The sequence below is a fragment of the Triticum urartu genome, chromosome 7A (assembly GCF_056163025.1).
Source record: "Triticum urartu cultivar PI428250 chromosome 7A, HENAU_Tu73, whole genome shotgun sequence".
In the NCBI taxonomy this organism is placed as follows: Eukaryota; Viridiplantae; Streptophyta; class Magnoliopsida; order Poales; family Poaceae; genus Triticum; species Triticum urartu.
The window spans coordinates 600,635,321-600,707,409 of NC_141879.1; the positions used below are offsets into that span (position 1 = coordinate 600,635,321).

Consider the following 72,089-nt stretch of genomic DNA (forward strand, 5'->3'; position numbering starts at 1 on the left):
GGAGCCTGCATGATTTTAATTGGATATTGGAGGGAAGATGGGTGTTTTCATCTGTGGCGTAGAATATACCTGTCGTTCATCTTCAGGGCACAGCGTGGCTGGTTCTGGTGCTGGCGAGTTGACGCTCGAATGTCGTCCAGTTATTAGATATCGAGGAGTTAGGGCCGGGGATCGCTGGCGGCGGCACGTTCTCGCCTGTCTCGCTCAAGGACTGCAGAGATGGAGAGTCTATGTTGGGCTGCTCCTCCTTGTATGATAGGTGGTGCGGTGGTGGTCGCACAGCTGAGATATCCATGGAGGAAGGGGCAAGATCTCCATTGGGTGGACGCTTGAGCATGTATTGGAGGGAGATGGGACTCCACCGCTCATCCATTCTACAACATATGGATATTTATTTATGAGTATGACCCATGTACAGCTCAGTTACAAAAGATGAAGATGAAGGGATGCGTATGGAGGAGAAATTAAATCACAGTATCATATTCACGGCAGGAAAACAGAATGCAGGACCGTGAAAGCTTATGTGGCAATGATGCTGATGCAGGACCATGAAAGCTGATGTGGCATGATGGCGATGTGGATAGTGTGCATGTTGAGATAATTGTTAGTAGTGGGGATCAACTTCTTAAGAATGTAGGATGATGGAATCGGGAAACTACTTGTGCATTAAATGAAGTGCTAATCATTTTTAGTTAGATGGCTTATTGTGTTCTTTGTCTACCTATTGTTGATTATACTTACAGGGCCTAGATCAATATAAAGCTGTGGGATGCATTGCAGAAGGATTTGAATGCTGGAAATAAGAGGGTGAGATGGATAGATAGAAAACCTTATGCTTACTGGAAAGGGAATCCAGAGATCGCAACTATAAGGCAAGAGCTTCTCAAGTGTAAAGATTCTAGTAAACAAGAATGAAATACACTGATCTACAAACAGGTACTTATACTTGAAGGGAGTGTTAACATTCCATTTATTTTCACAAGTAGAAAATCCTATTATATCTTGTCAAATCTTGTTGCTTTTAGAATTCTTCTAATCCGTCCGATCTGTAACATAGCCTTTTCCCAAAGAAAATAATTTTGATGATGCCTATGGCTGATTATAGTGTTTACTTTTGCCTTCTCATTTAGGATTGGATCAAAGAGAGCAAGGCAGGATACAAGAAATCATATTTGGGCAGTCTATGCACCCATAGGTTTGTTTTCTTCCATTAAAAGCTAGGTAGGGACTTGTTTGTTCTGTCGTTGGTACTGAAATTGTTGTGTTGGGTGATAGGTACAAGATCTACATTGAAGGATCAGCATGGCCAGTTAGTGAGAAGTATATATCATAGCTTGTGATTAAACCAAAATACTACGATTTCTTTTCAAGGGTGTTGATGCCCACTCAGCATTATTGGCCAGTTTGAGATGACAGTAAGTGTAGCTCATCCCATCCACCCAACAGATTGCAATCTATTCAATACTTTTGATCTACATGCTAATATGGCGATAGCCTTTTAAGTGACTTCTATGTCGTGTTTGCTGGCTTCTCCACTCATGCAATAGCCCAGAGGATCACTGACTATGTGTCAATGCATTGTGTAATATATATTATTTTAGCCTTTTTCCTATATGTACATTTCAAGAAAATGCACACATGTTCTTGCTGCATTTGACAATAACTTTTAGGTGAAAAATGACTTTCTTTTGTTCCATTGTGTTCTCTGTATTTCCTTCTACCTTTCCTATATGTACATTTGCTGCATAAATGTTGTGACTATATGTGTGGGACTGACATGTAAGTTTTCCCCTTTATAGGAAGCTTAAGAATTAAGTTATCTGATGGTGAGTTATTTGTGGTTTCACGGTAATAGCATGTTCAGTTCATCACTGAGATATCTCCTCTAGTTACCTTTTTTCAGTGTGCTATGTGCATCTAGCTGGTGGCCACCAGCTAAAATGGTGAGAGCAGCCATGAAGGACTTGCCAGTCGAACTAAAGTGAGAGCGGGCATGAAGAAAGCTCGATTTGTGGTTGAAGGCTGCAAAAAATTATTCCAGTGAGCAGTCTAGCCAATTAATTACAATTAGTCCTTTAAGTTAGATTTAGTATTAGCTGAATTATTGCTTCTATTGACAGTGAAAAAGGTTACCATAATTTTATAAAAATTGAAGGTCAAAAGAAAGTAAATTATTGTATCACTATTTATTGTTGCCTTTATTACTACTCTTCTATGTACCCAGAGAGTTTGAATCCCAGACATTGCAATAGAACTATTGGGTGATTATACAAAAGAAGACATGACTTCATGTCTGACAGCACTGTTGTGATGGTGTAGTGTTAGTAACTCATGCAAGGAAGACCTTTTATAGTGTATATTTGCCCTTGTTTTAGCAGGCATTCTCTGGTTTTCATTATTTTTCTTTATGAAAATAAAAATATGCGAGTACCTTCTGTATATAATATCACCGTTCACTCATACTACTAATACTGGAGGCACATGTACGTTCTCAATCAAAGAGTTTTTGGTGCTTTCCCATTTTTGTGCGTATGATATTGTAGCACTAGCATGTTTCATTTGGATCAGTGAGATACACATTCTCTCTTTCCTTCTTTAATATGTAATTCGAGTGTGTTACTTTGCCTTTTCTATTGCCAATACAAAAGTATTAGAACTTAATTTATTTGCCTTCCATAAGATGGCATTGTTTTTTGAGTGCAGGGATTCAAATATGATTAGTACTGTGTTTTCATGGTCATTCAAGTTGGGTGTTGAGTGGATACTATGGTAAGCTTAATTAAATAACTATGAGTACTATGTAAATTGTAGTTCAACAAATACGTATTCACTACTATGTAAATTGTAGTTCAACGGATAATCCATCTGTAAATGCGTCAAAACTTCCCTTCGAAATTCGTATCCTCAAGTTTCAAAGCATTTGATTTGTGAAGCATAGGTCGATTGCCATATGACTGAGAGAAACATGGTCCATTTTTGTACAAAGCTATATGCATAGTAGTCACATAGAGACGATAACAAATACGGCAGCATGATTAGTGCGCATAGTCCCACCTCAAGAGACGCGCCCGGGGCGCATCTCAACCACTAGTATCACTCATGGCGCAATGGTCGTGGCTTGCTAGGACGGATCCGGGCAGGCCGTGGAGAGAATTTAACCTGCAGGTCGCCCAGGACTCCTTGGCCATCTACGAGGCGACCACGAGAAGCACTCTTGGTGATGGCGCATCCACCTTATTTCTAGACCAACCGGGTGGATGGAGGAAGGATGCATGATGCCGATTGCCTGGTTCGGGAACGGGTGCTTCTCAGCCCGATCGGCCTACTGGGCCTTCTTCGCTGGGAGACTAAATTGCAGAAAATCATCAGTTTGAAGGTTAGGTTTGCGAAAAACACTATAATATTTTTTTTTACAAAAAACACCATGTCTTCAGTAATGTTTTGCAAAAAACACTGATCAGCGGATATGGCTTGTTTAAGTGCATTTATGACAGATGGGGTCCGTTTTCTACCTACGTGGCATACCTGTTTAGGTTTAATGCGAAAAAGCCCCCTAAATTTTTATCCCTGCTTCCCAGGCCCATCCCGACCCCGACCACGACCACACACCCGTCCCACGGCCGCCCCCATCCCGATCCTGGCAGAGGCCCCCGTCGTTGTTCCTGCACCGAGGGTGAGGCACATGACGCCGCCCATGGTATGTCCCCCTCCCCCTCCCCCCCCCCCCCCCCCGCCTCGCCGAGGAGCGGCCTTCCACCATGCACTGGCGAGGGCGAGGCACAGGTTGCCGGAACCATGCGCCGGTGATTTGACGGAGCCGGCGTCCCCTGCCCCTTCCTCCCTAGGCCGCCGTCGTCATGCCCCCAATCGGATCCGGCCACATCGGCCTCCACTATCCCCGCCCAGCACCGGATCAGGCAGCAGGGGCGGGCTGCCATTCCTCGATGCTCCCGCGACCGCGAAGATGGCCAACACGTAAGGGAGAGCGACGGGAGCGGCGTCCTCGAGCCATCACCAGAACGCCTCCATGGCCGGGAGGAGCTCATGGGCCTTGCTCGCGACCGTGGCCACGAGGAGCGGCCAAAAGCCGGCGACGGCGTTCTGCACCCACGGCCAGCGACGATAGATCGAGAAGCAGGGGCTAATTGCGTTTTTTGTTTTTGATTTAGGGGTGTCTATGTAAAATTTTAGGGTCTAATTTGTAATTTTAGATTAAAATCTACCTGCCACAAAAAGTCATGCCACGTAGGCAAAAAACGGGCCCCACCTGTCATAAACTCACTTAACTGAGCCCGATCCGCCAATCAGTGTCTTTTGCATAAAGATTACCGTAGGTGTGGTGTTTTCTGCCAAAAAATGTATTGTAGTGTTTTTCGCAAACCTAACCTTCAAAGTGGTGGTTTCGTGCAATTTACTCTCGCTGGGAGGATTGAGGCATGGGTTGTGACTCAAATATGGAAATCACGGGCACCGGCATCCTAAAAAAAATTGCCTGGCTCGTGGCAAGAGACCGCTATTGGACAGCGGATAGACTCCAAAGATGACTACTGCCAAACCCGGCAGCGTGCCCCTTCTATGATTAAGAGCCTGAGACCATCAGCCACATAACCCTAGGGTGTGTCCTCACCAAGCAAGTTTGGGCAATCATCGCCGACAACTGGGCAAGCTAGACTGGATGCCGCATCGAGATGCATGACTAGTGGACTGGTGGACCACGCTCAACCCTCCAAGGCAGTTCAGAAAGGAAATCTAGACCATGATCATCTTGGTGGCTTGGACGCTGCGGAAGCATAGGAACGACATCGTGTTCAACGGAGCTTGACCCTCAGTAGACGACGTGCGCAAACAGATTGATATTGAGGGCCAAAACTGGAGGGCGGCACAACTACTACAGATAACAGGATCACTTCCTAGTAGGGTCGATAGGGCGGATAGTAGTGAGTAGTCCACATGTGGTGTGTTGGCATTCTATGTTGTGGTTGAGTTTGTAACTAAATTCTAATCTATGATCTCGATATGTCATTCTTGGCGTATCCTTGAAAAAATGTCTAAGGCCAACTTCAACCGGTCGGCCCATATCGCCATACGGATGTGGATTTGATCTGTTTTTTGTTCGTTTGGGTCAGCTAGAGGTGCAACGTTCGGCCTCATCCACCCAAATCAACCTGATGCGCCCAATTGGCCAACCTAGTTGGTCCGCCTAGCCGAATTTTGTCCAATAAACATATTTTGCGCAAATAAATTTAGAATCCATGGTCAGTGGCCATAGTTCATGCTAGCATACGTGCCAGCTGCCGGCATACATGCCAACACACACACACACAAATCGCCTCTCTCGGCCTTGGTTCATGCATCCCGGCAGTAGTTCATGCCGACATTCAAAATAATCACCCCTCAACCATAGTTCATTCATCTATCTCGAGCAGCTCCTTTTGCTTCTTCTCGAACCAAGCCCTTTTCCTTGGGGACACCTTGCTCAAGTCAACCATCATGATCTCCACTTCCTTCGAGATCAGCATGAGCTTCATCTCGTTTGCTTTTGTCCGAGCATAGCTTTCCTCGATCGCGACTTTCTTCTTTTGTGCATGAAAGAAGGTCTTCATTTGCTCCTCTTTCTCTTGGCGCTTTCTCTCCTCTGTCGCTTCCTTTTGGGTCATGTACCCCTTCAAAATTTCTTTAAAAAGCGAGTGTCAAAGCATCACGCTTGTCATCTAACTTGGAGTTGGTCTTCCCCTTGGTTTCTTCTCACTTGGCTCAACGAATGCCAATGACCCCCCACCTTTCTTTTGTGTGACATATTGCTCCTTAATCTTTGGGCACTCACAAATCATTGGCCAACAATGGGTCAAGGTGAATGGCTTGTTGCCATGTTGGGCCTTGAAGGTCTCCAAAGATTGGAATGCCTACACTTGAAGATGAAAGCAACAATATACATTCATATGTAATGGAGAGAAAGCATCAAACAACAAGACACACACATATGAACAAGGGGAAGGAATTGTATACCATGTCTTTGATGCTTAGGCCACTCACGACACGGCCGGTGATGTTCTCAAGGGTGGCGCAAAACTTGTTGCACTATAGTTGGATGAAGGCCCACCTCTCTTTTGGATCGACACATCGCCATGGTTACTCTCAAACTTGTAGGGCTCGAACTTCCTACGTTCATGGAAGTATATATGGACCCTCATCCAAAATGTTGTACATTTTTTGCTCGGCACCCATCTTGGTATCTTGTCAATTTACAACCAAACTTCGTGATGTCTACTACACAACCTTCTTCTTGTAGACGTTGTTGGTGAAGGAAATATGCCCTAGAGGCAATAATAAAGTTATTATTTATTTCCTTATATCATGATAAATGTTTATTATTCATGCTAGAATTGTATTAACCGGAAACATAATACATGTGTGAATACATAGACAAACAGAGTGTCACTAGTATGCCTCTACTAGACTAGCTCGTTAATCAAAGATGGTTATGTTTCCTAACCATGAACAAAGAGTTGTTGTTTGATTAACGGGATCACATCATTAGGTGAATGATCTGATTGACATGACCCATTCCATTAGCTTAGCACCCGATCGTTTAGTATGTTGCTATTGCTTTCTTCATGAATTATACATGTTCCTATGACTATGAGATTATGCAACTCCCGTCTACCAAAGGAACACTTTGTGTGCTACCAAACGTCACAACGTAACTGAGTGATTATAAAGGTGCTCTACAGGTGTCTCCAAAGGTAGATGTTGGGTTGGCGTATTTCGAGATTAGGATTTGTCACTCCGATTGTCGGAGAGGTATCTCTGGGCCCTCTTGGTAATGCACATCACATAAGCCTTGCAAGCATTGCAACTAATGAGTTAGTTGTGAGATGATGTATTACGGAACGAGTAAAGAGACTTGCCGGTAACGAGATTGAACTAGGTATTGAGATACCGACGATCGAATCTCGGGCAAGTAACATACCGATGACAAAGGGAACAACGTATGTTGTTATGCGGTCTGACCGATAAAAGATCTTCGTAGAATATGTAGCAGCCAATATGAGCATCCAGGTTCCGCTATTGGTTATTGACCGGAGACGTGTCTCGGTCATGTCTACATTGTTCTCGAACCCGTAGGGTCCGCACGCTTAAGGTTACGATGACAGTTATATTATGAGTTTATGAGTTTTGATGTACCGAAGTTTGTTTGGAGTCCCGGATGTGATCACGGACATGACGAGGAGTCTCGAAATGGTTGAGACATAAAGATTGATATATTGGAAGCCTATATTTGGATATCAGAAGTGTTCCGGGTGAAATCGGGATTTTAGCGGAGTACCGGGAGGTTACCGGAACCCCCCGGGAGGTATATGGGCCTTAGTGGGCTTTAGTGGAAGAGAGGAGAGGTGGCCAGGGCTGGGCCGCGCGCCCCTCCCCCCCCCTAGTCCAAATAGGACAAGGAGAGGCGGCCGGCGCCCCCCTTCCCTCTCTCTCTCTCCTCTTTCCCCCCTCCCGAATCCTATTCCAACTAGGAAAGTGGGGAATCCTACTCCCGGAGGGAGTAGGACTCCTGGCGTGCCCTCCCTGGCCGGCTGCACCTCCCCCTTTGATCCTTTATATACGGAGGCAGGGGGCACCCCTAGACACACAAGTTGATCCACGTGATCATATTCTTAGCCGTGTGCGGTGCCCCCTTCCACCATAGTCCTCGATAATATTGTAGCGGTGCTTAGGCGAAGCCCTGCGACGGTAGTACATCAAGATCGTCACCACGCCGTCGTGCTTACGGAACTCTTCCCCGACACTTTGCTAGATCGGAGTCCGGGGATCGTCATCGAGCTGAACGTGTGCTAGAACTCGGAGGTGCCGTAGTTTCGGTGCTTGATCGGTCGGGCCGTGAAGACGTACAACTACATCAACCACGTTGTGCTAACGCTTCCGTTGTTGATCTACAAGGGTACGTAGATCACACTCTCCCATCTCGTTGCTATGCATCACCATGATCTTGCGTGTGCGTAGGAATTTTTTTGAAATTACTACGAAACCCAACAGTTGGGCCTCCAATTGCAGAGGTTTGTAGGACAGTAGAAAATTTTCATCAAGTGGATGACCTAAGGTTTATCAATCCGTAGGAGGCGTAGGATGAAGATGGTCTCTCTCAAGCAACCCTGCAACCAAATAACAAAGAGTCTCTTGTGTCCCCAACACACCCAATACAATGGTAAATTGTATAGGTGCACTAGTTCGGCGAAGAGATGGTGAAACAAGTGGTATATGGATAGTAGATAAAGGTATTTGTAATCTGAAATTATAAAAACAGCAAGGTAACAAGTGATAAAAGTGAGCGTAAACGGTATTGCAATGCTAGGAAACAAGGCCTAGGGTTCATACTTTCGCTAGTGTAAGTCCTCTCAACAATACTAACATAATTGGATCACATAACTATCCCTCAACATGCAACAAAGAGTCACTCCAAAGTCACTAATAGCGGAGAGCGAACGAAGAGATTATGGTAGGGTACGAAACCACCACAAAGTTATTCTTTCCAATCAATCCGTTGGGCTATTCCTATAGGTGTCACAAACAGCCCTAGAGTTCGTACTAGAATAACACCTTAAGACACAAATCAACCAAAACCATGATGTCACCTAGATACTCCAATGTCACATCAAGTATTCGTGGGTATGATTATACGATATGCATCACACAATCTCAGATTCATCTATTCAACCAACACAAAGGACCTCAAAGAGTGCCCCAAAGTTTCTACCGGAGTCTCACGACAAAAACGTGTGCCAACCCCTATGCATAGGTTCATGGGTGGAACCCGCAAGTTGGTCACCAAAACATACATCAAGTGAATCACGTGATATCCCATTGTCACCACAGATATCCACGGGAAGACATACATCAAGTGTTCTCAAATCTTTAAAGACTCAATCCGATAAGATTACTTCAAAGGGGAAACTCGATTCATTACAAGAGAGAAGAGGGGGGAAGAAACATCATATGATCCAAATATAATAGCAAAGCTCGCGATACATCAAGATCGTATCATCTCAAGATCACGAGAGAGAGAGAGAGAGAGAAAGAGAGATCAAACACATAGCTACTGGTACATACCCTCAGCCCCGAGGGAGAACTACTCCCTCCTCATCATGGAGAGCACCGGGATGATGAAGATGGCCACCAGAGAAGGATTGCCCCCTCCGGCAGGGTGCCGGAACGGGTCTAGATTGGTTTTCGGTGGCTACGAAGGCTTCTGGCGGCGGAACTCCCGATCTATTCTTCGTTCCGGAAGTTTTAGGGTATATGGAGTTATATAGGCAGAAGAAGCACGTCAGGGGAGCCACGGGGGCCCCACGAGGCAGGGGGCGCGCCCTAGGGGGGTGGGCGCGCCCCCCACCCTCGTGGGCAGCTCCCGTATCTTCTGACGTGGGGTCCAAGTCCATCAGGTGTGTTTCCTTCCAAAAATAACTTCTCCAGTTGATTTCGTTCTGTTTCGACTCCGTCTGATATTCCTTTTCTTCAAAACACTGAAATAGGCATAAAACAGCAAATCTGGGTTGGGCCTCTGATTAATAGGTTAGTCCCAAAAATAATATAAAAGTGGATAATAAAGCCCAATATTTCCCAAAACAGTAGATAATATAGCATGGAGCAATCAAAAATTATAGATACGTTGGAGACGTATCAAGCATCCCCAAGCTTAATTCATGCTCGTCCTCGAGTAGGTAAATGATAAAAACAGAATTTTTGATGCGGAGTGCTACTTGGCATAATTTCAATGTGATTCTTCTTAATTGTGGTATGAATATTCAGATCCATAAGATTCAAGACAAAAGTTCATATTGACATAGAAATAATAATACTTCAAGCATACTAACTAAGCAATTATGTCTTCTCAAAATAACATGGCCAAAGAAAGCTATCCCTACAAAATCATATAGTCTAGCTATGCTCTATCTTCACCACACAAAATATTTAAATCATGCACAACCCCGATGACAAGCCAAGCAATTGTGTCATACTTTTGATATTCTCAAACTTTTTCAATCTTCACGCAATACATGAGCGTGAGCCATGGACATAGCACTATAGGTGGAATAGAATGGTGGTTGTGGAGAAGACAAAAAAGGAGAAGATAGTCTCACATCAACTAGGCGTATCAACGGGCTATGGAGATGCCCATTAATAGATATCAATGTGAGTGAGTAGGGATTGCCATGCAACGGATGCACTAGAGCTATAAGTATATGAAAGCTCAACAAAAGAAACTAGTGGGTGTGCATCCAACTCGCTTGCTCACGAAGACCTAGGGCATTTTGAGGAAGCCCATCATTGGAATATACAAGCCAAGTTCTATAATGAAAGATTCCCACTAGTATATGAAAGTGACAACATAGGAGACTCTCTATCATGAAGATCATGGTGCTACTTTGAAGCACAAGTGTGGTAAAATGATAGTAGCATTGTCCCTTTTATTTTTTTATTTTTTTTATTTGGCCTTTCCTATTTTTTTGGCCTCCCCCTTTTTTTTGGGACAATGCTCTATTGAATGATGATCATCACACTTCTATTTATTTACAACTCGATGATACAACTCGATACTAGAACAAAGATGACTCTATATGAATGCCTCCGGCGGTGTACCGGGATATGCAATGACTCATGAATGACATGTATGAAAGAATTATGAATGGTGGCTTTGCCACAAATACGATGTCAACTACATGATCATGCAAAGCAATATGACAATGATGAATGTGTCATGATAACGGAACGGTGGAAAGTTGCATGGCAATATATCTCGGAATGGCTATGGAAATGCCATAATAGGTAGGTATGGTGGCTGTTTTGAGGAAGGATATGGTTGGTGTATGGTACCGGCGAAAGGTGCGCGGTACTAGAGAGGCTAGCAATGGTGGAAGGGTGAGAGTGCGTATAATCCATGGACTCAACATTAGTCATAAAGAACTCATATACTTATTGCAAAAATCTATTAGTTATCGAAACAAAGTACTACGCGCATGCTCCTAGGGGGATAGATTGGTAGGAAAAGACCATCGCTCGTCCCCGACTGCCACTCATAAGGAAGCAATCAATAAATAAATCATGCTCCGACTTCATCACATAACGGTTCACCATACGTGCATGCTACGGGAATCACAAACTTCAACACAAGTATTTCTCAAATTCACAACTACTCAACTAGCATGACTCTAATATCACCATCTCCATATCTCAAAACAATTATCAAGTATCAAACTTCTCATAGTATTCAACACACTCATAAGAGAATTTTATTATTCTTGAATACCTAGCATATTAGGATTTTAAGCAAATTACCATGCTATTTAAGGCTCTCAAAATAATCTAAGTGAATCATGAGATTTCATCTATTTCTTCAAAATAAAACTACGACCATGCTCTAAAAGATATAAGTGAAGCACTAGAGCAAATGACAAACTACTCCGAAAGATATAAGTGAAGATCAATGAGTAGTTGAATAATTATGCAACTATGTGAAGACTCTCTAACATTTAATAATTTCAGATCTTGGTATTTTATTCAAACAGCAAGCAAGCAAAAGAAAATGACATTCTAGGAATAGCAAACATCATGTGAAGAAGCAAAACTTAGTATCAACCGATACTAACCGATAATTGTTGAAGAAGAAGGGTGGGATGCCAACCGGGGCATCCCCAAGCTTAGATGCTTGAGACTTCTTGAAATATTATCTTGGGGTGCCTTGGGCATCCCCAAACGTCTCCTTAATTCCTCTCATATCACGGTCTCCCTAAATCTCAAAAGCTTCATCCACACAAAACTCAACAAGGACTCGTGAGATAAGTTAGTATAAACCATTGCAAAAACCTTATCATACTCTACTGTAGAAAATAACTAAAATTATTATTCAACATTGCATAATAAATTCCTCTGCATATTTAATAGTCCTATCCTCAAATAGAATCATTAAAGAAGCAAACATATGCAAACAATGCAAACATAACAGCAATCTGCCTAAACAGGATAGTCTGTAAAGAATGCTGAAACATCCATACTTCCCTAGCTCCAAAAATTATGAAAGAAAATTCCCACAATAGTAAATTTATCAGAGCTTAATATGCAAAAGGTTTCAACATTTTATCACATTCTGACTTTTCTAGGGAATTATTGCAACAGCGGTAAACTTGCTGTTTCCAAACAGCAACATGTATACTTGTAACATAGGCATAGTAAAGGCTATCAATGCCACTTTTATTGAAATAAAAGATGCAAAACATGGTTCTAAATAACATAAAGCAAATCCTAACAAAATAAATTGACTCTCCAAGCAAAACACATATCATGTGGTGAATAAAAATATAGCTCCAAGTAAAGTTACCGATGAACGAAGACGAAAGAGGGGATGCCTTCCGGGGCATCCCCAAGCTTAGGCTCCTGGTTGTCCTTGAATATTACCTTGGGGTGCCATGGGAATCCCCAAGCTTAGGCTCTTGCCACTCCTTATTCCATGGTCCATCGAATCCTTACCCAAACTTGAAAACTTCACAATACAAAACTTAACAGAAAACTCGTAAGCTCTGTTAGTATAAGAAAGTAAATCATCCTCATAAGGTACTTTAATGAACTCATTATTTATTTATATTGGTGTTAAACCTACTGTATTCCAACTTCTTTATGGTTTATAAACTCTTTTACTAGCCATAGATTCATCAAAATAAGTAAACAACACATGAAAAACTGAATCTATCAAAAACAGAACAGTCTGTAGTACTCTGGATCAAACGTATACTTCTGGAACTCATAAAATTCTCAAATAAATTTCTGGACCTGAGGAATTTATCTATTAATCATCTTCAACGAGAATTAACTAAATATCACTCTCCAAATAAAAATGGCAGCAGTTCTCGTGAGCACTAAAGTTTCTGTTTTTTACAGCATGATCAACAAGACTTCCCCCAAGTCTTCCCAAAGGTTCTACTTGGCACAAACACTAATTAAAAGCATAAAACCACATCTAAGAAGAGGATAGATGAATTATTTATTACTAAACAGGAACAAAAAGCAAGGGACAAAAATAAAATTGGGTTGCCTCCCAACAAGCGCTATCGTTTAATGCCCCTAGCTAGGCATGATGATTTCAATGATGCTCACCTAAAGGATAAGAATTGTAACATAAAGAGAGCATCATGAAGAATATGACTAGCACATTTAAGTCTAACATACTTCCTATGCATAGGGATTTTGTGAGCAAACAACTTGTGGGAACAATAATCAACTAGCATAGGAAAGCAAAACAAGCATAACTTCAAGACTTCAAGCACATAGAGAGGAAACTTGATATTATTGCAATTCCTACAAGCATATGTTCCTCCCTCATAATAATTTTCAGTGGCATCATGAATGAATTCAACAATATAACCAGCACCTAAAGCATTCTTTTCATGATCTACAAGCATAGATAATTTACTACTCTCCACATAGGCAAAATTCTTCTCATTCGGAATAGTGGGAGTATCATAGGAAACTTGAATACAATAAATTGTTTCCACATTAAAAGAGTAATGTTCAGAGAAGAGGTAATCATAATTATGACAAGTTTTATAAATATAATCACTACTTTTTATAGCATAAGTATCATCACAATAATCATCATAAGTAGGGGGCATGCTATCATCATTATAAACTTGCATATCAAAACTTGCGAGACTAAAAATATCGTCTTCATTAATCATATCTTCCCCAAGCTTGGGACAAACATTAATTGCAGAAAATATATTCTCAAGTATGTCATCCTCATCAAACATAGCTTCCCCAAGCTTGGGCCTTTTCATATCATAAGCATAATCACTCTCATCATTAATAGTATGGATAGCACCGATAGTATAGCAATTATTATATTCTTCCAAGCAAGTGCCAAAAAGATTTTCAAGATCATAAGAAGTATCATTATCTTCCACAATTATATTTTCATGAGGCACAATAGTAATAGGAGCAGCATTATTTGGGAGAGATATCTTTTTACCTCTCTTCCTTTTTCTTTTCTTCTTCCTCACCACATCATGTGTGGGTTCAATCCTCTTTTCGGAGCTCCTTATTAATGAGATTGGTTGAATAGGAGGCTCCTCCTCGTTACCTGATTCATCATAAGAAATAATAGGAGGATATTGAGAAGTCTCTTCCCTTTCATTAGTATTCTCTTCATCTTCTATTTGTTTTCTTTTCTTTATGTAATTGTCAATATAAGGATTTTCAATGCAATTCACCGCGCAATACATATACATTTTCTCTAGATCAAAATGAAGAACTTTATCAAGATTAAACTTTGGAATACCCTCAGTTATACGTTTCATTTCTTCATAACCCAAAAGAAGACTAAGCTCTTTATGATGCTCAAGGGTAATCAAATTATCACAATTTTTGGATATGATTCGGTCATGAAACAATTTGCATTGGAGATTTAAATGACCATGTTCATTGCAAAGTTCGCAAAGGGTGCGAAAAATATTGAATTTTTCAGCACAATCATCAAGACTTTCTTGCAACAATTTGGTTTCTAAGTACTTATGCCTTTTGCAATATCTATCTTCCCTATTTGGTGTGTACTTGCAAACCCAGTCTACTCCATAAAAGTTGACATGTTTATAGGAGGTATTTTCATCATAACTAGTGCAATCATCATTAGCATCATGGATATTCAAAGAATTCATACTAACAACATTGCAATCATGCTCATCATTCAAATATTTAGTGCCAAACATTTTATAGACTTCTTCTTCTAGCACTTGAGCACAACTATCCTTTCCATCATACTCACGAAAGATATTAAAAAGGTGAAGCGTATGAGACAAACTCAATTCCATTTTTTGTAGTTTCCTTTTATAAACTAAACTAGTGATAAAACAAGAAACTAAAAGACTCGATTGCAAGATCTAAAGATATACCTTCAAGCACTCACCTCCCCGGCAACGGCGCCAGAAAAGAGCTTGATGTCTACTACACAACCTTCTTCTTGTAGACGTTGTTGGGCCTCCAAGTGCAGAGGTTTGTAGGACAGTAACAAATTTCCCTCAAGTGGATGACCTAAGGTTTATCAATCCGTAGGAGGCGTAGGATGAAGATGGTCTCTCTCAAGCAACCCTGCAACCAAATAACAAAGAGTCTCTTGTGTCCCCAACACACCCAATACAATGGTAAATTGTATAGGTGCACTAGTTTGGCGAAGAGATGGTGAAACAAGTGGCATCTGGATAGTAGATAAAGGTATTTGTAATCTGAAATTATAAAAACATCAAGGTAACAAGTGATAAAAGTGAGCGTAAACGGTATTGCAATGCTAGGAAACAAGGCCTAGGGTTCATACTTTCGCTAGTGTAAGTCCTCTCAACAATACTAACATAATTGGATCACATAACTATCCCTCAACATGCAACAAAGAGTCACTCCAAAGTCACTAATAGCGGAGAGCGAACGAAGAGATTATGGTAGGGTACGAAACCACCTCAAAGTTATTCTTTCCAATCAATCCGTTGGGCTATTCCTATAGGTGTCACAAACAGCCCTAGAGTTCGTACTAGAATAACACCTTAAGACACAAATCAACCAAAACCCTAATGTCACCTAGATACTCCAATGTCACCTCAAGTATCCGTGGGTATGACTATACGATATGCATCACACAATCTCAGATTCATCTATTCAACCAACACAAAGGACCTCAAAGAGTGCCCCAAAGTTTCTACCAGAGAATCACGACGAAAACGTGTGCCAACCCCTATGCATAGGTTCATGGGCAGAACCCGCAAGTTGGTCACCAAAACATACATCAAGTGAATCATGTGATATCCCATTGTCACCACATTTATCCATGGCAAGACATACATCAAGTGTTCTCAAATCTTTAAAGACTCAATCCGATAAGATTACTTCAAAAGGGGAAACTCGATTCATTACAAGAGAGAAGGGGGGGGAAGAAACATCATAGGATCCAAATATAATAGCAAAGCTCGCGATACATCAAGATCGTATCATCTCAAGATCATGAGAGAGAGATCAAACACATAGCTACTGGTACATACCCTCAGCCCCGAGGGAGAACTACTCCCTCCTCGTCATGGAGAGCACCGGGATGATGAAGATGGCCACCGGAGAAGGATGGCCACCAGAGAAGGATTGCCCCCTCCGGCAGGGTGCCGGAACGGGTCTAGATTGGTTTTCGGTGACTACGGAGGCTTCAGGCGGCGGAACTCCCGATTTATTCTTTGTTCCGGAAGTTTTAGGGTATATGGAGTTATATAGGCAGAAGAAGCACGTCAGGGGAGCCACGGGGGCCCCACGAGGCAGGGGGCGCGCTCTAGGGGGGTGGGCGCGCCCCCCACCCTCGTGGGCAGCTCCCGTATCTTCTGACGTGGGGCCCAAGTCCATCAGGTGTGTTTCCTTCCAAAAATAACTTCTCTAGTTGATTTCGTTCCGTTTCAACTCCGTCTGATATTCCTTTTCTTCAAAACACTGAAATAGGCATAAAACAACAAATCTGGGTTGGGCCTCCGATTAATAGGTTAGTCCCAAAAATAATATAAAAGTGGATAATAAAGCCCAATATTGCCCAAAACAGTAGATAATATAGCATGGAGCAATCAAAAATTATAGATACGTTGGAGACGTATCACTTCGCAAATCAATTTGTCCTCATCCTTGGTGTATCGTCGCCGCGGAACCTTAGCATGAGGCCCTGCTGTGTGGCCTTGGCAATGATGGCATCATTCTCTACAACGACAACTTAGCATTGTGTGGCTTCGGCTAGGGCGGCGGCCTATTTTTTGTCCACTGCAATATTCCTCCGGCCAGCCCTCTTCGCCATCTCGGCGACCGTCTCCTCCGGCATGCACACCTTCTTCGGATTCTTCTATGGGTGCACAGTGAGGGCGGCCAAGACGTTTACCGTGGCGGCTAGGAAAGAGGAGGCGGCAAGGTTGGGCGCGTAGGCCATGGCACATGGGCGGGAGGGTTTTGGGAGAGGGGGAAATGGGGTGGATGTGCCACCAATGGGCGGGCCAGAGGGTGGACAAGGGAGGTCATCACGGGCATTCATGTTGACGCAAACCCAACCCAAACGGAAATGGGTGAAGGCGGACGAAAATAATGGACACCCATCAGTTTGTATCGCCACATTAGGCCACGTCTTTTGTCCGCACATACCCAAACGGACGAGGGCGGATGAAATGGGTCGCCCTATTGGAGTTGGCCTAAGGAATCTCCGACGCGGTGCCTCAAAATGTTAGTAAAGATTCGAACTATGTGGTTCGTATACTTTTTGTCATCCAACCAGGTACCCCGGACCAAATGCCCGCGGACCAATCTGCATGTCTGAATTTCACTAAACCAGAAGCAAACTTGGGGCAACTTTACGAGAGTCCGGACATCATGCGAAGGTCCGCTTGGCCCACTGACAGTTGGACCACATGTCCTCACAACCCATGTGATTTGTCCTTTAGATCCGCCTGGCCCACCCCGCTGTCCGGATTTGATGCCTATTTGATGCATAGGGTTGGATGAACAGCTCCCATATCTGTGTCTACGGACACGTCCAAACGCGCCCATGGACATGTCCAGACGCGCTTGCGGACAAAGAGTGAGTCCGATTTGGAGGACGTCCTTGAAGATGCCTTGAGAGGAACTCTAGTACATTTGCCATATAAGCAGACTATATCATGGATATGGAGGTAGCCAGGACAAAGCGCAAACACAACATCGACATAATAGTTGCCTTCATATCATGAGACCCACTCGTCAGTGGGGCATCATTTTTTTCTCGGCAGTGGTGAGAGCTTGTACGACCACCAGCACAACGGCAAGGGCCAGGACGATTTCGATGGGGTACCAATTTCGACGACGATTTTGTTGTCGACAACTCATTTCCAGGGGTGATTTTAGCTTCAGGGTGTCGATTCTTGAGGTGGCGACTCAATTACAACGACGATGCTCTAAATTGTGAAAAGAGCTATGATGAGCATCTACATGGATGCCACATCTAATGTTTCTCACAATTCAAAACATCGATGCCGGTTTGAGCTCCGGGGTGCCAATTCTAGTGGCAGTAACTCAATTCCTATGGCGACGGTCGAAATTCTAAGAAGAAGACAATCCATGTATGACGGTGTCTTGGTTAAGGAGCCTCTCACCATGTTGACTCCCGGCCTAGTGGGCAGGGCAGAGGACCCCTTTAACGGTTTCATCCTGCCACTTTTGAAGTGGCCCGTGATGAGCAACAAAAGATTCTACAAGGCTTCACGTACAAGACAAGAAGACAGAGTCGTGGAGAGTTTTATGTTCTTAGACGTAGCCGACCTAGTTTTGTAAACACTACGACCCCGGTATGCTATATAAGCCAAGGGTTGGGCTTGTCGTAGAACACATTAGGCACATCGAAATCTCTAGGTACTTTGTATACACCCTAGTGTAATAAAGCAAAGAGCGGAACGTAGGGCATTATCTCCATTGTGAGAGCCTCAACCTAGGGAAAAACCCTTGTCCCTATACCCTATTATCATCTCGCCAAGTAGCCTACCTAAGGATGCCCTGCCAAGGGATCTGCCGGATTTAGCTCCGACAGTGGTGCCCCATACATGTCTTGCTAGGTGAACAACGCAGTGCAATGGGAGTGCCAATCAGCGCTCAGATCAGTTTTCGCGCAATCTACATGCTGGGGCAAATGTTTGTCTTCGGCGTCACCATCTTCGTCGCTGATTCGAGTGGCCACCTGGGCCAGGTTGAGACCTTTGCTCCAGGCCAAATCGTATGATTCGGCAACATGGAGTACACCGTGGAGATGATCTTCTCGGGTCTGGCACTCGCCAGATCCAAGAGCAGCAGATGCCATCTTGATGTCAAATCAGGTCTTGGAGCTGCCAGAGGAAGTCATTTTTTACCCACACACCACTCATCTTGTCGCCAACAACAAAGATCTCACGGGCATCCTCTAAGGAGCCACCGAAGAGGCAGACGGTGCGAACGAGGAGGTCGGCAAGTATGCAGACAGCCGGTCAGGTCGTGGTGTCCTCGGCAAGGGAAACGTGACCTCGACCTACGACCTCTAAATGGTGGATATGCCAAATGCCAGCAACGGCAGCGATGACGACGCCTGAGGCGATGACAACAACAATGGCCCTGTTTGGATACTCTAACTCAGTTAGAGGTTAGACTTAGATTCTAACCTTGAACTACCCCTGAAATAACTCTAGCCAAAGAGGTGTTTGAATGGCAGGGTTAGATGGAGCGCGGATACGACGAGGCGCCTTCATGGGCTGTGCGAGAGAGAGGGAGGGAGAGGACGAGAAGCTTCGAGGAAGTGAGGAGGGATCTGCTGCGGGGAGAGCGAGAGAAAATGTGTTTTTTTAATGGTCCCGAGAAAAACTAACCCAAATAAGCACCTCTTGAATGGGTTAGATATATGGATGAGTTAGATGCATCTAACCCAAACTAACCCTTCTGTTTGGATATTTTTAAGTTAGTTGAGTCCAAACTAATCCAAACTAACTCTAACACATGGATCTAAACAGGGTCAATGCTCACGCAAACGGCAATGGCCCTGAAAGCCCTGTGCGTGAGGGAGACAGAGAAGTACCTCCGTCCGGGAGGGAGTTCGGTCCCCATGACGAGGACATACTTGAATGAATTGTTCGGCAGCCAAATTAAGGCATCGTTCGGTTTCTCTCCACTCCTCTCAACTCCGCGGAGCTGCGGAGCTCGGTTTGAGCTGCTCCATAAAAAGCTGCAGCAGCTTGCTCCGCTCCAGGAGCTGAGTCGCTGGAGTGGAGAGTGTTGGAGAAGGACACGGCGGTAGACCAAGCGACTTGGAGTATACCCCAAGCAATACATGTTGTACCCTAATTGTAACTCATATGCTGTATGTGAAGGAAATATGCCCTAGAGGCAATAATAAAGTTATTATTTATTTCCTTATATCATGATAAAAGTTTATTATTCATGCTAGAATTGTATTAACCGGAAACATAAAACATGTGTGAATACATAGACAAACAGAGTGTCACTAGTATGCCTCTACTTGACTAGCTCGTTAATCAAAGATGGTTATGTTTCCTAACCATGGACAAAGAGTTGTTATTTGATTAACGGGATCACATCATTAGTTGAATGATCTGATTGACATGACCCATTCCATTAGCTTAGCACCCGATCGTTTAGTATGTTGCTATTGCTTTCTTCATGACTTATACATGTTCCTATGACTATGAGATTATGCAACTCCCGTTTGCCAGAGGAACACTTTGTGTGCTACCAAACGTCACAACGTAACTGGGTGATTATAAAGGAGCTCTACAGGTGTCTCCAAAGGTACATGTTGGGTTGGCGTATTTCGAGATTAGGATTTGTCACTCCGATTGTCGGAGAGGTATCTCTGGGCCCTCTCGGTAATGCACATCACTTAAGCCTTGCAAGCATTGCAACTAATGAGTTAGTTGCGGGACGATGTATTACAGAACGAGTAAAGAGACTTGCCAGTAACGAGATTGAACTAGGTATAGGATACCAACGATCGAATCTCGGGCAAGTAACATACCGATGACAAAGGGAACAACGTATGTTGTTATGCGGTCTGACCGATAAAAGATCATCATAGAATATGTAGGAGCCAATATGAGCATCCAGGTTCCGCTATTGGTTATTGACTGGAGACATGTCTCGGTCATGTCTACATTGTTCTCGAACCCGTAGGATCCGCACGCTTAAGGTTACGATGACAGTTATATTATGAGTTTATGCATTTTGATGTACCGAAGGTTGTTCGGAGTCCCGGATGTGATCACGGACATGACGAGGAGTCTCGAAATGGTCGAGACATAAAGATTGATATATTGGAAGCCTATGTTTGGATATCGGAAGTGTTCCGGGTGAAATCGGGATTTTACCGGAGTACTCGGAGGTTACCGGAACCCCCCGGGAGGTATATGGGCCTTAGTGGGCCTTAGTGGAAGAGAGCAGAGGTGGCCAGAGATGGGCCGCGCGCCCCTCCCCCCCTTGGTCCGAATTGGACAAGGAGAGGGGGCCGGCCCCCCTTCCTCCTCTCTCTCCTCTTCCCCCCCTCCACGAATCCTATTCCAACTAGGAAAGGGGGGGAGTCCTACTCCTAGAAGGAGTAGGACTCCTCCTGGCGCGCCACACCTTGGCCGGCCGGCCCCCCTCCCTTGAACCTTTATATACGGAGGTAGGGGCACCCCTAGAGACACAAGTTGATCCACGTGATCATATTCTTAGCCGTGTGCGGTGCCCCCTTCCACCATAGTCCTCGATAATATTGTAGCGGTGCTTAGGCGAAGCCCTGCGACGGTAGTACATCAAGATCGTCACCACGCCGTCGTGCTGACGGAACTCTTCCCCGACACTTTGCTGGATCGGAGTCCGGGGATCGTCATCGAGCTGAACGTGTGCTAGAACTCGGAGGTGACGTAGTTTCGGTGCTTGATCGGTCGGGCCGTGGAGACGTATGACTACATCAACCAAACGCTTCCGTTGTCGATCTACAAGGGTACGTAGATCATACTCTCCCCTCTCGTTGCTATGCATCACCATGATCTTGCGTGCGCGTAGGAATTTTTTTGAAATTACCACGAAACCCAACAGTATGTGTGTGTGTGTCTATATATATATAGGGTCGCGCTATTCGTCATCCTGGGTGAGGAATAGTTATTCTTCACCCCCTCTGTTTTACCATCAGTGCATCATAATTTTACGTTCCGTAAGTTTTGTCTTATTTCCGATGTAAAAAGAGACCGTAAGAAAATATATAATCGTCATAAAAAATATTTTATATTATGTAAAATTACAACGTAAAATTACGCTACGTAAAATTTGGCACAAAAAATAAATAAAAACATAGGTCATAAGACAAGAAAATTTACAGTTTATGTGTATTTTACACTATGTTTTTACGTTTGTAATTTTACATAGCATAAATTATTTTTTACGGTGATTATATATTTTCTTACGGTCCCTTTTTGCGTCCGAAATAAGACAAAACTTACGGAACGTAAAATTACGGTGCACTGATGGTAAAATAGAGGGGGTGAAGAATAATTATTCCTCACCCAGGGCGACGAATATATATATATATATATGTGGAGGCTGGGGCGTGCGGTTTAGCACCCCAGATCATTGTTTACATGGTATCAGACACCGGGTCACGATCTCCCTAAACCCTAGCCTCCCTGATCCAACTCTCGATCTCTCCCCATGGCCTCGGCTGCCGAACTCCAGAAACTTGAAGCTGAGCTCAAGGAACGCGAGTCCCTTCTCCGAACTCGCCAAGAAGAGCTTGACCGGCACCTCGCCGAGCCAGGAAAAGCCCTAGCCACCACCCCAAACCCCTCCTCATATGTAGCTTCCCTAAAACCTAATGTCGCCATAACCCTAGACCTCCATGAATCCAACTACATCAAGTGGCGCGAGCTGGTTCTCGTTGCCCTCGGTCGCTATGGCCTCACCCACCATGTCACCGGCGACGGCGTGGCCACACCATCCGATACTTCGCCCACCTCTGATTGGGCACGAGACGACTTCACTATCCTTTCATGGATTTACGGCTCGATCTCCCCCGAGCTCTTCGGCATCATCATGGCACCTAGGTCTACGGCGCGGCAGATCTGGGACTCCATCGCCAACCTCTTCCACGACAACAAGAAAAGTCGCGCCCTTGCTCTGGATGCGGAATTTCGCAACACACCTCAAGGTGACATGTCCGTCCATGACTACTGCACCAAGCTCAAGTCTCTCGTCGATGCTCTGGGCGACGTTGGTGAGACGGTTTCCAACGAGATGCTCGTCCTGACGGTGCTTCGCGGCCTCAAGGGCAAGGGCGCGGCTTCCTGCCATATCAGGCCACGTTCCCTTCCTTCCTGCAGACTCGCTCATCACTCGTCCTCGAGGAAACCCAGAAAAAGACCAATGCGAAGCACGCGTCCGCCATGGCGCTCTGGGCCAGTGGCAACAACATCCTCCCTCATGGCGGCGCATCGGCACCACCACCTCCACCGCCCGCTGACCGTGGCTCCAACTCCAACACAGCCACCATGCCCTCCTTCAACACTGGCCGTGGCGGTGGCTACGACGACCGACGTGGACGTGGCGGTGGCCGTGGTCGAGGACGCGACAACAACAACCCCTGGATGTTCAACCCTTGGACTGGTCTCCCAACTCGGGCCGGCTAACAGCAGCAGCAGTCCTCACCACCACCATGGCAGTAGCTTCCCACCGCACCATGGCAGCCACGTTGGCGCGCTCCTGGTGTCCTAGGTCCCCGTGCTGGCACTACCCCCTTCCAAGCATACACGGCATATGGGCACCTGCAGCTTCCCCCTGGCGCGTCCTCCAGCTCCACCGGCACGCCTCATCAGCATCTGGACCCTGCTTTGCTAACTGCTCTCCAGAACCTACAGCTCCACGGAAATCAAGAATGGGTCATGGACACTGGCGCCTCATCTCATATGGCATCCGACTATGGTACACTCTCCTCTATTACTCCCACTTCCTCACATAAAATAACAGTCGGCAACGGTGCATCTCTCCCTGCTACTCACACCGGTTCATCCACCCTTTTCTCCTCCTCCTCTAACCCCTTTTATCTTTACAATATTCTCATTGTTCCCCGTATTATCAAAAATCTTATATCTGTTCGCCAATTCACCATGGATAACCTTTGCTCTATCGAGTTTGATCCGTTTGGTTTTTCTGTGAAGGATCTCCTCACCAAGACCATACTTCTTCGATGCAATAGCTCTGGCTCCCTCTACACACTCTGCAGTCCAACCCAAGCTCAAGCCTTCCTCGCCGCCACCACCACCGACCTTTGGCATCGCCGTCTTGGACATCCTGGCCATCATACCATGTCCCGTCTTCAGCAACGCCAACACATACCACCCAATAAATCGTCGTCCCCCATGCTTGTCAATTATGCCGTCATGTTAGATTACCATTTTACTCTTCGATGTCATCTAGTATTAAACCTTTTTAACTATTACACTGTGATTTATGGACATCTCCGATTCCTACCCCTTCGGGTTTTTGCTACTATCTTATTATTGTTGATGATTATATGCATTACTTTTGGAGTTTTCCTTTACGCAAAAAATCCGATGTCTATACTACCTTCCTCGCCTTCCACGCCTATGCTCAAACTCAATTTAATCTTAATATTCTTTCTATCCAATGTGACAATGGCCGAGAATTTAACAACACCAAACTTGATCTCTTTTGCTCCACCAATGGCATCCTTCTCCGTTTTTCTTGCCCATAGACCTCTCAACAAAACGGCAAAGCCGAGCGTGCCATCCGTACTACCAATAATTTTATTCGCACACTTCTCTTTCAGGCCTCCATGCCATCATCATTCTGGGCTGAAGCTCTTTCCACCGCAATTTTTCTTCTCAACATCCGACCTACCTCAGCCACTAACTTCTCTACGCCCTTCGAAAACCTATATGGCACCACTCCTCCCTACGACACTCTTCGCGTTTTCGGCTGCCTATGCTACCCCAACACCATTGCCACCTCCCCCAACAAACTATCTCCTCGCTCCACCAAATGTGTCTTCCTTGGTTACCCTCCTCGCCACAAAGGATATAGATGCCTAGACCTTGCTACACGACGTGTTATTATCTCTCGACATGTCATCTTTGATGAGCACACCTTCCCTTATTCCTCGACCCCTCTTACACCTCCATCTACACCCCCTAAACCTGACTTGTTAATCCCGTCCTTCCTGCCCCTCCACAACACGCATCCCAATCTGCCCCGACAGATCATCACCACCAAACTAGCCTGCCACCCTCCCCTGCACCCTCTCCTACGCCACACCATCAACCCAGCCCACCACTCTCCCTGCACCATCTCCTGAAACACACCATCAACCTAGTCCGCCACCCTCCCCGGAACCAGCTGACCAACACCACCACCCAAGCCCGCCACCCTCCCCTGCACCACACCCCCCCCCACCACCTCCTCCTACACACCGAACTCGGTCCGTAACCAGTCGTCTTCCTGGCCGTCCCAACAAACTTAACCTCTCAGCTATAGCCTCTTCCCCCCTTCCTCACAATTATCTTACCGCTCTCCGTGACCCTAATTGGCGCCATGCCATGCAGGAAGAATTTGATGCCCTCACTCTCAACCAGACCTGGACCCTTGTCCCGCCCCCTCCTAGTACCAACATAGTTAGTGGCAAATGGATTTTCCGCCACAAATTAAATTCTGATGGCTCTCTCTCTCTCTCGCCACAAAGCTCGTTGGGTTGTCCGAGGTTTCTCACAACAACCTGGAATAGACTTTGATGAGACCTTTAGTCCTGTTGTGAAACCTTCTACCATCCGTATCGTTCTATCTCTATCCCTAACTAACAACTGGCCTATTCACCAACTCGATGTCAAAAACGCTTTCCTTCACGGTAACCTCGATGAGGTGGTCTACAGCCAACAACCTTCTGGATTCATTGATCCTCAACGACCTACTCATGTTTGTCGTCTCCTTAAATCTCTCTATGGCCTTAAACAAGCCCCTCGAGCTTGGTTCCAATGTTTTTCTTCGCATGCACGTTCACTTGGCTTTGTCGAATCTAAGTCTGATGCTTCCCTCTTCATTCTTCGTCGTGGTTCAGATATGGCTTATCTTCTTCTATACGTCGATGATATTATTCTCACAGCCTCCTCTCCCATCTTCCTTACCACCATCACTACTACTCTTAGTCATGAATTTGCCATGAAGGATCTCGGCCCTCTTCATCATTTCCTTGGCATCTCTGTCACCCGCACACCCACTAGTCTTCATCTCTCTCAAAAACAATATATCTTGGATGTTCTTTCCCGAGCCGGCATGCATGACTGTCATCCTGTTTCCACTCCCATTGGCACCCAGTCCAAGCTTTCTACCACTGCAGGCTCTCCTTTTTCCGATCCTTCCTTATATCGCAGCCTTGCCGGTGCCCTTCAGTATGTCACCTTAACTAGACGTGAGATTGCCTATGCGGTTCAACAGATTTGTCTTCATATGCATGACCCATGTGACTCTCACTTCTCTCTTATCAAGCGTGTCCTTCGTTACCTTAAAGGTACTCTTGCTCATGGTCTTGTTCTCCACCGATCCTCTTCACATTCCTTAGTGGCCTATTCGGATGCCGATTGGGCTGGTTGCCCAGACACCAGACGTTCTACTTCTGGGTTTTGTGTGTATCTTGGAGACAATCTTATTAGTTGGTCCTCTCGCCATCAAACCACTGTGTCTCGCTCTAGTGCTGAAGCTGAATACCGTGTTGTGGCTACATGTATTGTTGAAACTTGTTGGGTTCGACAACTATTGCAGGAACTCCATAACCCTATTCATACAGCCACTATTGTCTATTGTGACAATGTCAGCACTGTTTACATGACCGCTAACCCAGTGCATCATCGTCATACTAAACATATCGAGCTGGATATTCATTTTGTCCGTGAGAAAGTTGCTCTTGGTGCTGTGCGAGTCCTCCATGTTCCTTCATCATCGTAGTTTGCTGATATCTTCACCAAAGGGCTGCCGACTCTCGTGTTCAGAGAATTCAGGTCCAGTCTTCACTTCGATCCTCTCCCTGGTTCAGACTACGGGGGCGTGTTGGAGAAGGACACGGCGGTAGACCAGCCGACTTGGAGTATACCCAAGCAATACATGTTGTACCCTAATTGTAACTCATATATATATATATATATATGGGGCATGCGGTTTAGCACCCCCAGATCATTGTTTACAGAGAGAAACCGAACGGGCCCTAAGCATCAGAATCAAAGCTTTTGAGTGAACAAGATCAAAACTTTCCAACGAACCTGTATGATGAGTGACACAAACAAGATCAAAATTAATCCACATACAGGTGACCGATTTGCTACTAGTCGATTTGTTTTCTGGCCAGATGCGCTCACGTGCACGTATTGAACCAAAACTAGCTCGCAACTACACAAAGGTCGATTGATTTTTCCCGCAAAAAAAGAAGGTAGATTGATTTTGTGAGGAACACACGTACGTGGAGACACGGTTTGATGGCTGCACACATATGTCAATCCTTGTTATGTTATTGCTTTGATTTGGTTGCTTACATGGGGTTTAGAACTGACCAATCAATCATTACACTAGCAATCGTACATGGATTACTGGTAGTATTGATGTGGAACTAGATCCCATCATTCCCCAGATGGTCATATCCTACCACAGTTCAAATTAATTCAAAATCACAAGTAAGATTTATGAGAACGATCTCAATTCAATGGTAATGTTGATCATGAATGATTGTATCTAATAGATTTAGACACTTTTGAATATGCATGTTCCAAGCTGCAGGATGGAAAGATCTAGCCTCTAGAGTATTTCAAAACAAAAGTAGATGTTTTTCCTGTTATAAGAGACGAGAGCGGGGGAAAATAGTGGATCAAAATTTCCCATGATATTCGATGCCTAGAGTACACCATAAGCGGTGATCAAATCAACTCATGTTTTGTCCCAAGCTGCAGGATGGAAAGACCTAGCCTCTATGGCATCTTCATTCTTCTACGCAGATACATCTTTCCTTTGTCTTCCACGTCACTTACATATATCATATACATACAAATACAAATGTATTTGTTGACATAATTGAGCATGTTTTGTATTCTTGTAGAAAATCATATATCCTACCCAAGTTGCTGCATTTTCTTGACAAATGACCAAGGTTATCCTTGAGGTGATAGGTGATAGGTAGGAGATTTACATGTGATAATTTATGTCTCATTAGCTCACGATGGACTAGATGTGTGTGTGGGGGGGGGGGGCATGGGCAGAGAACAATCGTCCCCAAACATGTTTTATATATTGCAAATGAGATGGGTGCATAAGAACTAATGTGTGATACCAACCATTTCATGTGTGGGGACAGAGCCACGTTGTGAGTTATGAGTAGTGATTATTGTAGACTTAATTGTATATGTACATAGTTCTTAAATAATTGAACGAACCTATATAGAGCAAGCCATAGATGTGCAATATACACTACTAGTTTGGCGTGTGTTATGATCATGACTAATCCTTGGATAAACTTGAAGGCCTACTCAATGCATAATGCAAGACATTATCAATGTCGATATCAGACTACATAGGCTTGGGAATCATGAGGAAATTTTATCTATCTCTCCTGTTCCAATTCATAACTCAAGGTCTTGAAGTAATAACTTATAGTATTTGTAACCAAGAATCAACCACTTATAGTTTTAACGAGAGGCTCGAAGAGATGATTAGGATACACATTGTATGGCGTCTTTTTCTCTCTCGAAAAGACACATTGTATGACATGAGGAACATTAAAATAGGACTTTTGGCAATTGTCGGCAGGTGAGGCAATGTTGTTTAGCCTTTTCAAGTGTGACCTATGTTGATGGTTTTGTAATACTTAATTGTTTCACTTTCTAGTTAGATATCTCCTAACTGATCATAGAAGGTTTGACTTGCGATTTGCGAATGCAATTTGTGCCTAACTTGGTAGATTCACCGATTAATCCATATTCTTGGGATGCATTTCTCTTAGATTTATTTAATCTTGACCTAATTAGTTTAATAATATTCTACTTATTATGACATGTAGATTGGAAATAAGCCAAGCTAAAAAAATTGAAATTATGCCTAAATCATGTCAAATAAGGAAGGCATGTATGTTCATTAGTTTCGTTACATATCATTTACCCAAAATTCAATTGCAAGAAGCATGACTTTTTTTAGGGTTAAAACAGTAGGAGAGGCTCCTACTACAAATATATTAATAAAAAATGAGAGGAATGTACAAGTATTTACATGGTGTCTTTAAGGTAAGGTAGAACAGTTACAAAAAGAGAAGGGGGGGGGGTGTTACAAAAGGAGGTGTGGGGAGGTGATCTAATCAATAGAATTCACCAAAGCAGAGATGTTAGATTTTAGCTCGCCAGGAATTCTATATATAAGTTGGAGAAGTTAGTCTTGAGACGCAATTTCCAAGACAAAATACTTGGTGTGACTCCTCTGAAAAAGTTATTTTCGAGAAGCATGACTTTTCTTGACAATTTTGCCTGATACTAGCTATAGGCGGTCTTACGCACGTGCCACCGATGTGCCAAAAGGGTGTGCCGCCATAGCCTGGCACACGTGAGATGGTAAAGAGAGCCATAAATGGACACTTGATGGTCATCGTGGGTTCACGATCATATACAAGTCGGGAGCATAATATGGAGCACATATGTAGGCCTAAACTTGCATAGTACATGTGCACATCATGGACCTTTGCATGATCTCTGTGAATGATCATTGAATAGCTTAGGGATTGCTAACGCTTTGGCCACCTGAAATAGTCATGCTTTCATTAGCGTACATGGGTCCGAGATGCATAAATACGGCCATTGATTCATACTAAAATCGTGAACATGCAACTTCAGTAAGTGTTATTCGCTAAACCTTGATTCACAAGATGATAACCACCGTGTTTTGGATAAACAAGAGATATAACGAGAACATAGAGTTTCTTGCCCGCTTCAAGTCTATATAACCTGATGAACCCCCCCCCCCCCCCCCCCCCCCCCGTGTGTTGCTGCTGGAATTGGTTGCAATACGTTTCAATGAGATATGATTGTCTAGAATATAAATATTTATATTTAGAATAATAACACATGAACCAAAATTAAAAATGCATAAGACTTATTATATTTGATTATGGACAGTTGTAAAAAATTTGTTGAATATGAGTACAATAATAGAATGAAAAATATTTTCGCATGCATGATTGTATGTAGTGGTGGGTCTTTTCCCATGCATGGTTGTACGCTGAGGTGGGTCATATCCCATTCATAATTGTATGTTGTTGTGACATGCTTGCATGTTGAGATAAATAATTTAGTGAAGATTACTCTCTTAGGTATATATGATGACATCCAAAACAAATGCTTAGGATTAGGCTCCTCATATACAAACATTGAACAATTGCACTCCTTGAATCATAAAATTTTGTTCTCTCTAGACTCTCATTTCTTGAATAAAATGGTATTGACAATGATGGAAATAAAGCTTCAAACTCACAACTAATCTCACGGCTCAGCTCGCCTGTGGTCCATCTGCTAAAGCCTAGAGCAGAGACCTAGCGAAGGGGATATGAGAAAGGAGAGAACCCGTCCAGTAGAGAGCTTGCACATTATTGTCTGACAACTACGATTCATTGACACCAAATCTTTCTCTCTTAAGTATGTTATAGGATAGAGCTAGACAACCTTTATGACGAGACGGTTACATCACCTGCACGAGTTGCAGGCAAAAGTATTTTTCCTTTGCAAAGAACCGAATGCTTCCTATGAAGCTCATGAGCGCACCCCTAGGACGGTGCTCGAAGATGGTCTTCATGAAGCCACTTGCCGACAACCCACAACCATCATAGATCGATGCAGTAGCAATTCGGCTCCTTTGCAGAAAGATTGGCTAGGGTTACCCTCACCGTCGCCGCACCGACTCACCGGAAGCGAGCTCGCCACCTCAGGGGTGGGTTCAATTCAGTTCCAAGTCCATTTTTTGGGGGGGGTTCCGGTCCATTTTCTGCGTTTCCGGCCTTTGGGTTAGCTAATAGGCCCAAGCCCAAGCCCAACCCAATCAGGTAAATGCTAACCCCCTTTGGTTCTCCACTTCTCCTCACCTCCTTGCGTCGCTGCACTGCCGAGTCTCCACTCTCCACTGCCCCAAAGGCACGGGCGGCAGTAGGCACCCCGCACTCCCCCATCCCGAAGCCCTAGATCGTGAATCGGCGGTGGCGCAGCGCCTGCACGCCGGCGGTGGCCGCCTCTCCCGCCCCCGTCGTCTACCTTCTCGTGTTCGTCCCGTTCCCATTCGGCTGTCACTCTCCATCCATTTGCTTGAATTTTGGTCGGCTGCTTGCTTGTTTTCGCAGTGTTGCCTGCTGTTGGATTCTGCTGATGCTGGTCGCTGCTTGCTTGCCGACGCTGCTGCTCGCTGAGTTGCTACTGAATTTGCGAATTAAATCCGCTGCAGCTGCACACTTCTTGAGCAGATTACTGACGGCCGCCAGTCGAGCTGATGGAGTTTTTCCCCATTTTCTTGTTCGGTACGCCGCTAGTGTTTTTTTTCTGGCTCTTTGGGCCGATTTTGCTTTCGGGGCGACCACCATGCGGCTCGGATGTTGCGGGCCCGGCCCGGCCCATAGCGCATTCGGCCGACCCAGTCCAGTCCAGTCCCGCCGCCGCTACTGCCTGCCACCCGCACCCGGCGGCGGTTTCTACTTTTTCGTCCGTCCCAAGCAAGTCTCTCCTCGCGAAATAAAAAAAAGATCCCCTTTGCCAGCGCCGGCAGTCCGGAACCATCAGCGTGGTGGTGGCCACAGCCTTTCCTCGCCGGCGGCGTGCTCCTCCTCCGCCCACCCCACCCCCACCCCCATCCTGGTTGGCTGGCGTGTCCTGAAGATCCGTCGGCCGTGGTTCCGCTCATCGGTGAGGAAGCCCTAGCTTGTTGCCGCCGCTTGAATTGTTTGTTGGCTGTGCCCTGGTGTTCTTTTTTGCTTCGATACAGTCTAATTCTTCCAGATCTGCCTCAGCCCGACCCCCGTGCAGCGGCTGTGTCCGCCCCTGTTCTCCGGTGGTTGGGTTTTCGGCCTAAAAACCAAATTTTTGGGGGCGGAAGGTCGATTGAATCCTCATGCCTACGCGCTGAGTTTTTAGATTGGTTGTCAGACGTTCTTTAGTCCGCGTGTACGGAGATGTGTATTTTAGGGTTTTGCTGGCGAGTCCTTAACTCCGTGGAATGGTACCTATGCTTGTTTTCATGCTGGCATGCCGTGCAATCTATACATACACGAGAGAAATATCACATCCATTTCCCTGAAATGTTGAATGGCCATGTACCGAGTCATCTCGGTGTGTTATTTCTGTTAATTCTGATTCTGAGATGCATGCTACACTTGCTGGTAGGTTACAATAAGGTATAGTATCTTTGCGGTGGAGTTTCCATTCCATTTCATTGGATGTTTGGTGTTGTTAGCCCCCTGTTTCCTCATGTTCAACCAAATCTGGGCCGTGTGCACTGTCGGGCGCTGAACGATGGTTGGAGCACATAGAGTGGGTGGTGGCAATGCCTTCCTCACGCGTGTGTGTATCTCCCTTAGAAGAGGTACCTGCTAATATAATTTCTTGGTCTGCAAGTTGTTCTATGGGAAGTATTATGTATCGCCCCTGTTTTCTGGTGGTTGGGTTTTCAGCCTAAAAACCATATTTCAGGGGTGGAAGGTCAATTGAATCCTCGTGCCTACGCGCTGAGTTTTTAGATTGGTTGTCAGACGTTCTTTAGTCCGCGTGTATGGAGATGTGTATTTTAGGGTTTTGCTGGCGAGTCCTTAACTCCGTGGAATGGTACCTATGCTTGTTTTCATGCTGGCATGACGTGCAATCTATACATACACGAGAGAAATATCGCATTCATTTCCATGAAATGTTGAATGGCCATGTACTGAGTCGTCTCAGTGTGTTATTTCTGTTAATTCTGATTCTGAGATGCATGTTACACTTGCTGGCTGGTTATAATAAGGTATAGTATCTTCGCCGCGGAGTTTCCATTTCATTTCGTTGGATGATTGTTGTTGTTAGCCCCCTGTTTCCTTATGTTCAACCGAATCTGGGCCGTGTGCCCTGTCAGGCGTTGAATGATGGTTGGAGCACATAGAGTGGGTGGTGGCAATGCCTTCCTCGTGCGCGTGTGTATCTCCCTGAGAAGAGGTACCTGTTAATATGATTTCTTGGTCCGCAAGTTGTTCTATGGGAAGTATTACGTATCGCCCCTGTTTTCTGGTGGTTGGGTTTTCAGCCTAAAAACCATATTTCGGCCTCATTCGGTTTGGAGGATTTTTATAGGAAAAACATGGGAACAAGGATTCCAGAGAAAAATTTCCTATATATGCATTCGGTTTGTAGGAAATGCGTAAAGGAATTTTGTAGGAATACTATTCATTTCCTATGCTTTTGGAGGAAACTACACATCCACTCAAAGCTCATTTTGCGCGTAGGAACGAGGCAAGTCAATTCCTTAGGGTGGCAAGTGCCATCCTATCAAATTCCTATACTACTCTAAATTCCTACGGTTAGATTTCCTCCAAACCGAATGAGCCCTTCAGGGGCAGAAGGTCAATTGAATCCTCGTGCCTACGCGCTGAGTTTTTAGATTGGTTGTCAGACGTTGTTTAGTCCGTGACTCCGTGTGTACGGAGATGTGTATTTTAGGGTTTTGCTGGCAAGTCCTTAACTCCGTGGAATGGTACCTATGTTTGTTTTCATGCTGTCATGCCGTGCAATCTATACACGAGAGAAATATCACATTCATTTCCCTGAAATGTTGGGTGGCCACGTACTGAGTCGTCTCAGCGTGTTATTTCTGATTCTGAGATGCATGTTACACTTGCTGGTTGGTTATAGTAAGGTATAGCATCTTTGCCGTGGAGTTTCTATTTCATTTCATTGGAGGATTGGTGCTGTTAGCCCCCTGTTTCCTCATGTTCAACTGAATCTGGGCCGTGTGCACTGTCGGGCATCGAACGATGGTTGAATGACATAGAATGGGTGGTGGCAATGCTTTCGTCGCCCGTGTGTGTATCTCTCCCCGCGAAGATGTACCTGCAAATATGATTTCTTGGTCTGCAAGTTGTATGGGAGTGTTACGTATCGCTCAAGGAATTGGTAAAATTGGAATGCCATGCAGTTTTTACTAATTAAAAACATTAAAGTTTGTGGCTTAATACAGCAGAACAAAAATTGAGGCGTTTAGTCCAGAGTATCTTATATTGGTACTTAATTACGCAGAAAAGAATTTGTCGGTTCTTGAGTAACTTTCTTGATTTGGCTATTGTCTGTATCCAACCGAAATGGTAACGTTGGTGTTTCCTTCTGAAATTAATGTGACACGTGTGTATGTAGGGCTGGGTCATGGTAGCACCCCATGAGGTGGATGCACCTGATATGTTTTCATGCAGAGATGGGTATTTCTATGGTTTCCTGCTGCACAGTTGCTAACATTGCGGAATTGTTTCTGCATATTGCTTCGCGGTGTAGAATTAATACACGAAAACTGGCAATTTTTCTTTCCAATGCTTGCACATCATGATGTTGTTTTGCAATGCCATTTCTGTTAGTTCCTACTTGCCTGACCTGTTCCACTTGCTACGTGGATAATACACGTAGACAAGCTTTAGTATCATTAATGCAGGCCAGTTTTTACACGTTGAATGATTTTTGTTGTGAACCGCATCTCGTATCACGCTGAACACATGCGGAACGATTTCTTGGCCCACAAGTAGCTATATGCTCATGTCAGTGTCATTATTTAACAACTTCAATTTTATGGCTTAAGACAAGGAAGGTTGTGTCAAGAATATCTGGTATTTTTTATGTATATTTGTACTTGTATAAAAAAGGCTTCTTGGACGGGCCTGGCGCAGTGGTGAAGTACTCCTCACTTGTGCCAAGAGGTCCTGGGTTCGATGCGGCCTCTCTGCTTTGCGCTGTGCAGGGTTCCCCAGACCCCACCTGGTGCGGGAGCTTCTAGCACTGGGCCTGTCCTTATTGTTGCGCAAGAAATTACTCTATTGAACTATCATATCATGCATTTTTACTAACAAAAATTGTATGAATTGCGTTTTCTTTCCTGTAAGGCCGATTACAATAGCACGAAGAGCATTTAGCACTTATTGTTGCACTCTATATACTGTTGCAGTAAACATGTGTTGGTGGTAAGGCTAGAAATAAGCATTCAACTATCCTACCAATTTTTGCTTGGTGTAAAAGAACATACTTTGTTTTGGCCCTTCATTATGTATTTGTTGATTTTCCTTTTTCGGAGTCAAGTACCGTGAATTCAAGTATGCTTCTGTGAATTAGTTAGATACGACTTCCGTGCATAGATTCTTGACTCGTGTGTATTTTGTATGACTGACATCATTCATTACCTCATACAGGATCATTCTCTACCGCTGTGTGGTCAAAATGAAGGGAGACCTGTAAATTGTGTACCATATTAAGGTTATTTCGTATTTCTCCATCTGTTCTGGTAGGAACCAAGCTAGACAATGGCGTCGCCACAAGAATCCAAACCCTTGTGCTTGAAGCGCAAGCTTGTCGACAACTGCCTGTCAAAAGAGTGCAAGTCTCGTCGAGTCGTGGTTGACAATGGACCCTCTGATCCATCTGCTAAACGGTGCAAGTGCTGTTGCACGCGACCTAATCTTGCCAGTGATTGTGTCAATTATCTGAAAAGTGGAGTTCCCAGCCGTATCGTGTTTTACAAACAAGATTCTTGGCACAATTTTCCTGAGCTAATAATGAAGTCCCTGATTGAAGGATTTAAAGGCGGCAAATCTAGTGTTGTGGCTGTGATGGATGATGAGCCTGTTCTTGTTGATTTCTTGTCAATGAGTCTTGTCAACCTACAAACAAGAAAACAGCGATCTGTTGCATGGTATGATGATACTGGAAAGGGCTTTTTTCCTTCTCTGTTCTTTGATGAGGAAGGTGATGAAACGGCCAATTTGGACTCTAGTAATGTTGAGGATGGTGCACAGGGAATAATGCTGGATAAGGCTGTAAGTTCTCCAGAGGAAGTGGTGAAGCAAGTTGTTCTTGAATCTGGCCCTCCGGGGCCACATAAGCCTTCCACTGCAGACATATTACGTAAAAAGATCACATCTGTGGAAAGAGGAAGCGAAGACTTTTTGCTTGTTCAGGACCTTTTTCTCTCTGGTATGGGTCCGTTTGCAACACCGAATAACATACTTCATATCCACCGCTACTCCCCGAATGATATCACTGCTCAGTGTCGACTTCAAGCTTTTGAAAAACAAATGAGCTGCACCAAAGAAGATCGTGGTGATTCAAATGTAAGATATGGATGGCTGGGTTCTACAAAGAGTGACATAGTTAGGATTCTAATTAATGGGTTTGGTAACACCGGAAAACCTGCTGAGAAGGCATGCTTGAGCGCTGGTGTTTATCTTTCACCAGAAGATCGAGCCTTTACCAGGTGTGTTATCTTAACTCAGTATGCTGACTATTCCATTTTATCAGTTAACATACTTGATCGTATTTCATTGTTTGGCAGTGTCGGTCTTTGTGATGTTGACGAAAAAGCGGTGCAGTATATGTTATTGTGCCGAGTGATATTGGGCAACATGGAAGCTATCACGCCTGGATCACAAGATTCTTTTCCAAGCAGCGAGATATATGATTCTGGAGTTGATGATTGCTCCAACCCAAAGTGTTATGTTATGTGGCCATCCCATCTTAACACTCACATCCGTTTAGAATATCTTGTTAGTTTCAGACTTTCACCAAAAGTTCGAAGTAAGATGGTTAATAAGTGTTAAGACCTTTAATATGTCATATCAAGACAAGATAAGTGGAGTGAGTCTGTCTTTTTGGTGAACTTATTTGCAGATTACTTACTTGGCTTGAAGGGTTTATGGTTTCACCCATCACCAAAGGAAGTTGCTATGGATATTTCTACTCTTCAACCTGTGAGGCACCTTACTGTTTTTTCAGATTGATTACAGTTGGACAATAGAAACTTGTTCTTGTAGAAGTCCAGCTATGCTGCTCGACATTTTACATTATCTGCTTCATGTAATGTTTTTAGCTTTGGTTCACCGTACTCCACTTATGCAACCAGACCTATCTGTATGCAGATAATGGGTGAAACTGGTGAAGCACCAACATCCCCATGGATATCCTTCAGAGTTCTGTTTGCAATGATCCAAGACCATATATCATCTGTAGCAAAGGAACTGCTCTTCCATCATTATGAAGAGCTGAAGGTACTATCAGAGTCTAATAAGTAATGTCGTGTCTATTAGCTTCCATTTTTTGGCGGTATGATGGGCAATGGAACATTTCCTTTTCTCTATCTGACAGGAAAACGAAATAAGTCGTGAAGAAATGGTGAAGAAGATGATAATAATAGTCGGAGAAAAGTTACTTTTGGAAACTTTAAAGAAACTCCATTACTGTGTAAGTCTCCTGTTGTGTTTTCTTCCTTAAGAAACCTTTATTAATATGCACATTTGTCAGTGCATCCACACACTAATGTAGCTCTTGGCTCATGTAGTCATACTTTTGCCTGTAAATGGTCGCACACAAAATTATATAGGGAGGATAGGCCCACATGTGAAGCTTGCCAATTCGTCATGTTCCTTTGCGGAACTGGTACTAGATGCACACAGCTTGCACTTACGTTCATAAGTGTATACAACATAAAATTCAGTTTGTGATCGTGTGATGTGTAATGCATGGATATGGCTGCATGACAGACATGCACCTCTCCAAAACCACCACCAGTTATCTTTCCAGAAGGGAAGGTATTAGATATGCAACTCCTGTTTCTAGGAATCCTAATATGCAATCAAGTGGTGATGGTGCACAGTTCAGAATGTTTTAACTCCAGTAGCATGTATCATAAATTCTGTATGATGGTTTGTAAGCACATAGCTCGTAGAATGAGGCACACATGATCCTTTTATGGAAAGGAAAACTGGATAAAAAACTCGAAGAACTACTAATTATTTGCTATATTTGTTGGTTGAGAATTTTACGATTCATTGTAACGAATTTGATACATGAATATAGAAATCATTCGAATATATTTTACCCTACCCCAACTTGCTTGGGACAAAAGGCTTTGTTGTTGTTGTTGTTGTTGCCCTTCTCAAGCACACCAGTTATATATGTACAAATATTACAGGTTGCTATTTAGTTAATTACCTTCCTTGGCTAGTAAGGTTTGTGTTTAGCATAACTTTATTTTTGGATCTGTTGCAGCCATCACTATGGCATAAATCTTCTGTCGAAGTGATGTCCAGTGATCCTGCAAGGGTAGCAGCAGAAGATCCTGCAAGGACAACAGAAGAACACATATCCTTGGATAAAACAACTGGGCATTGTGCACTAACTCTTGGTAACCTTGACGATTCCTGTGGACCAAATACATTGGCTGAAAGTTCCACAGCTCTTAGCACCAAAGGATGTGATACTCTTGCAGTAGCTACGGTGCCCAAAAGCCATGATTCTGTCGCACCAAGCAGTGTGCCTGAAACATCTACTTCTTCTGGTGCCATATGCCTAGCTTCCCCAAGTGTGAAACCCAAAAGTAGGGATTCTCCTATACGAATAATGTCACCTGAAAGCTCTGCAAATCATGGTGCCAAAAATCAGGATCCTTCTGCAGCTAGAATGGCACCTACACTTCATAACGTCCTTCTGAGGACAGCTTCTGGAAAATCTGCATCTCATGGTTATGCTTCTCCAGCACCAAGTAATGCCTCAAAATGCCGTGGGATTAGTGCTCCAGGACTCAGTCTGAAGGGCTCTGAATGTCCTGGGCCAGTTTTGGCACTGGGAAGCACCAAATTCAGAGGGATGAAAAGTCCCAGCTCTGTGCCAAGAATGACACCTGAAGGCCCGGAATTTCTTTCACTGAGTATTGCGCCACAAAGCCAAGCAATTTATCCAACTAAGTGCCATGGTGGTGATTCGATTTCTTCTGTCGCAGCTCCAGCTCATGTGCCAGGTAACTTGTGGATCATGTGTAAAACTGATTCTTTCCTACCAAATATGCGAATCATCGAGGCTGTTCATGATCATGCAGGACATGTGAACTCTTCAGCTTTGAGCGCTGAAGGCTGCGATTCTCTAGCACTGAGTATCGCGCCAAACTGCCATGATCCTCCAGCATCAAGCAACAACGAGCCAGCGCTCCATGGGGCTCCAACAACACATACAGCATCTGAAGGCGAGCACTCTCAGGCGCCGAGTGCAGCCACCATGGGTTATACTGCTCCTGCACCGAGTACGTCTCCTTTTAACCCGCAACGTCGTAGCCACCATCATTCCTGTTTCCACTGACATCGACACTCCTTTACCAATTGCAGCAACCGGGGAGGCAGTACAATTTGGACCCTGCAATAAGCCATCAGCGCCCGTCCCTGAGCCCGGCAGCAACGTCGCTCAGGCGGCTGACATCCTCGTCGCCCTGTCAACTCCGCGAGAGAAGGGCAAGTAGTAGCAGAGGGGACAGCCAGCCGAGATTGCACCGCGGATGACCCCTTTGGTCCCCGTTTTGGATCTCTGTTGCTGTACATGTAAATGTTTACCCGTTTCATGTGCTGGATGGTGGCTTGGCTTGCCGTTGTACAGGCGGGGGGAACTTGTGCTGTTAGCTCAGGTGTAAACAAACCAGTGGGATCTGCTGTTAGTTTGGGTTTATCTGTAGGGATACATACCAGTCACCCTGTCGACTCTGAACATAACTGTTTATCAGTTGAACTTGGCAACTGTTATCTCCTGTGTTTCATGTGCCTGTGGCCGTGGTGGTGTTATTTAATCTTTGTGGTACTCCTAGTTTACCCGTTTGCCCAGTGTTGAACCTAGGCCAGGAATTTCCTGGCGTTCCAACCTCGGCATGGTAATTGGCACGCCCAGTTGGTGTTGTATACATCACCACAAGGCTTCTTCCTTGCACGACAAGGAAAGAAGTTGGCAATGGCCTAAATACGTAGTAAAAATCGTAATTCATGTTTATGCCATCTGAGTTCATCCTTCACTAAATTATGGTCGCACTCCTGCTCTTTTATGCCTTGCTTCTCAGGTACTGGACCGGATTCCCATCGCGCCCAGTCTAACCGCCGGCGAAATCGACCCTCTCTCCTCCCTGGTTCAGGTGCGTGCTGTGAGCTCTTCCGCCATTTCTGGTGGTGCCTGCTCTGCCTTTCCTTCCTACCATTTCCTCACGCAACCATCTAATATGGCCGGGTTGATGGTGAGCGCCGCCACGGGGTCCTTGGGGCCGGTCCTGGAGAAGCTGGCCGGCATGCTGGGGGGCGCGTGCGTACGTGGCGAGGTGATAGTTCCTCAAGCCAGAGCTCGAGCACATGGGCGCATTCCTCGTAAGGCTGTCCCGGGTGGAGGACCCCGAAGCAGCTGAAGGCGGCGTCCATTGTGGGGTTTGGTGGGATGGGCAAGACGACTCCTGCCAACCAAATCTACCACTCGTTTGGAGAGCAATTCAAGTACCGGGCTTTCGTGTCCGTCTCTCGAGACCCTGAAGCGGTGAAGGTTCTGAGAGGTATTCTGAGCCAACTGAGCAAGCTAGAGCACAGTGGCACTGAATCTGGGGATGAGAGACAACTCATTGACAACATTCTATATTTCCTTCGAGACAAAAGGTATGAAGCTATAATCATCACCCCTATGGCTAATCCATCAATAGGAACTTTGGTCATGCGCACTTTAGAAACATTACAGTCTATGACTAAATTTACAACCAAATTCATGTGGCAGGTACTACATTGTGATTGATGACGTATGGAGCGTAGAGACATGGGAGATTATCAAATGTGCAATTCCCAGAAACAGTTTTGGTAGTAGAGTAATCACGACAACGCGTATAAAGGCAGTGGCCGAATCATGCTCCTCCACATATGCAGACCATGTTTATGAAATAAGGCCTCTTAGCGCCGTGCACTCAAAGGGGTTGTTCCTCAAGAGAATATTCAGTTCAGAAAGACAGTGCCCCCCCCCCCCCCCCCCCCCCCCCCCCACACACACACACACACACACACACACACACCTCAACAGAATTTGTGATGATATATTGAAGAAATGCGGCGGTTTGCCGCTGGCGATTATTACCATTTCTGGCCTACTAGCGAACAAAGCTCAGACCGTGGTTCAATGGGCCCAAGTGCAAAGTTCCATTGGTTGTGCACATTAAAGATATCCAAGTGTTGAAAGAATGATAAAGATACTATCCCTTAGTTACTTTGACCTCCATCACGATCTGAAAACTTGTCTATTGTATCCAAGTATATTCCCAGAGGATTATCCCATTGAGAAGAGCCGTCTGATAAGAAGATGGATCGCAGGCAGAGGGATTTATTCAAGGAAGGAGCGGGCACACTACGTATGAACTGGGGGAGAGGTGCTTCAATGAGCTGATCAACAGGAGCCTGATCCAACCATGGCATATAAATAGGTACAGGGAGGTGACAGTATGCCGAGTTCATGACACAATCCTTGATTTCATAGTGTACAAGTCTGTTGAAGAGAACTTTGTCACCCTACTTGGTGTTCCAGAGCTTACTGGTAGGCCACATAACAAGGTTCGTCGATTATCTCTCCAGCACAAGAGCAATGAAGATGTTCTTTTTGAGATTACTGTTAGGCCACATAATCTCAAAAAGAAAAAAAAGCAATGGAGATATCCTACGACCAAACTTGATTTATTCTCATGTTCGATCACTTACTGTTTTTGGGCGTTCGATCCGAATCCCTTCTCTGTTTAAATCCAGATTTTTGCAGGTTTTGGACTTGGAAGGCTGCCACATGTTAGCAGGCTATCTTAACAACATATCTAGCTCATTTCAACTCAAGTACCTTAGCCTGAGAAACACACGTATTACTGAGCTCCCGGAACAAATCGGCGAACTGCGGAATCTAGAGACACTGAACCTCGAAGGCACGTTCATAACTGAATTGCCAGCAACCATCGCTCGACTTCGGCACTTGGTGCATCTGTTGATTGATAGAGGGGTTAAGCTACCGGATGGAACTGGGAACATGCAAGGATTAGAAGAGCTGAAAGTAATTAGTTTATTTGAGCAGCCAACTGGCTTCTTCCAGGAATTTGGTCTCCTAACAAACATGAGAGATGTGAGCATGTTTTGGGACATTCCGAACAGGAACTCGAGAAGTTATCTTGGAAAGAGAAGAAGGGATCAGAGTTCATTTGAAACTTCTGATGTGCACCTGAATAATGCAGTGTCTTCCCTCTATAAGCTGTGCACATGCAATCTTCAGTCTCTGTCCCTTGATACCACTTTCAGCATCGCATTCAGGTTTTCCCTCATTGATCAAAAGCGGGATCACCATATCACAGACTCCAGGTACAACTCAGTCACAACAGTACCATGTTAATTTTCGATGAAAATACCATACTATGTGTTCCTTTGGGATGCTTCATGTATAGGATATATTCTTCTTCTCTGTCTTTCTAGGAGGCTCCAAGCACCAGCTAGCTTCATGGTCAAGCCATGGCCACCTTTTCTTCCGAGAGAAAAGACGAATGCCATCCTTCCCTTGTAGTGGGTCTGGATTCCAGTTGGAGCTCTGTATGAACACTGGTGGTTCAACCATGGCCCTGGGTGTTGTTGGGTCAGGTGTAAATTAACAGACCAGACCAGTGGGATCTGCCAATGTCACCCCACCTGTCGACTCTTCTGAACATAAGTAAACTTTTGATCTGCCGAAACTTGGCAAGTACGTACTGTCTTATCCGATGTGTGTCAGCTCATCAACTAGAGAATAAGATTCTTGCCTTCCTTCACGGTCATCAAGAGTACACATACCGTAGGCACATGCCTTGCTCTTGTATACAAAGAAACAATCTTCCTTGTATTGCTCTTTGTCTGCGATCAAGCGCCTGCTGCCCCAAGAACGCGGGAGCGGGCCTCCGCCCGCCGCTGCCCGCAGGCCTTCCTCTGCTGCCACACGGACGGACGTCGGCCGCCGCCGCCGGTGCTCCTCTGCCTCTTGCTAGACGACAGGATCCCGCCACCGCCGTCCCCCTGGTAGCCTGTCCTCGACTCGCCAACTAGCAAGTGCCCCACAGGTTGGTTGTTTGCAACTTGATCGATGTGGCTTCCATTTGTAGCAGAGCAGCTTCGGTTGATAAAGATTTTAACTTCACTAGCTTTGGTAAATAAGTTGTCTTGTGTTGGCCATGGGCCCATGGTGCAGCAACGCGGTCTTTTCTACTCCAGGGTTTATTTTTTTGCTGTACACCTGCTGGGTTAAGCATGCAAATGCCCGCTGTACGTAGGACAATGACATCCATGACTAGCGTGCAAGTGCAACAATAAGATTGGCCCTTTCGCGGGAAGTAATAATCACGATCATAACCGGTAAGAGTAGATTACTGGCTCATGGTAACTTTCTTCTAGAGAAGGTCAGTTCTGAATATCACCTGACGTGGTTATGCTCATTCCACAGCAAATGAAGTCATGTACAGTAAGTACAGTAGTACTGTAAATATGTATCACGACCTCAAAAACCCTCCAGCGGTTTATCGCTGTGGTAGACCATTCGTTTTCGATCTCACGGTGAAGAGAAAAGACGTGTCTCAAAATCCTCCGCGGGTAGCCCGCTGCAAACTACGTATCCGATTTGCTAGCCCACACCACTAATGGTTTCCCAAAACGTGTAAGGGCATTTCTAACTGATCCCTAAAAGTTAGCAGAGTATATACCTTACTGAAATATATACAGTCCACTAAAATTTCGCCACACCTAGCTGATCTCCTAAAGTTAGCGGAGTAAAACTAAATTTGCACAGATTCAATCAAATTTGAACCGAAAGATGATGCATTTAAATATAAGTTGAACGGATCATAACAATTAATTTACAAGGCCAACAGACTCCCGTACAGAGCTTTATTACCGGTTCGTAAGAGCCTTTAGTGCCGGTTCTGCAACCGGCACTAAAGGGTGGAGACTAAAGCCCCCCTCTCCTCCCCCCTTTAGTACCAGTTTGGCACGAACTGCCACTAAAGGCCCACCACGTGGCGTGAGCTCGCGCCATGGTATGGGGGACCTTTAGTACCGGTTGGTGTTACCAATCAGTACTAAAGGTATTTTTTTTGAAAATTTTGGAATTCTGAATTATTTGATGATTTAGTTACCCCTCTTAACTGCTCAAGTGTGGATCACTCATTCCAAATTGTCTAACTTCCCGGTCGGTCACCCATCCTCTCACTCCAGCCTGAGCATACTTAACTTCGGAGTTCTATTCCCCCTATTTTCCAGGTCTGCACTTGTTTTTTTCCTGACAAATGTAAGCTGTCAATCCTATTAACCCTCAGTAGTTTAGCTTGAGCATTAGGTCACATGTTTCACCGTTTGAGTTTGAAACTATTATACTAAAAAGCAGTAATTATTTAGTAACACTAATATTTCTTGAATAAGTTTGACCATAGTTTGACCACAGTTTGACCAGATTTGACCAAAATTGAAAAAATTAAAATAATTATTTAGTAATACTAATATTCTTGAATAATTATGTAGTAACATTAATACTTCTTGAATAAGTAGTTTGACCAGATTTAACCAAAATTAAAAAAACTAAAATTTGAGCATATCTTTTTTTCCTTTTGGAATTTGAGGATTCTAAAATATTGCAAACCGGCCATAGGCCGTCAAAATCTAATGCGGATTTTGATGCTGAACATTTTGATATATTATACGTTTTTTTCCGACATTGTATGCAAAAGTTATAGCCGTTTTACTTTTTCATAACACTTTTTTTGCAAAACATGTCCAAATTTAAGTTTTTTAATTTCCCTAACTAGTAGATGTAGTAATATAACTACATCTCGAAGAATTTTAATTTTTGAATTTTTTATCATTTTCTTTTTTTTTTCAAAACTGAAATGGCGATAGGGGGGGGGGGGGTAGAGTTTGAAAATTGCCCTATAGTCCCGGTTTGTGCCTCCAACCGGGACTATAGGTCAGACCCCTTTAGTCCCAGTTTGTGGAAGGAACCGATACTAAAGGTTAGACCTATAGTACCGGTTTGTGCCACGAACCGGGACTAAAGGTGATCATGGGGCCCCAGCCTGACGCCAGCCTGCCACCACCCCTTTAGTACCGTTTCGTGGAACGAACCAGTACTAAAGGTTCAACACGAACCGACATTAATGCATAGCCGTTCGAACCGGCACTAATGGTACCATTAGTACCGGGCCAAAATCGAACCGGGACTAATGTGTCTCACATTAGGTCGTTTTTCTACTAGTGCGTGTCGCTCCCCGCGAGCGGCACGGGAGCAACCCTAGCCGCCGCTGCTAGCCACCCATCACCCCACCCGATTCCCCTCGCCGCCGCCGGTGCGCGCCGCCGGGCAAAGCCTGCGCAGCGTCGGCGGTGGCAGGGTCCTTTCATCCCTCTCGCGAGGCACGGTGGCGCAGGGCAGCATAGCTGGGCAGAGGAGCATGGGCCGGCATGGCGTCTTCGGGCTCACGGCGGCTAGAGGCAACGCGGCCGCGCCTGGGTGTGGCAGGGGCGCATGGGCTTGGCGCAAGGGCGGGCGAGCTGGGTGGCGCGGATCTGGCGAGGATGGGCGTGGTCACCGCGGTCGCATGGATCTGCCGCTCGGGTCTGGGCGCAATCCATGAAGGAAATATGCCCTAGAGGCAATAATAAAGTTGTTATTTATATTTCCTTATATCATGATAAATGTTTATTATTCATGCTAGAATTGTATTAACCGGAAACTTAGTACATGTGTGAATAGGTAGACAAACAAACTGTCACTAGTATGCCTTTACTTGACTAGCTCGTTAATCAAAGATGGTTAAGTTTCCTAGCCATGGACAAGAGTTGTCATTTGATGAACGGGATCGCATCATTAGAGAATGATGTGATTGACTTGACCCATCCGTTAGCTTAGCACTTTGATCGTTTAGTTTATTGCTATTGCTTTGTCCATAACTTATACATGTTCCTATGACTATGAGATTATGCAACTCCCGAATACCAGAGGAACACTTAGTGTGCTATCAAATGTCACAATGTAACTGGGTGACTATAAAGATGCTCTACTGGTATCTCCGATGATGTTTGTTGAGTTGGCATAGATCGAGATTAGGATTTGTCACTCGGTGTATCGAAGAGGTATCTCTGGGCCCTCTCGGTAATACACATCACTATAAGCCTTGCAAGCAATGTGACTAATGAGTTAGTTACGGGATGTTGCATTACAGAACGAGTAAAGAGACTTTCCGTTAACGAGATTGAACTAGGTATTGAGATACCGACGATCGAATCTCGGGCAAGTAAAATACCGATGACAAAGGGAACAACGTATGTTGTTATGCGGTTTGACCGATAAAGATCTTCATAGAATATGTAGGAACCAATATGAGCATCCAGGTTCCGCTATTGGTTATTGACCAGAGACGAGTCTCAGTCATGTCTACATAGTTCTCGAACCCGTAGGGTCTGCACGCTTAACGTTCGGTGACGATATGTATTATGAGTTTATGTGTTTTGATGTACCAAAGGTAGTTCGGAGTCCCGGATGTGATCACGGACATGACGAGGAGTCTCGAAATGGTCGAGACATAAAGATTGATATATTAGACGGCTATGTTCGGACACCGAAAGTGTTCCAGGAGGTTTCGGATAAAACCGGAGTGCCGGAGGGTAACTGGAACCCCCCGGAAAGTTATTGGGCCCTTAGTGGGATTTAGGGGAGAGGGAGGGCAGCAGCCAGGAGGTGGTGCCCCCCCAAGTGAGTCTGAATTGGACTAGGGGAGGGGGGCGCGGCCCCTCTTTCCCTCTCCCTCCCCCTCTCCTTCCTTCCCCCCTCCTAGTAGGACTAGGAAAGGAGGAATCCTACTCCTACTAGGAGGAGGATTCCTCCCCCCTTGGCGCGCCCTCTAGGGCCGGCCGGCCTCCTCCTCCCTCCTTTATATACGGGGGAGGGAGGCACCCCATAGACACACAAGTTGATTGTTTAGCCGTGTGTGGTGCCCCCCTTCACAGATTTCCACCTCAGTCATATCGTTGTAGAGCTTAGGCGAAGCCCTGCGTCGGTGACTTCATCATCACCATCATCACGCCGTCGTGCTGACAAAATTATCCCTCGACCTCAGCTGGATCTAGAGTTCGTGGGACGTCACCGAGCCGAACGTGTGCAGATCGTGGAGGTGCCGTACCTTTGGTGCTAGGATCGGTTGGATCGTGAAGACGTACGGCTACATCAACCGCGTTGTCATAACGCTTCCGCTTACTGTCTATGAGGGTACGTGGACAACACTCTTCCCCTCTCGTTGCTATGCATCACCTAGATGGATCTTGCGTGTGCGTAGGAAAATTTTGAAATTACTGCGTTCCCCAACAGTGGCATCCGAGCCAGGTCTATGCGTAGATGTTATAAGCACGAGTAGAACACAAAGGAGTTGTGGGCGTGGGTATATACATATTGCTTGCCGTCACTAGTTGATTCTTGATTCAGCGGTATTGTTGGATGAAGCGGCTCAGACCGACATTACGCGTACGTTTACGCGAGACTGGTTCTACCGACGTGCTTCGCACACAGGTGGCTAGTGGGTGTCAGTTTCCCCAACTTTAGTTGAATCGGATTCAATGAACAGGGTTCTCTCTGAAGATCAAAAAGCAATCACTATACCGCATTGTGGTTTTTGATGCGTAGGTAACAACGGTTCTTGCTCAGCCCATAGCAGCCACGTAAAATTTGCAACAACAAAGTAGAGGACGTCTAAGTTGTTTTTGCAGGGCATGTTGTGATGTGATATGGTCAAGACATGATGCTAAATTTTATTGTATGAGATGATGATGTTTTGTAACAGAGTTATCGGCAACTGGCAGGAGCCATATGGTTGTCACTTTATTGTATGAAATGCAATCGCCATGTAATTGCTTTACTTTATCACTAAGCGGTAGCGATAGTCGTAGAAGCAATAGTTGGCGAGGCGACAACGATGCTTCGATGGAGATCTAGGTGTCAAGCCGGTGACGATGGTGATCATGACGGTGCTTTGGAGATGGAGATCAAAGGCAGAAGATGATCATGGCCATGTCATATCACTTATATTGATTGCATGTGATGTTTATCCTTTATGCATCTTATTTTGCTTAGTTCGACGGTAGCATTATAAGATGATCTCTCACTAAATTTCAAGGTATAAGTGTTCTCCCTGAGTATGCACCATTGCTACAGTTCATCATGCCGAGACACCACGTGATGATCGGGTGTGATAAGCTCTACGTTCACATACAACAGGTGCAAGCCAATTTTGCACAAGCAGAATACTCGGGTTAAACTTGACGAGCCTACCATATGCAGATATGGCCTCAGAACACTTAGACCAAAAGGACGAGCGTGAATCATATAGTAGATATGATCAACATAGTGATGTTCACCATTGAAAACTACTCCATCTCACGTGATGATTGGACATGGTTTAGTTGATATGGATCACGTGATCACTTAGATGATTAGAGGGATGTCTATCTAAGTGGGAGTTCTTAAGTAATATGATTAATTGAACTTTAATTTATCATGAACTTAGTACCTGATAGTATTTTGCATGCCTATGTTGTTGTAGATAGATGGCCCGTGCTGTTGTTCCGTTGAATTTTAATGCGTTCCTAGAGAAAGCTAAGTTGAAAGATGATGGTAGCAATTACACGGACTGGGTCCATAACTTGAGAATTATCCTCATTGCTGCATAGAAGAATTACGTCCTGGAAGCACCGCTAGGTGACAAACCCGCTGCAGGAGCAACACAAGATGTTATGAACGTCTGGCAGAGCAAAGCTAATGACTACTCGATAGTTCAGTGTGCCATGCTTTACGGCTTAGAACCGGGACTTCAATGACGTTTTGAACGTCATGGAGCATATGAGATGTTCCAGGAGTTGAAGTTAATATTTCAAGCGAATGCCTGGATTGAGAGATATGAAGTCTCCAATAAGTTCTACAGCTGCAAATGGAGGAGAATAGTTCTGTCAGTGAACATATACTCAGAATGTCTGGGTACCACAACCACTTGACTCACCTGGGAGTTAATGTTCCTGATGATAGTGTCATTGACAGAGTTCTTCAATCACTGCCACCAAGCGACAAGAGCTGTGTGATGAACTATAATATGCAAGGGATGGATAAGACAATTCCCGAGCTCTTCGCAATGCTAAAGGCTGCGGAGGTAGAAATCAAGAAGGAGCATCAAGTGTTAATGGTCAACAAGACCACCAGTTTCGAGAAAAAGGGTAAAGGGAAGAAGTGGAACTTCAAAAAGAACAACAAGAAAGTTGCTGCTTGATGACCCACAAGTATAGGGGATCTATCGTAGTCCTTTCAATAAGTAAGAGTGTCGAACCCAACGAGGAGCAGAAGGAAATGATAAGCAGTTTTCAGCAAGGTATTCTTTGCAAGTACTGAAATAAGTGGTAACAGATAGTTTTGTGATAAGATAATTTGTGACGAGCAACAAGTAACAAAAATAAATAAATTGCAGCAAGGTGGCCCAATCCTTTTTGTAGCAAAGGACAAGCCTGGACAAACTCTTATATAAGGAAAAGCGCTCCCGAGGACACATGGGAATATCGTCAAGCTAGTTTTCATCACGTTCATATGATTCGCGTTCGGTACTTTGATAATTTGACATGTGGGTGGACCGGTGCTTGGGTGCTATTCTTACTTGAACAAGCACCCCACTTATGATTAACCTCTATTGCAAGCATCCGCAACTACAACAAAAGTATTAAGGTAAACCTAACCATAGCATGAAACATATGGATCCAGATCAGCCCCTTACGAAGCAACGCATAAATTAGGGTTTAAGCTTGTGTCACTCTAGCAACCCATCATCTACTTATTACTTCCCAATGCCTTCCTCTAGGCCCAAATAATGGTGAAGTGTTATGTAATAGACGTTCACATAACACCACTAGAGGCTAGACAACATACATCTCATCAAAATATCGAACGAATACCAAATTCACATGACTACTAATAGCAAGACTTCTCCCTTGTCCTCAGGAACAAACGTAACTACTCACAAAGCATATTCATGTTCATAATCAGAGGGGTAATAATATGCATAAAGGATCTGAACATATGATCTTCCACCAATTAAACCAACTAGCATCAACTACAAGGAGTAATTAACACTACTAGCAACCTACTAGCACCAATCCCGGACTTGGAGACAAGAATTGGATACAAGAGATGAACTAGGGTTTTGAGATGAGATGGTGCTGATGAAGATGTTGATGGAGATTGCCCTCTCCCGATGAGAGGAGCGTTGGTGATGACGATGGTGATGATTTCCCCCTCCGGGAGGGAAGTTTCCCCGGCAGAACAACTCTGCCGGAGCTCTAGATTGGATCCGCCAAGGTTCCGCCTCGTGGCGGCGGAGTTTCGTCCCGAAAGGTTGCTTCTGATTTTTTTCTCGACGAAAGACTTCATATAGCAGAAGATGGTCATCAGAGAGCCACTAGGGGGCCCATGAGGTAGGGGCGCGCCCTAGGGGGGGGGCACCCCCACCCTCGTGGACAAGGTGTGGGCCCCCTGGTCTTCATCTTTGGCGAGGATTTTTCATTATTTATTATAAGGTATTCCGTAGAGTTTCAGGACTTTTGAAGTTGTGTAGAATAGGTCTCTAATATTTGCTCCTTTTCTAGCCCAGAATTCCAGCTGCCGGCATTCTCCCTCCTTATGTAAACCTTGTAAAATAAGAGAGAATAGCCATAAGTATTGTGACATAATGTGAAATAACAGCCCATAATGCAATAAATATAGATATAAAAGCATGATGGAAAATGGACGTATCAACTCCCCCAAGCTTAGACCTCGCTTGTCCTCAAGCGGAAGCCGATAACAATAAATATGTCCCCATGTTTAGAGGTAGAGGTGTCGATAAAAATAAAATACAGACATGAAGGCATCATGATTATTCTCATAACAGCAACATATATAGATATTTTCATATGATTACTTATGTTCAAGTGATGACCTATTCACAATGCAAAAGTATGAATCAGAAACCTTATTGAGAACCAACAAACTATAACCTCAGTCATTGAAGCAATTGCAATTTATCATAACATCAGAAAGAGTCTATGTCAGAGCTAAAAAGCAAGTCCACATACTCAACTATCATCTAGTCCTTCATAATTGCTAACACTCACACAATACTTGTGGTTACGGAGTTTTAATCGGATACAAAGAAAGATAGGGACTTATAGTTTCGCCCCACAACCTTTTACCTCGAGGGTAATGTCAACAATAATAACTCATGCCCCCCTACATCCAATTAGATATATCTATCAAGATCTTTCCAACATGCTAGGCTTGCCAAAGGATAAAATGTAAAAAGGAAAGGTGAAGATCACCATGACTCTTGCATAAGGTAGAAGATAATAATAAAAGATAGGCCCTTCGCAGAGGGAAGCAGAGGTTGCCATGCACTTTTATGGTTGGATGCACAAAATCTTAATGCGAAAGAGCGTCACTTTATATTGCCCCTTGTGATATGAACCTTTATTATGCAGTCCGTTGCTTTTATTACTTCCACATCACAAGATCGTATAAAGCTTATTTCTCCCACACTAATAATACATATTTAGAGCAATTTTTATTGCTTTGCATCGATGACAACTTACTTGAAGGATCTTATTCAATCCATAGGTAGATATGGTGGACTCTCATGGCAAAACTGGTTTAAGGGTATTTGGAAGCACAAGTAGTATCTCTACTTGGTGCTAAGAATTTGGCTAGCATGAAGGGGAAAGGCAAGCTCAACATGTTGGATGATCCATGACAACATACTTTATCTCAGATATAAGGAAACATAACCCATTACGTTGTCTTCCTTGTCCAACATCGACTCTTTAGCATGTCATATTTTGATGAGTGCTCACAATCATAAAAGATGTCAATAATAGTATATTTATATGTGAAACCTCTCTTTCCTTATTACTTCCTATTAATTGCAACGATGACCAAAGCTATTTCTGCCAACTCCCAACAACTTTTAATCGTCACACTCTTTCTATGTGAAGTCATTACTATCAATAAGATCAATATGAACTTTTATTTCTTCTTATTCTTTTTCTCTTTTCTTTTATTCACCCAAGATCATAGCAAGAAAATCAAGCCCTTGACCCAACACTAATCTTTATTATATAGCTCACGGACTCAATTACATAGAGAGATCATAAGGCAAAACTCAAAACTAGATCATGCCATAAACTTTATTCTACTAGATCAAAATAGTACTAATAGGATCGAACTAAGGAAAACGGTAAAGATAAGAGTTGTGATTGTGATACGATACTGGGGCACCTCCCCCAAGCTTGGCGGTTGCCAAGGGGAGTGCCCATACCCATGTTATTATGTCTCCTTCTTTGTTGTTGGTGAAATATTCTTGGCGATGATTCCTCTCAGGATACGATTCTCCTCCTCGAGCTTGTTGACTTGCTGCTTGAGGTCCATTGTTTCCTTACGAAGCTTTCCTGTGACGGCTAAAGCTCCTTGCACCCAAGGGTGTTTCATAGCTGCGGGAGAACAAGTGACACTCCTCTTCATATTTTCATAAGAAATAAATCTAACATTGGAAGGGATAACCGAGTTTGGAATAGATGAGCTCTGTAGTTCCCCCATCGTGAACCCAGCTCGGAAGCGAGAGGTGACTTCTTGATCCTCCATGGCATCTACCCTCATTAAGTCAGCCTCCATCTCTTCCTCTGTTGCTGGCCCAAAGTGGCCAGGGTCGCTGTTTGCCCTTGGTTTCGGTGCCGGATTAGATACCCGGCTCTCCCCGGCTGACTCTTGAGAAGACATCTTGCTCTAATCTGCAGCAGCAATAGCTCGAAACAAAAACAGAGGATATTTGCGTGATACGGGAGTCAAAACCTTTGGGAGAATATATAGTGAATTTTTACCGACCAAAATACGTATCGTGCAAGAAAACGGAGTCCGGAAGGCACACGAGGTGCTCACGAGGTAGGGGGCGCGCCCAGGGGGTAGGGCGCGCCCTCCACCCTCGTGGGGCCCTCGTGTCCTTCCCGGACTGCTACTTAATTTTCTATTTTTCTAAATATTCCAAAACGGAGAAATATTTCCTTAAAAACTATTTTGGAATCGGTTTACTTACCGTACCACATACCTATTCCTTTTCGGAGTCTGAAACATTCTGGAAAGTGTCCCTAATGTATTCCTCCGAGGTTACGATTTCAATAATATTGGTTTCAACATTTATGGGATTACCTGAGATATAATGTTTGATTCTTTGACCGTTTACCACCTTCGGATTTGTGCCTTCGAAGTTGTTGATTTTTATGGCACCGGAATGATAGACCTCCTCGATAACATAGGGGCCTTCCCATTTAGAGAGAAGTTTACCTGCAAAAAAAATCTTAAAGGAGAGTTGTATAGCAATACATAATCACCTACATTAAACTCACACTTTTGTATCCTTTTGTCATGCCATCTTTTAACCTTTTCTTTAAACAACTTGGCATTTTCATAAGCTTGGGTTCTCCATTCATCAAGAGAGCTAATATCAAATAACCTCTTTTCACCGGCAAGTTTGAAATCATAATTGAGCTCTTTAATAGCCCAATATGCCTTATGTTCTAGTTCGAGAGGTAAGTGACATGCTTTTCCATATACCATTTTATACGGAGACATACACATAGGATTTTTATATGCAGTTCTATAGGCCCATAATGCATCATCAAGTTTCTCGGACCAATTCTTTCTAGACCTATTGACAGTCTTTTGCAAAATTATTTTGAGTTCTCTATTACTCAATTCTACTTGACCACTAGACTGTGGGTGATACGGAGATGCAATTCTATGATTGACGTCATATTTAGCAAGCATTTTACGGAAAGCACCATGAATAAAATCTGAACCACCATCAGTCATTAAATATCTAGGGACTCCAAACCTCGAAAAATAACTTCTTTAAGCATTTTAATAGAAGTGTTATGATCAACACTACTAGTTGGAATAGCTTCTACCCACTTAGTAACGTAATCAACAGCAACTAAAATATGCGTATATCCATTAGAGGCAGGAAAAGGTCCCATATAATCAAAGCCCCAAACATCGAACGGTTCAATAACAAGTGAATAATTCATAGGCATTTCTTGACGTATACTAACATTACCAATTCTTTGACATTCATCACAAGATAGGACAAACTTACGGGCATCCTTGAAGAGAGTAGGCCAATAAAAACCAGATTGCAATACCTTATGTGCAGTTCTATCTCCCGCGTGGTGTCCTCCATAAGTTTCGGAGTGGCACTTGCGTAGGATCTGTTCCTGTTCATGCTCAGGTACACAACATCTAATAACACCATCTACTCCTTCTTTATAAAGATGTGGGTCATCCCAAAAGTAATGTCTCAAATCATAGAAGAACTTTTTCTTTTGTTGGTATGTGAAGCTAGGTGGTATAAATTTAGCAACTATGTAATTAGCATAATCAGCATACCAAGGGGTACTACGAGAAGTACTTATGACATTTAATTGTTCATCAGGAAAGCTATCATCAATAGGTAGTGGGTCATCAAGAACATTCTCTAACCTAGATAAGTTGTCTGCAACGGGGTTCTCAGCTCCTTTTCTATCAACAATATGCAAATCAAATTCTTCTAGCAAGAGAACCCATATAATAAGTCTAGGTTTAGCATCTTTCTTATCCATAAGATATTTAATAGCAGCATGATCAGTGTGGATAGTTAGTTTAGAATCAACAATATAACTTCTGAACTTATCACAAGCAAATACAACTGCTAAAAGTTCTTTTTCAGTAGTAGCATAATTTCTTTGAGCATTGTCTAGAGTCTTACTAGCATAATGGATAACAATTAATTTCTTATCAACTCTTTGCCCTAGAACAGCACCTACAACATAATCGCTAGCATCACACATAATTTCAAAGGGTAAATTCCAATCAGGTGGCTGAACAATAGGTGCAGAGACTAATGCTTTCTTAAGTATTTCAAATGCTTCTACGCAATCATCATCAAAGACAAATGGTATATCTTTTTGTAATAAATTAGTCAGAGGCCGAGAAATTTTTGAGAAGTCCTTAATGAACCTCCTATAAAATCCGGCGTGACCAAGGAAACTTCTTATGCCTTTGATGTCCTTGGGACATGGCATCTTTTCAATAGCATCAACCTTGGATTTATCAACTTCAATACCTCTTTCGGAAACTTTATGCCCCAAGACGATACCTTCATTAACCATAAAGTGGCACTTTTCCCTATTCAAGACAATATTAGTTTCTTCACATCTCTGCAAAAGTCGATCAAGATTGCTCAAGCAATCATCAAAATAAGATCCATAGACGGAAAAGTTGTCCATGAAAACCTCAGAAATCTTTTCACAAAAGTCAGAGAATATAGCCATCATGCATCTTTGAAAGGTAGCAGGTGCATTACATAAACCAAAAGGCATACGTCTATAAGAAAAAGTACCAAAAGGGCATGTAAAAGTAGTCTTTGATTGATCTTTAGCCGACACAGGTATTTGAGAGAAACTAGAATAAGCATCTAGAAAGCAGTAATGTGTATGTTTGCATAATCTTTCTAGCATTTGATCGATAAAAGGTAAGGGGTAATGATCTTTCTTAGTAGCCTTATTTAATTTGCGGAAATCAATTACCATCCTATAACCTGTAATAATTCTTTGTGGAATCAATCCATCTTTATCATTAGGAACAACAGTAATACCTCCCTTCTTAGGGACACAATGAACATGACTTACCCACTGACTATCAGCAACGGGATAAATTATACCTGCCTCCAGAAGCTTTAGTATTTATTTTCTTACCACTTCTTTCATTTTAGGATTCAGACATTGTTGAGGATCATGAACTGGTTTGACATCTGCTTCCAAATTTATTTTATGTTGACATAGAGTGGGACTAATGCCCTTAAGATAATCAAGAGTATATCCAATAGCAGCACGATGCTTCTTCAGAGTTTTCAATAATCTTTCTTCTTCATGCTCTGAAAGGTTAGCAGTAATAGTAATAGGATATATCTTCTTTTCATCAAGATAAGCATATTTAAGATTATTAGGCAACAGTTTAAGCTCAAACACGGGATCACCCTTAGGTGGAGGGGGATCCCCTCAGATTTCAATAGGAAAATTGTGTTTCAGAATAGGTTCCTATTTAAAGAATACTTCATCTATTTCCCTTCTTTCATTCATAAACATATCATTCTCATGGTCTAGCAAATATTGTTCTAAAGGATCACTAGGAGGTACGGCAATAGAAGCAAGACCAATAATCTCATCCTTACTAGGAAATTCTTCTTCACGGTGTTGTTTACTAAATTTAGAGAAATTAAATTCATGAGTCATATCATCCAAGCCAATAGTAACAACATTCTTTTCGCAGTCTATCTTAGCATTAACAGTGTTCAAGAAGGGTCTACCAAATATAATGGGACAAAAGCTATCTTGTGGGGAACTAAGAACAAGAAAACCAGAAGGATATTTAGTTTACCCGCACAAGACTTCAACATCTCTAACAATTCCCACTGCTGAAATAGTATCTCTATTAGCAAGTTTAATTGTGACATCAATATCTTCTAACTCAGCAGGTGCAATTTCACGCTTGATTTTTTTATACAAGTCATAAGGTATAACACTAGCACTAGCACCCATATCACATAAGCCATGATAACAATGTTCTCCTATTTTAATAGAAATAATAGGCACGCCTACCACAGGTCTATGTTTATATTTAGCACGAGGTTTAGCAATTCTAGCAGTTTCACCGCAGAACTAAATAACATGCCCATCAATATTATTAGATAAGAGATCTTTAACAATAGCAATATTAGGTTCTACTTTAAATTGCTCAGGAGGTGTATATGTTTTAATATTGCTTTTACGAACCACAGTTGAAGCTTTAGCATGATCCTTTATCCTAACAGGGAAAGGTGGTTTCTCAACATAACAAGTAGGAACAATAGGATCATTATAAGTGACAGTCTTTTCTTCAACTTTAATTGGTGCAGCTACTTTTACTTCTATGGGAGGATGATATTTAAACCACTTCTCCTTAGGGAGATCAACATAAGTAGCAAAAGATTCACAGAAAGAAGCTACTATCTCAGAATCAAGTCCATATTTAGTGCTAAACTTACGAAAAATATTGGTATCCATAAAAGATTTAACACAATCAAACTTAGGTGTCATACCTGACTCCTTACCTTTCTCGAGATCCCAATATTGAGAGTTGCATTTAATTCTATCCAATAAATCCCATCTAAATCCAATAGTCTTCATCATAAAAGAGCCAGCACAAGAAGTATCGAGCATGGTGCGATTATTTTCAGAAAGCCGAGCATAATTTTTTTGAAGAATTGTTTCTCTTGGGAGCTCATGATTGGGGCATGAATATAACATTGATTTAAGCCTCCCCAAAGCTTGAGCGATGCTTTCTCCTTCGCAAGGCCAAAAATTATATATATAATTGCGGTCACAATGAACATGATGCATAGGGTAATAATTTTGATGAAATTCCAATTTCAATCTTCTATAGTTCCATGATCTCGTATCATCACATAGCCTATACCATGTCAATGCATCTCCCTTCAAAGATAAGGGGAAGACCTTCTTCTTAGCAACATCATCGGGTATACCTACAAGCTTAAATAATCCACAAACTTCATCCACATATATTAGGTGTTCATCAGGATGCTTTGTTCCATCTCTTGTAAAAGGATTAGCTAGCAGTTTTTCTATCATACCCGAAGGATACTCATAAGGAATTTCATTTTCAATAGGTTCAGTAGGTTGAGGAGCAACTCTTTGCTCTACTAGTCGTGGTGAAGATACCCCGAACAAGCCCCTCAGAGGATTACTTTCCATAGTAACAAGTGACAGCAAATTTCAGCACACTATATAAATTTTTCCTTACCAAATTCCACCTACCAAAGGCGCTTCACCCCCCGGCAACGGTGCCAGAAAAGAGTCTTGATGACCCACAAGTATAGGGGATCTATCGTAGTCCTTTCGATAAGTAAGAGTGTCGAGCCCAACGAGGAGCAGAAGGAAATGATAAGCGGTTTTCAGCAAGGTATTCTCTGCAAGTACTGAAATAAGTGGTAACAGATAGTTTTGTGATAAGATAATTTGTGACGAGCAACAAGTAACAAAAGTAAATAAAGTGCAACAAGGTGGCCCAATACTTTTTGTAGCAAAGGAAAAGCCTAGACAAACTCTTATATAAGGAAAAGCGCTCCCGAGGACACATGGGAATATCGTCAAGCTAGTTTTCATCACGTTCATATGATTCGTGTTCGGTACTTTGATAATTTGACATGTGGGTGGACCGGTGCTTGGGTGCTGTTCTGACTTGAACAAGCATCCCACTTATGATTAACCTCTATTGCAAGTATCCGCAACTACAACAAAAGTATTAAGGTAAACCAAACCATAGCATGAAACATATGGATCCAAATCAGCCCCTTACAAAGCAACGCATAAATTAGAGTTTAAGCGTCTGTCACTCTAGCAACCCATCATCTACTTATTACTTCCCAATGCCTTCCTCTAGGCCCAAATAATGGTGAAGTGTTATGTAGTCTACGTTCACATAACACCACTAGAGGCTAGACAACATACATCTCATCAAAATATCGAACGAATACCAAATTCACATGACTACTAATAGCAAGACTTCTCCCCTGTCCTCAGATATAAACGTAACTACTCACAAAGCATATTCATGTTCATAATCAGAGGGGTAATAATATGCATAAAGGATCTGAACATATGATCTTCCACCAATTAAACCAACTAGCATCTACTACAAGGAGTAATTAACACTACTAGCAACCTACTAGCACCAATCCCGGACTTGGAGACAAGAATTGGATACAAGAGATGAACTACGGTTTTGAGATGAGATGGTGCTGATGAAGATGTTGATGGAGATTGCCCTCTCCCGATGAGAGGAGCGTTGGTGATGACGATGGCGATGATTTCCCCCTCCGGGAGGGAAGTTTCCCCGGCAGAACAGCTCTGCCGGAGCTCTAGATTGGATCCGCCAAGGTTCCGCCTCGTGGTGGCGGAGTTTCGTCCCGAAAGGTTGCTTCTGATTTTTTTCTCGATGAAAGACTTCATATAGCAGAAGATGGTCATCAGAGATCTACCAGGGGGCCCACGAGGTAGGGGGCGCGCCCTAGGGGGGGGGTGGGGCGCCCCACCCTCGTGGACAAGGTGTGCGTCCCCTGGTCTTCATCTTTGGCGAGGATTTTTCATTATTTATTATAAGGTATTCCGTAGAGTTTTAGGACTTTTGGAGTTGTGCAGAATAGGTCTCTGATATTTGCTCCTTTTCCAGCCCAGAATTCCAGCTGCCGGCATTCTCCCTCCTTATGTAAACCTTGTAAAATAAGAGAGAATAGCCATAAGTATTGTGACATAATGTGAAATAATAGCCCATAATGCAATAAATATCGATATAAAAGCATGATGCAAAATGGACGTATCACTGCTCAAGTGAAGAAGCCCAAGTCTGGACCTAAGCCTGAGACTGAGTGCTTCTACTGCAAAGGGACTGGTCACTGGAAGCGGAACTGCCCCAAGTATTTGGTGGAGAAGAAGGATGGCAAAGTAAAAGTATATTTGATATACATGTTATTGATGTGTACCTTGCTAATGCTCACAGTAGAGCCTGTGTATTTGATACTGGTTCTGTTGCTAATATTTGCAACTCGAAACAGGGGCTACAGATTAAGCGAAGATTAGCTAAGGACGAGGTGACGATGTGCGTGGGAAATGGTTCCAAAGTCGATGTGATCGCCGTCGGCACGCTACCTCTACATCTACCTTCGGGATTAGTTTTAGACCTAAATAATTTTTATTTGGTGCCAGCGTTGAGCATGAACATTATATCTGGATCTTGTTTGATGCGAGACGGTTATTCATTTAAATCAGAGAATAATGGTTGTTCTATTTATACGAGTAATACCTTTTATGGTCATGCACCCTTGATGAGTGGTCTATTTTTACTAAATCTTGATAGTAGTGATAGAGATGTTCATAGTATTGAAGCCAAAAGATATAAGTTTAATAATGATAGTGCAACTTATTTGTGGCACTGCCGTTTAGGTCATATTGGTGTAAAGCGCATGAAGAAACTCCATGCTGATGGGCTTTTGGAATCACTTGATTATGAATCACTTGATGCTTGCGAACCATGCCTCATGGGCAAGATGACTAAGACTCTGTTCTCCGGAACAATGGAGCGAGCAATAGAATTGTTGGAAATAATACATACTGATGTATGCGGTCCGATGAGTGTTGATGCTCGTGGCGGCTATCGTTATTTTCTTACCTTCACAGATGATTTGAGCAAATATGGGTATATCTACTTGATGAAACATAAGTCTGAAACATTTGAAAAGTTCAAAGAATTTCGGAGTGAAGTGGAAAATCATTGTAACAAGAAAATTAAGTTTCTACGATCTGACCGTGTAGGTGAATATTTGAGTTATGAGTTTGGTCTTCACTTGAAACAATGTGGAATAGTTTCGCAACTCACGCCACCTGGAACACCATAGCATAATGGTCTGTACGAATGTCGTAACCACACTTTATTGGATATAGTGCGATCTATGATGTCTCTTACTGATTTACCGCTATCATTTTGATTTAGAGATGACTGCATGCACGTTAAATAGGGCACCGTCGAAATCCGTTGAGACGACACCTTATGAACTGTGGTTTGCCAAGAAACCCAAGTTGTCGTTTCTTAAAGTTTGGGGCTGCGATGCTTATGTGAAAAAGCTTCAACTTGATAAGCTCGAACCCAAATCGGAGAAATGTGTCTTCATAGGATACCCAAAGGAGACTGTTGGGTACACCTTCTATCACAGATCCGAAGGCAAGATATTTGTTGCTAAGAATGGATCCTTTCTAGAGAAGGAGTTTCTCTCGAAAGAAGTGAGTGGGAGGAAAGTAGAACTTGATGAGGTAACTGTACCTGCTCCCTTATTGGAAAGTAGTTCATCATAGAAATTAGTTCCAGCGATTCCTACACCAGTAAGTGAGGAAGCTAATGATGATGATCATGAAACTTCTGATCAATTTACTACCGAACCTCGTAGGTCAACCAGAGTAAGATCCACACTAGAGTGGTACAGTAATCCTGTTCTGGAGGTCATGTTACTTGACCATGAAGAGCCTACGAACTATGAGGAAGCGATGATGAGCCCAGATTCCACAAAATGGCTTGATGCCATGAAATCTGACATGGGATCCATGTATGAGAACAAAGTGTGGACTTTGGTTGACTTGCCCAATGATCGGCAAGCCATAGAGAATAAATGGATCTTCGAGAAGAAGACTGACGCTGACGGTAATGTTACTATCTACAAAGCTCGACTTGTTGCAAAAGGTTTTCGACAAGTTCAAGGAGTTGACTACGATGAGACCTTCTCACCCGTAGCGATGCTTAGGTCTGTTTGAATCATGTTAGCAATTGCCGCATTTTATGATTATGAAATTTGGCAAATGGATGTCAAAACTGCATTCCTTAATGGATATCTTAAAGAAGAGTTGTATATGATGCAACCAGAAGGTTTTGTCGATCCAAAAGTTGCTAACAAAGTGTGCAAGCTCTAGTGATCCATTTATGGACTAGTGCAAGCCTCTTGGAGTTGGAATATATGCTTTGATAGTGTGATCAAAGCATATGGTTTTATAAAGACTTTTGGAGAAGCCTGTATTTACAAGAAAGTGAGTGGGAGCTCTGTAGCATTTTTGATATTATATGTGGATGACATATTGCTGATCGGAAATGATACTGAATTTCTGAATAGCATAAAAGGATACTTGAATAAGAATTTTTCAATGAAAGATCTCAGTGAAGCTACTTATATATTGGGCATCAAGATCTGTAGAGATAGATCAAGACGCTTAATTGGACTTTCACAAAGCACATACCTTGATAAAGTTTTGAAGAAGTTCAAAATGGATCAAGCAAAGAAAGGGTTCTTGCCTATGTTACAAGGTGTGAAGTTGAGTTAGACTCAATGCCCGACCACTGCAGAAGATAGAGAGAAAGTGAAAGTCATTCCCTATGCTTCAGCCATAGGTTCTATCATGTTTGCAATGCTGTGTACCAGACCTGATGTGTGCCTTGCTATTAGTTTAGTAGGGAGGTACCAAAGTAATCCAGGAGTGGATCACTGGACAGCAGTCAAGAACATCCTAAAATACCTGAAAAGGACTAAGGATATGTTTCTCGTTTATGGAGGTGACAAAGAGCTCGTCGTAAATGGTTACGTCGATCCAAGCTTTGACACTGATCCGGATCACTCTAAGTCACAAATCGGATACGTATTTTTATTAAATGGTGGAGCTTCAGTTGGTGCAGTTCCAAGCAGATGTTTGCAAGATACCTACGGATCTGAATGTTGCAGACCCGTTGAATAAGCCTCTCTCACGAGCAAAACATGATCATCACCAAGACTCCATGGATGTTAAAATCATTACAATGTAATCTAGATTATTGATTCTAGTGCAAGTGGGAGACTGAAGGAAATATGCCCTAGAGGCAATAATAAAGCCTTGCAAGCAATGTGACTAATGAGTTAGTTACGGGATGTTACATTACAAAATGAGTAAAGAGACTTGCCGGTAACTTGATTGAACTAGGTATTGAGATACCGACGATTGAATCTCGGGCAAGTAACATACCGATGACAAAGGGAACAACGTATGTTGTTATGCGGTTTGACCGATAAAGTTTCCGCAGGGCCAACATGTTAGATAGTTTACAAGAGAAAAGTTGTAAGTACTTCAACATAAATTTAGCAAAAGTTTGGCTTAACTTCTGTTTCTTGAAATAGGCTTTCGCTCCGTTTTATAGATGAAGCAACCAACCAATCCAAACATCAAGTGCCGATGCTCCTCTCCCTCCCCCCGCCTCGCCTCCCCGAGCGAGGTGACCGAGGGCTCCCGCCCCGCCCTTCCCAGCGCCCCTCCCCTTCTCCTCCTCCCGTCGCCGCCGGCCTAGGCCACCGCGCCTTGCTCGTGTGGTGCCGGCGGCTGCGGCCCCGTTATTTCCCCCCGCGCAGCGCCACGGCTCGGGCTCCTGGTGGCGGCGTGGCTCCTTGGGTGGCGCGGTGACGGGTGGCGAGGTGGCGGCGGCGTGGCCGCTTGGCGGCGGGGTGTCGCGGTGGCTAGCGGCGGTGCCCTCCCGGCCCAGATCAGGGCCCTTTTGGGCCCATCTGGGGCTGGGCGGGCCTGGCCAGGGCTTCTCGGTGGTGTCTCCGACGGACAGCAGGGCGACTCGTGCGGGGGGTGGCGGAGACGGCGGCTCGTGTACTGTAGCGCGACTATGGGGGCTTCACGAGCCCGTTTATGGCTCTGTCGGGCCTATTCTGGGCCTTCGGCGTGGGGCGAAACACGGTTTCGAGGGGGGGGGAGCTGGAGCCGGCACGAGCACCGGTCGTGGCCACGGGACACTTCTCCGCCTTCCCTTTCCCCTGGCCAATTTATAGCCGCGGGTGCCTGGTTTGCCCCTGTTGCTACATCCGGCCGGTTCCTGCCACGAGCGGTGGAGGTTTTCCCCTCCCGAGTGGCTGCTGTTGCTGCCGCTCCTCGTTCGTGGTTGCCTCCTCTGTTCCTGCCGGTTTCGCTTCATTTGCCATGGTGAGACGGCGATGGGGACTGCACGGCCGGGTGGCTGCTACCTCTTGAGCACTGCGGTTGGTTTTCCCTTGAAGAGGAAAGGGTGATGCGGCAAAGCAGCGTAAGTATTTCCCTCAGTTTTTGAGAACCAAGGTATCAATCTAGTAGGAGACTACATGCAAGTCCCTCGTAGTTACACAAACAAATAAGAACCTCACAACCAACGTGATAAAGGGGTTGTCAATCCCTTCACGGTCACTTACGAGAGTGAGATCTGATAGAGATAATAATGATAAGATAAATATTTTTGGTATTTTTATGATATAGATCGAAAGTAAAGATTGCAAAGTAAACGGTGCCATAAAATAACTTGTTTACGGGATATTAATATAATGGAGAATAGACCCCGGGGCCATAGGTTTCACTAGTGGCTTCTCTCAAGATAGCATAAGTATTACGGTGGGTGAACAAATTACTGTCGAGCAATTGATAGAAACGCGAATAATTATGAGAATATCTAGGCATGATCATGTATATAGGCATCACGTCCGTGACAAGTAGACCGACTCCTGCCTGCATCTACTACTATTACTCCACACATCGACCGCTATCCAGCATGCATCTAGAGTATAAAGTTCATAAGAACAGAGTAACGCATTAGGTAAGATGACATGATGTAGAGGGATAAACTCAAGAAATATGATATAAACCCCATCATTTTATCCTCGGTGGCAACAATACAATACGTGTCGTTTCCCTTTCTGTCACTGGGATCGAGCACCGCAAGATTGAACCCAAAGCTAAGCACTTCTCCCATTGCAAGAAAGATCAATCTAGTAGGCCAAACCAAACTGATAATTCGAAGAGACTTGCAAATATAACCAATCATACATAAAATATTTCGGAGAAGAATCAAATATTGTTCATAGATAGACTTGATCATAAACCCACAATTCATTGGACCTCGACAAACACACTGCAAAAAGAGTTACATCGAATAGATCTCCAAGAAGATTGAGGAGAACTTTGTATTGAGATTCAAAGAGAGAGAAGAAGCCATCTAGCTAATAGCTATGGACCCAAAGGTCTGAAGTGAACTACTCACACATCATCGGAGGGGCCATGGAGTTTATGTAGAGGCCCTCCGTGATCGATGCCCCCTCCAGCGGAGCTCCGGAAAAGGCCCCAAGATGGGATCTCTTGGGTACAGAAGGTTGTGGCGGTGGAAATAGGGTTTCATGGTGCTCCTGGATGTTTTCGGGGTATATGAATATATATATAGGAGGAAGAAGTAGGTTGGTGGAGCCACGAGGGGCCTATGAGGGAGAGGGCTCGCCCAGGGGGGTAGGCGCGCTCCCTGCCTCGTGGCCTCCTCGTTGGTTGCTTGACGTCCACTTCAAGTCCTCTGGATCACGTTTGTTCCAAAAATAACTCTCCCGAAGGTTTTATTCCGTTTGGATTCCGTTTGATATTCCTTTTCTGCGAAACACTAAAATAGGCAAAAAAACAGCAATTTGCACTGGGCCTAGAGGGAAATCCATTGTCACGTCTCGGAGGCATCTGAGGGTTTAGAAAAGACGAGAATTAAGAATAGAGGGGGTCTAGAGGGAAAACACTACCCATATGCACATGAGGCAAAAGCACACAATTCACTTCAATCAATCAAACAAGGGCTTACAAACGGTCTAACTATCGCAAAAGTGCTCGACTATAATGTTTACATGGGGGAATACTACTACTATCTGGTGGTCATCTAGAAATTTGAACCGGTGGAAGACTCCATGATATCTACTCCAGCTTCGTCTTCAAAGTCGGGTTCACTTGGATCCGAATCGGTGTCGTCGATGATGATGTAGTTGTCCGGACATGCGACGTACTTGTCTTCCTCCTGGGATGCTAACTTCCTCTTGAGTTCTTCAATCTCCTGCTTAAGATCGCCATTGTGCCTTGCTAGAGCTACGATCTCGTCCATGTAGTCCTTGCGTGTAGACTTTAGTTCTCCTTCTAGCTCGATGATCCTTGCCTTCGCATTCTTCAATTCTACCATATCATTACACATCTGGTTCTCGTGGCGTCGAATGTGCTGGTTTAACTCCTGGATGAAAGATGCAATGGATCTATCTTTCTTGGTGCTGACTAACTCCCATTGTTCATCACGGCGTCCGCAAATCTGGTAGATAGTGTCCTTGAGGTCTTCTTGATATACTTCTCCAATGCGTCCTATGGTGATATGAGCTGCCATGCTCCTTCCTAGACTCCAGGTTGGTGCATTGAAAACACTATCTATGGGCTTCGTGATTGGCGCGAATGTTCTTCCCGGAACGTGAGCTTGAATCTTCCAGCGCTCCTCTTCAGGCAGAGTGGTGTTGAAGGTTCCCGTGAAGCTTGGTAATCCAATGTTCAGGTACTTGGTGACTTCCTTCAGGTGAAATCCAAATGGTGTGCCTTCATCCGGTTGAGCGTACTTAATCTTCGCGTGCGTCATCCTAAAAGAGTAGAGAAGATGAGGAGTTAGAAAATGAGAAGAGAAGGGTGATCTATGGCTTTAACTTAGTGGTCGTGTCCTACAGTCAGCGTGTGCTCTGATACCATCTCTGTAGCGACCTGACCCGAATGGATCACGTCTACTGTGCTACGGTGTCATCCCTGGATCAGTAATGCTGACACCACACAGTACATCGAGGTTTTATAGCAGAGTTGCAATCACACACTTATTACATCGATGGCTCAAAAAGAACTTATTACAATAAATATGGCAGAAGGCCACATAATATTGATAACAGCGGAAGACTCGGAAGATAAATGGGTCCATCAACTCCAGCGGCATCACTGAGTATAGAACCACGACCTAAACACCTCAATCGTCGTCTGAAAAGTCTGCAACATTAACGTTGCAGCCCAAAAATGGGTCAGCACATGGAATATGCTGGCAAAGTAACACATAGAGAGTAATGGAATGAAACAGCTATACTATATGCATATATGGCTGGTGGAAAGCTCTATGGTTACAGTTTTGCGTAAAGCCAGTTTTTCCCTACTGCAAAGGAATAAATTTTATTTACTATCATGGTGGTTGTGAAACATTGAGAATGGTTGACAGCATTCTCAATCCCAATTAAAAGTAATTAAAACCCAATAACATTAATTAGAAGTAACATGTTGAGATTCACAATGATATTCAAGTACTAGATACTCAAGTTGTCCATAACCGGGGACACGGCTAATCATGATTAGTTTGTTACTCTGCAGAGGTTGTGCACTTTTCCCCACATGACTCGATCGCCTCCGTTTGTTTCCTCGCACTACATGGTGTTTGAGAACCGGATGACCGAGACATAGTCTTTCAGAAGCACTATCACCTTACATGTGGGGTAGACCGGTACACCTACATCCCCTACATCTGCTAGTCCACCCCGTAAGAGTTCGCACAACTTAGTCAACTATGCCAGAGCCCATAGTAGCATGTGGCTGCACACGGAAGTTTCTAGTATGAAAGATCTTATGATCCCTTTGAGCCTGGGTGGCGGTCCAAAAAAAACAGGCAAGTCCTGATAGACATCAGGTGCCTCAATCCACCCAGATGTGTGTTTAAGTTGCCACCTTAAATAAACCATTAAAATTATCATCTCACATCTGTCATGGATATCACTCACCCAATCCACGTCTACTAGCATAGCATGGCATAATAAGCAAACGTAGAAGTAACTCCCAAAGGTTTGATAATAATACAGGTAATAGGTACTACCTCATCTACTTCCCATCCCACAATTTAATTAGATCCTAATCATGCAATGTGTGGGGATTGATCTAATGCAATAAAACTGGGTTGTAGAAAAGGTATGATCAAAGTGTTACTTGCCTTGCTGATGATCCGCGAGTCCTAGGGTTTCGAAGTAACAAGCGGCGCAATCCGGGTAATCTATCGCAGACAAACAACAAGCATACAATAAGTACTCATCTAATGCACAGGTAAAACTCGAACAAGAGAACGAACCAGGTAGTTCAACTTAAGAACTCCGGTTGCAAGAAAGAACGAAAAACAAACGGCGGAAGAAAACAACTCGGTTCTAGCAAGTTGAAACTAGGTCAAAATTTTACTGTAGCAAAAGCTTGTTCAAGTTGATTAGATGGAACGGCGGTTTCGAGACGAAACTCCAGGCGCTTGAATCACCTGATTCCGATAAACGAGCGAAAAGAAAGACTAGGAAGAAGATCGGATCTGAGATCGCGATCGCGGAATAAATCCGATGAAAGGAAAAAGAAGAACGGTTAAACGAACGGACGTCGTTAACCTAGAAGAATCCGGTGATCATGTTCGTTTAGGACGAACGGTCCAGCGAACGGTCCAAAGGCAACTAAATCGGAGAAGAAAACGAATCCGATCTAGGGTTTCGGAGAAGAAAAACCGATCGAAAGACTGATCTAGAAAACCGGAACGGTTTAGAGAAGAAAAGAATCGGAACGATTAGAAGAAAACGATCTGAGAAAAAGAATAGATGTAGCGCGGGGCAACCTTGGCGAGGTCTCCGGTGAGGGGCTCCGGCGGCGTCGGCGTAGGGCGGCGGCGTGGGCAAGGTGCGGTGGCGGCGCGGGTGTGGGGTGGCGGCGGTAAGGTGCGGCGGCAGCGCGGGTGTGGGGTGGCGGCGCGGGTGAGGCGGCGGCGCGGGTGTGGGGTGGCGGCGCGGGTGAGGCGGCGCGGCGGCGGTGACGCAGGGCGCGGTGTGATGCGGCGCGGCGGCGGTGACGCAGGGCGCGGTGTGATGCGGCGCGGCGGCGGTGCAAGGCGCGGTGTGGAGGAGAGCTTTGATTTGATGTGTTTAGAGGGGGGGGTGCTTGGGTATTTATATTGGTGAGGGGAGGGGTTTACTTGGGGTAGAGGACAAGGAATTGAAATAGGAATAGGAAAGATCTAGAAAATAAACGGAGTAAGGAAAGGGGAGGGCTAAAGCCTAGAATCCATAAAGGATTCGGCTAAGAGGTAGAGGCGGCGGCGGCCTTGCGCCTGGCAAGCGCACGCGCGGCTCCCTGGGGCGGTGGCCTTTGGCCCGGCTGGGCCTTTGGCCCAAGGCGCTGCTCAATTTTATTTATTTTATTTTTTTTAAATAGTTTCCTCGCGCAGAAAAAAAAATAAAAAGGGATCTAAACGAACTCCGAAAAATCTAAAGTAAATTTTCCCCGACTCCTAAAAATGAGCCGAACAAAATGAACTTTTCTCCGGACCTAAAATGCAATTTTTGAAAACGCGCATTTTTCCCTATCCAAATAAAATGCAAATAAACACCGGAAAGCAAAATTGATCTATTTATTATATCTTCATTTTTCCTAAATTTGGGAAAGTCATATTATTCCCTCTCTCATATATTTTGACACCGAAAAAAATATTGAAGACAAAATAAATAAATCAAATGATCCTATTTTCAAAATTCGAGAGAACTCTCAAATATGAAAAGAACGAAATCTCCAACTCTCTTAGAGGGTCCTTGAGTTGCGTGAAATTTCTAGGATCAACCACAATGCAAGTAAATATGATATGCATATGATCTAGTGTATAACATTCCAAATTGAAAATTTGGGATGTTACAAACCTACCCCCCTTAAGATGAATCTCGCCCTCGAGATTCGGGTTGGCTAGAAAATAGGTGAGGGTGGTCTTTGAGCAAATCTTCTTCTCTCTCCCAGGTGGCTTCATCTTCTGAGTGGTGGTTCCACTGAACTTTGCAAAACTTGATAACCTTGCTGCGGGTAACTCTGCTGGCATAATCGAGAATCTTGACTGGCTTCTCCTCATATGTTAGGTCATCCTTTAACTGAATCGCTTCTAATGGCACTGTATCTCTTAGCGGTACCTCCGCTATCTCGGCGTGACATTTCTTCAGCTGAGAAACATGGAATACATCATGAACTCCTGACAGTCCTTCTGGTAATTCCAACTTATACGCGACTTCTCCCATACGTTTCACGATCTTAAACGGTCCAACGAAACGCGGTGCTAACTTTCCCTTAACTCCAAAGCGCTTAACTCCTCGAAGTGGGGATACTCGAAGGTAAACTCTGTCTCCGGTTTCGTAAACTGTCTCCTTGCGTTTAGAATCTGCATAGCTCTTCTGCCTGGACTGGGCTACCTTGAGCCTATCGCGAATCAACTTAACCTTCCGTTCAGACTCCTTAATCAAATCTGGTCCAAAGAATTGACGGTCTCCAACTTCGTAACTGTTGTCATGGAACGAAACTGGTATCTGATACGATACTCCTCGGGACTCCATGCAAACAAATGATCCTAGTCATGTATATCTTTGCCAACTTAGCACTGGTGTAAGTGGTCTTAACTGGAATGAAATGTGCTACCTTCGTCAAACGATCAACTACTACCCATATCGAGTCATATCCGGCTTTTGTCCTGGGTAGTCCTGTGATAAAATCCATGCCTATCTTATCCCACTTCCATTCGGGTATCGGCAATGGTTGTAACAATCCTGCTGGCTTCTGATGTTCTGCCTTTACTCTCTGACATACGTCACAAACTGCTACATACGCTGCAATATCCTTCTTCATTCCGGTCCACCAGAATGTTTCCTTCAAATCCAAATACATCTTGGTATTCCCTGGGTGAATCGAATATGGTGAATCATGTGCCTCTTGCATAATCATCTTCCTAATCTCCGGGTCATTGGGCACATAAACACGGTCCTCAAACCATAGGGTATCGTGCTCATCCTCACGAAATCCATTTGCTTTTCCTTCGCTCATTCTCTCTTTTATAGAAGCAATCTCTTTGTCAGATTTCTGAGCTTCTCTGATCTTATCCATCAATGTTGATTGAATCTCCAATGCTGCTACATAGCCTTTCGGAACTATCTCTAAGCTTAGTTCACGAAGGTTTTCTGCTAACTCCTTGGGTATACTTCCCGTCATTATCGTATTGACATGGCTCTTACGGCTCAATGCGTCAGCTACTACATTAGCCTTTCCGGGATGGTAATGCAATCTCATGTCATAATCCTTGATGAGCTCCAACCATCTCCTTTGTCGGAGGTTTAACTCCTTCTGAGTGAAAATGTACTTCAAACTCTTATGATCCGTGTACACCTCACAATGATTTCCAATGAGGAAATGTCTCCACGTTTTCAACGCATGCACTACGGCTGCTAACTCCAAATCATGCGTGGCATAATTCAACTCATGAGGCTTCAGTTGTCGTGATGCATACGAAACAACTCTCCCTTCCTGCATAAGCACTGCTCCAAGTCCTCGACGTGAAGCGTCGCAATACACCTCATAATCCTTGGTCTGATCTGGCAAAATCAATACCGGTGAGGTAACCAAACGTTTCTTCAACTCCTGGAAACTAGCCTCACACTCCTCAGTCCATTTGAACTTAGTATCCTTCTTCAACAACTCCGTCATAGGCTTCGCAATTTTTGAGAAATTCTCAATAAATCTCCGGTAGTATCCCGCGAGTCCAAGAAAACTCCGGATCTCTCCAACTGTCGTTGGTGCTTCCCATTCGGTTACGGTCTCAACCTTTGTGGGGTCAACTGCTATACCTTCTCCGGATATAACGTGTCCGAGGAATCCAACTTCCTTCAACCAAAACTCACATTTGCTGAATTTGGCATATAACTGATGTTCCCTTAATTTCTCCAAAACCAAACGCAAATGTTCCTTATGCTCCTCTTCATTCTTTGAATAAACTAGGATGTCATCAATGAACACTACGACGAACTTATCCAAAAACTCCATAAACACTTTGTTCATCAGGTTCATAAAATAGGCAGGTGCGTTAGTCAATCCAAATGACATAACGGTATACTCATACAGTCCATATCTTGTGGTGAATGCTGTCTTAGGTATGTCCTGCTCTCGAATCTTCAACTGATGGTACCCTGATCGCAAATCGATCTTGGAAAACACTTTAGCTCCTTGCAATCGATCAAACAGATCGTTGATCATTGGCAGTGGGTACTTATTCTTGATGGTTACTTCATTCAATCCCCGATAATCTACAACCATCCTTAATGATCCATCCTTCTTTTCCACTAGAAGTACAGGTGATCCCCAAGGTGAAGAACTTGGGCGAATGTAACCTTTATCCAATAACTCCTTAATCTGATTCTTAATTTCCACCAAATCCTTTGCTGGCATCCGGTACAGTCGCTTCGATATTGGGCCTGTACCTGGCAATAACTCAATCAAAAACTCAATGTCTCTATCCGGTGGCATGCCTGGTAATTCCTCAGGAAATACATCAGGAAAATCCTTTACCACTGGTACTTCCTCCTGCACAACTCCTGATAAGCAATTCACTTGTGTCCTGTTTGGCACATGCCGGGATACATACTTGATCCTTCTTCCTTCTGGTGTGGTAAGCAAAATTGTCTTACTGGCGCAATCGATGTTTCCTCCATACATCGACAGCCAATCCATACCAAGAATCACATCCAGACCTTGGGATTCCAGAATAATTAAATCCGTTGGGAATACATGCCTTCCTATACTCAATGGTACTTGAAAACATCCTTGTCTGACCATGTATTCTGCTCCTGGCGAGCTTACTAGCATAGGTGTTTTAAGAATCCTAGTGGGCAGGCTGTACTTTTCCACAAATCCCCTTGATATGTATGAATGCGATGCACCAGTATCAAAAAGAACGAGTGCAGTAAATGACTTAACCAAAAACTTACCGATTACTGCATCGGGCTGATCTTCAATCTCCTCCACATAAACGTGGTTCACCTGTCAAGGGTTCGGCTTCTTCCCAGAGCTTCCATTGCCATTTCCATTC

At 43.9% G+C, this 72,089-nt stretch overlaps 1 protein-coding gene and 2 pseudogenes across 3 annotated transcripts; all 3 read left to right on the top strand.

The window, feature by feature from the left end:
• Nucleotides 1-22,245: 22,245 nt before the first annotated feature.
• On the top strand, nucleotides 22,246-23,785 carry LOC147960625 (uncharacterized; annotated as a pseudogene).
• A 6,935-nt stretch (nucleotides 23,786-30,720) lies between these two features.
• On the top strand, nucleotides 30,721-39,382 carry LOC125524377 (inactive poly [ADP-ribose] polymerase RCD1). Of its 2 annotated transcripts, none has more exons than XM_048689434.2 (9): nucleotides 30,721-30,874; nucleotides 35,015-36,075; nucleotides 36,154-36,395; nucleotides 36,489-36,568; nucleotides 36,737-36,865; nucleotides 36,963-37,058; nucleotides 37,866-38,613; nucleotides 38,692-38,892; nucleotides 38,975-39,382. In XM_048689434.2, the coding sequence occupies exons 2-9, from the start codon at nucleotides 35,126-35,128 to the stop codon at nucleotides 39,103-39,105; spliced, it is 2,577 nt and encodes an 858-aa protein (XP_048545391.2). In that variant the 5' UTR covers nucleotides 30,721-30,874; nucleotides 35,015-35,125; the 3' UTR covers nucleotides 39,106-39,382. The 2 variants fall into 2 exon arrangements, with proteins under 2 accessions (XP_048545391.2, XP_048545390.2); XM_048689433.2 differs by lacking the exon at nucleotides 30,721-30,874 and adding an exon at nucleotides 31,271-31,508.
• Nucleotides 39,383-39,504: 122 nt separating this feature from the next.
• On the top strand, nucleotides 39,505-43,319 carry LOC125519117 (disease resistance protein RGA5-like; annotated as a pseudogene). The gene is made up of 6 exons (XR_015610084.1): nucleotides 39,505-39,597; nucleotides 39,691-39,910; nucleotides 39,994-40,267; nucleotides 40,383-41,203; nucleotides 41,403-41,986; nucleotides 42,098-43,319. The product of XR_015610084.1 is annotated as a disease resistance protein RGA5-like (transcript).
• Nucleotides 43,320-72,089: the final 28,770 nt, after the last annotated feature.

Bases quoted from the DNA above. Each gene is read 5' to 3' on its own strand.
- LOC125524377 (XM_048689434.2), top strand. From the start codon at position 35,126: ATGGCGTCGCCACAAGAATCCAAACCCTTGTGCTTGAAGCGCAAGCTT. The intron at 36,396-36,488 runs GTAAGATGGTTA...ACTTATTTGCAG, and splicing joins ACTTTCACCAAAAGTTCGAA to ATTACTTACTTGGCTTGAAG. The intron at 38,893-38,974 runs GTACGTCTCCTT...TACCAATTGCAG, and splicing joins TTATACTGCTCCTGCACCGA to CAACCGGGGAGGCAGTACAA.